The sequence below is a fragment of the Coptis chinensis genome, chromosome 6, assembly GCF_015680905.1.
Source record: "Coptis chinensis isolate HL-2020 chromosome 6, ASM1568090v1, whole genome shotgun sequence".
NCBI classification, from domain to species: Eukaryota; Viridiplantae; Streptophyta; class Magnoliopsida; order Ranunculales; family Ranunculaceae; genus Coptis; species Coptis chinensis.
The window spans coordinates 91,937,766-92,009,854 of NC_141461.1; the positions used below are offsets into that span (position 1 = coordinate 91,937,766).

A 72,089-nucleotide genomic window follows, 5' to 3' on the forward strand; every position below is an offset into this window, starting at 1 on the left:
GACCTAATTTGCTTCCATCTAGAGTTGGATTTCTGCGAAATTTTGAGTTTTGAAAGCAAATTTGAAGAATTTGGGAGTGATGGTACCACCTAGAGATGCTCTAAGCTCATCTAAACATCTGGCTGCATTATCATTCCGCAATAAGTCGACATCATTTGGAAATCGCGGCACAACACTTACATGACCTCGTGACATTATCTAATTCGTAAAGTATTGATATTGATATTGAGTTTTTCTAGCTTGTTTAATTTTGAAAATTTAGATGTTCTTGTCGTAAGTCGTAACAAAACTATAACAAATCAGTAAAGGGTCCGGGTTCTGTGAGACTCAAGTTTAACTTGTATTTTTGGCCCTTGATTAAATCCATCTCAATGGTTCAAATAAATAGATGAAACTAGTTGATTGTTCTCTTTGGTAGTAACGTTAGTAGGTTCCACTTTACATTTTTAACTAGTTTTTTTCCTCTTTTTTTTCTCCCCCATCCCCATATCTTCTACTTTTGTTAAAATAGATGGTTATATAAACTCTACTTAAAATGACTAAAAAAAACTCTACTAGTAAGTACAAATCAAGCTAATTTTTGGTGGAAATGTTCTCCACACAATAGAGATCACCTTCACAAAAAATCAATTTATTTGAAGATGTACAATCTCGTAAAAAATCGTTTATAATTATAAAATTATCCAATGGCCCATATTCTTTTAATTTCGGTACAACTTTTGACAATGTTAAACGTATTCAATTGAGTTGATGTTTTGTAGGGGTGTTCTCCATCATATGATGTATATCTCCACAAAAAATTAGCTCTCAATTTATCTAGTGAATCAACTATTAGTAGTGAAGTAATTTTGGAGTCACGGTAAGGTGGAGTTCATACAACCATCCCCTTTGTTAAAATGCAAATCAATTAATACAAAGTGTATTCCTTGTCTTAAGCCCATTTTAGGCATGATTTGTTTCAAATGCAAAATCGTAAAAGCTTTTTTATGTTTAAATTAAAATTAAAAATAGAGATTTTAAAGATAACCTTTCTTCATCTGAATCATTCAATTCAAACATTTTTAATATGTAAAGAAAGTAAATGTTGATTAACATTAATAGGATAAAATGAAGCATCAATATTTTAATACTTGTTGCTTTCCCATAAATGGTAACCAAAAACACATTTGATTATGTTGTGTTCTTCCTCTTTCCTGTAGTCAGCTATATCTATGGGGTAGAGAAGGCTGGTAACACTATAAGAAAGCTGACTTTTAGCCACGGACCAAAACTGTGGGTAAAGGGCTTTAGCCACGACTATCAGCTGTCGCAAGTCCGTGGGGTTTTGACCTGTCGGCAAAATGTTAGCTACAGCGAATGACCGTGGGTAACTGCGACGGTCCATGCAACAACTCAAGCCGTAGGAACTTGCCACTGCGAATGACCGTGGCAAACGCCGTCGCAAGTGCCATAGATAATGACCGTGGGAATAGCCGTAGCAATGGTAAAAGTACATCTGCCACACACATCTTTTTGCATTATCTACGGACATTGGCCATGGCTAAAACGTTTTAGAATTAAAAAAAAAACAAGAATAATATATATATATATATATATATATATATATATATACTAGTTTTATCCACTTTTGCCTTTCAATCCAACTAATAATCCATCCATCCTAATAACAATATTACAAAGAAGCCACATTCCCAATCAAAATTCCTTTGCCGAATAATAGATAAAGAGATGAATATTCATACAAGTTAAAAAAAAAAAAAAAAAAAAAAAAGTCTGTAGCATTTATTACCACAAACTCAATATAATATAAATTTTCAAATATTTTTCAATATATTTCATCACCCCGTATAAGTAATAATGCCTTAGTTCACCTCAGCATGTTTCTCCGTACAACTTTATATCAACCTTTATGTCGATGAAATGCTCCCATCTCATGAAGCTTCTTGCAAGCGACCAAACAGACGGCCTACACAATGAACACATATAAAGGGTGATACTTTTTAGATATTACGAAGATCTCTAAAACAAATTGATTAGATTTGACACCATATCAACATGCCTCGGTGTGCAAAGGCGCGCGTTGAACCGCATCACGGGACCCACAAGCTTTTCGAATGGTGCGTTGCAAGGGAGTTGAAGCTTACATGAGTATTCTCAGTGGAACCCCTTGGCTTTTCATGTCTTTCCATAATAAACTTCGGGACGAAGGATAGAATACCTTGTAAGGGATGCAGAAAAATTGAGTTACAACAAAGAAGTTCAGCGATAGTAATCAATCTAAGCTCTCGAAAAAACAAAGATTTGTATTCATTATTACGAAATTGAAAGCACACCTGGCCACTAGGCAGTTGAGAACAATAAAAGTGGAGGAGACCCACTGCAGAATTTAAGCTTCACTTTGCCCATTGACTTCACGGTACATTTGACCCGGTGTTGTATCCACTGAAGTTAGCCTTGAAGTACCTTTAAGATGGCTAAGGTCAGTTCTTACTATTGCTTCTGTCTTAAAGTTGACTCACTATTCCGTGCATTTTGTAGAAAGGTTTCATCGGACAAATTTCCTCCGAAATAACATGAAAAGAACGGTCGGTCAATTACTCTTTTTATTTTATTTTTCATTTTCTTTTAAGAAAACTTCATTGCCTTTAAGAGGCGTGAAGTACAACAAACAATAATAGAGAAACTAACTAAAGTTGAGGTGGACATAACAATTGCCTTTCCACCCCTGCCCCCGCAGTGAGAGAGAGTCGGTCAAGTAACTCATGTACATAACAAAGACAAGGTACATATGGGCCTAAGACAATGCAAACATCTTCTCAACATAACGAGCGTCAACCTACAATGAGGTCTTTGAACGTCAAGCCTTTCCATGTATCACTTATCACCGACCAATACGACAAAGCGGGCCTGATTTCAACCTCAACTCCATCATAACGTGGCATTCGGGACCGACATTTACTTCAAAACTATAGACGAATAAGCTGTAGCATAAATGGAAAGTTAACAAGTAAGTGCTAGTACGATTGGATACATGATAATACCTCTCAACCATCAATATGTAATCAGACCCCGGCATCCTTGCACGGCTCCTGGACTGAATATAGGCCAAGACAGTCTTTGCAAGGTCAAAACAAATGACAACATTGCATTGCCTCGATATCCGGGCCTTCTTCTCGCAACACTCGTAGCTACAAGTAAAGTCACCTGTAATCCCCACAATGGCGAAAGAGGAAAAATCCCTTTAGTAATGGAAGAACAAAAGTAGCATTTTATTACAAAATTAAGGAAACCACTGCTTCTAAAACTCACGCGTCCATCGCGAAATTTGGCTAATGAGTCCTGCATTTGGGATGCCCGCATTTCCTGACTATTGTTGTGTCCAATTAAACTCGCACACTTGATGAAATTCAAAGACAGAAGCTCCGCAAAAACTTGCTTAATAGACGAAAATAAATCTGTGGTATGAAAACTTGTAGCGGGGAGGATTCCAAGGAAACAAGAATAATAAATTAGAACCGTGAAATTTCACAAGTCGGCGTGAAATTTTTTTACCTTCGGAAGAACCAGAAAGCAACTACTCTCTCCACAAAGACAATTGCACGGAAATCTTCCATTTGTTGATACTTGAGAAGTATTTTTATCAATGACTGCACTTTCGGGTCACCTTTCCATCGCCTACTGTTGCTCCTACTACCACATCCACATGCTCTCCACTAGAAACAACTATGTAAAGCAAAAGCAAGTCAAAATATGAAGAACAAAAAGATCGGATCACCCATGACAATTATACATATTAGGGGAATAACGATCTAATAATGTTTAAGTCGAGACATGAAACAGACTACCAAGTGAGATTCTTTGATTGTAAGGCTGCTTAGTGCAAAGCAATTAGTAAAAACAGTCTAGCAAATCATTAATTAGTTGAGTGTAAACTATACATGATTCACAAGCCTTTTATACCTCGTTATTATATGTATCACTAGAATATCCTCACTATTCACTATGATAACGAAAATCAAATCAACACTACAACAAAATAGAAGGGGAGAAACAACACTAAAAGTTGCATCAAGCATCAACAAACAACACCCCGAACTTAATTACTAGTAGACAAAATCTTGTTTTCAAATTTGGTTCATCAAGTAATCTTATAATGCAGTTAAACACCAATTACAAACTTATTTTTTCAATTCGGACAATATACAATTTGCGGACGATTTGAGAAATGAATAACATGGACTTGTGTCATTACCCAGATTGAACTGGAGCATGCACCATAACCAATACAAACTATATTAGTAAATATAAATAAGGACCGGCAAAAGCAAGCCTCACCGCGGATCGGTAGCTTCGCCTCCTCAATCTCATCAACAACACCATCCCTTTGATCAATGCCATTCTCCACTTCTATATGATCCACGTCTTTACCGAGAGACGACTCCCTCGGACAACTAGCATTGTAGTAAAGATACAACTTTCTTTAAGTATGATTCACGAAACTTGGCATCAAGTCGGTAGTTTGCCCTTTCATCGTTTTGTAAAGTCGCTAAAAATGAGTGTGCAACCTAGCACACACACACACACACACAATCTTGAAATTACTCTTAGAATAGTTCATCTTGAGACATTTAGCAATAAAGAATCAAGTGTCCCTAGGATACGATAAAGCACACCAATCGACCCAGTTCACTTAAAGCATAGTTTATGGCTCTCCGGTTTTTGAATTAGATTAGCGACTCGTCACTTTACGTTTCTTTCCAAACACCATAAACAAGGCGTAGCTCTTCTTTAGATCCAAAGATCTCTAGCCCCCATAAATTGCCATTTACTTCTTCTAGAACTCAATTGTGCGGCTTCTTCAACTTCCTTTTCCATTTGTTTTAACTGTTAGGCGGGGACCACAAACTACGCTAGTTAGTTAGGTATAATGTGTTTTGGTCGGCTTTAAAGGCCAAACTAACCCGATCGCTTTTGCATGAGCCTTGTGGAGTCAAGTTACGAAGGTCTTGACCGAATAAGCGTCAATAGACCAAGAGTTGAGAAAGGCCTCGTTCCAAAGAAGTGGATGGTGCTTGCTTTTGCACTGCGCGGGTATCACCTTTACTTTTAGGCCAACAGCTTTGAGAATGTCGTGAGTGGTTGGTTCAGGCGGAACCGGGGGCGGTTCAAGGGGAACTCTCTTGGGGATGGAATGATGTTCAACAAAAATGACCTCCTAAGACAAAAACAAAGATGATGTCGGGTCTAGAACAAAAATATTCCCTCCTCGCCCTCTTTTTTTGGGCTAAACCTCGAGTCGATGGTATTTAAGGAACTTAATTTTCCAAGGTGGATTGGTGTTCACTAAAGACCATAAGATTAAGTCTAGCGGTCTAGAGGTAAGAGTAGTCCAATAAAAAAGGGTCGAACAACTTCTTCTATTGAATAGGAATCGGTTCTGGACTAAAGCCCCAATGACCTATTGATCGGGAAAGGAAGTTCCAATGAAAGCGTTTCAAGGGTTATAAATTAGCGATTGATAGACCGGAGTGGTTTCTATAATAATAATATAAGCCCTCGATCGAGTCAGCGGGGAGCGGGGAAGGCCTTCATGGAGGTTATCGAGGAGTAGTTCTAGGTTTTTCCGGGTTGACATTCGAATGCAAGTCGTGGATGAACTCCCTTACTCGTCCGAGGAGGGTGAATCAATAGGAATAGGCGAGAAATGCCCAATAGGGTCTTTGGCTGTTTTATCATCTATTAGTTACTCGGCCCCGATAATTCAGTGTTTAGCGAGGGCGATTTGGGCTCCCCAGGATGGCTAACGATATTGAGATCCTTCTCAAAAATGAAAACAAAGGCCAAGGCACCTCTATGGTCCTAAGTGATGCATCACGCAATTTGAGTGAAATATTTCTCCAATTTAAGCATTCTTTGCCGACATATTAGTAGGGCCGGGTTATGCAAACTTCAAAGCGTAAGAATGTCTTGAAACATCATATATCTCACCTCATACTCGAGCTAGTTTTGTAATTGTAGCAAAGTTTTCTCGAAACTAGATCACCTTCGATCTGAACTGTGCTACCACCTACTCGGACAACCAAAGTCCTCAAGGCGTCCTCCTTTCACTAGCTAACTTTACCATAAATTTTTTTCTCAATGTGCCAATAAACCAAGCCCGCTAAAAACTGCACACATTTATCATTCTAACGTTAAAATATATAAAAGGTTGGACCATTTCCAAAGATAGTGACTTCGTTGAAGTCATCTCGACGACTAAGCGTTTCATCCACGAGAGAAATAGAGAAACCGGATGCTAAGGAAAATAGATTAAAAGCTAACGAGTATGAAGTTAAATGCAGTTTCATGCATATAATTAAATTCAAGAAGCAATATGTATAATCAAATTAAAGAAACAAATAGAAAACAAATTGACTATCGATCATAAGTTCTATAAAGAAGGCATACAACAATCTGATGGTGGGCAAAGTTATGGGTCTTCTTTACTAACAGGATACGATTCTCTTATAATTCTCCATCCCACGATCTTGGAGATCTGCTACTGATCATCTTCCAAAAAAGATATTTCAACCAAGGCATTGTTCCCCTTAGTTGTAGTTCAACCATAACATTTAATTCATGACATCCCACCATATCCACAAACCGGTAGAAGATGCAAGTATCGTCCATTGAAATCAAGTTAACACTATCCAGAGTGGTATCTTCACCCTCCATTCTAAGCTGATGGCTCAGTGGAGTGATCCAATAGTACCAGTGGAGTCGGACGGTGCTAGTGCTCTCACTTACGGAAAAAGAGGGGGGTCGTAGACTAACCACTTTGGCAGTTCACGGCGGAAAGAACCATTCCCAAATCTGGGGAGACTAAGAGAGCAAATCGAGGACGATGAAGTGATGCGAAGGAGAAAAGGCTTATGATGTGATTAAGGACTTTCCATTTAGACAAGGTTGTCTTATCACGTCTAAGATAAAGATCAAAGGGAACACTTCTGAGATTATCCTCGTCATACTGCAAATGAGTACTAAGAAGCAAGGAAATAGCATAACAAGTAGGTTCTGCCAACCACTTCAGCTTCAAACAAAACCTACTCATCAGTTCACTTGACGTAAGAACTATTAACTTTCGAATATATATTCTATGACAAGAGCAATAACATAAATCACAAAGCACATCATAAGCAAATCACGAGTCCGTCGAGGCGGCAATGTCGAATACCTGAATCACGAAAGCAACGTAGCAACACAAGAAGAGATAAGTTTTGAGGGGATTTGCACCTTTGCAACACTCTTTCTTTCGAAGTATTTGTTGGATTTGGAGGAGTTGGCATCACTGACTCCAATGTGCGGAATTTGTGGATTCATGATTAGCCAAATTGCCAAGACACGGATCGAAAGAGGTAAAAGATCGCCCGGCAATAGATATGCGAGAATCGGTTCCAAAATACCGATTATCTGCGAGAATCTAAAGCCTCTCCCACTCTTGTAAACGATCTTCCCCAACTTTCAAAGAGGGCACCACCTATAATTTCCATCAAAGCGAGATAATTACTCGCATTTAAGGAAATAAAAAGAGTGATCATGCAAAGATCTATTTAACTAAAATCCCAAAAGTTATATTAAAAAGAAAGATAAGCACATAGGGCCGAATAAGAGCTACAATGAAGAATCAATAAAACCAAAGATTTTTAAAAAAAAAAAAAAAAAGCGATCCAGATTTCGTTACACCTTGCAACATCGACCATGGTGCGGGCTTTTCGGTCTTGAGGTTTCAAGAATTTCAACCACACGCGTTTAAATTAGACAACCTGTAATGTAAGTGTCATCTTCCAATACTAGTGTCCCTTTGTCTTTCTTTCTTTGTCCGTTTTTAACTACTCGGAGGACTTCATCATTCATATGTCTCAATTCCAAAACCAATGCTTCCTGTAAAGTACAGAAGTAGACACCAGCTTTGAAGCTCATTTCCAATATCCTCGGGGAGATTTCAATTCAAACCGCATCAATGCTTTCTTACGCCTACTCTCGAAGTCAGTTGGGGAGACTAACTTGGTTTCTTTTGAAACTTGTACATTTGATACTGGTGAACTAGTTCCTAGTCTGAGTGAATTAGTATTTGAAGAAGATCTTTCTGGAGGTTTGAGTGATTTTTCCTGTTTCTGTACCATAGCTATTTGACCAATGCGTTTAATTTTACTAATTGATTTCTTCTCTTCTTCAGAAGGGTCCTACAGAAGAGGTCAACATTAGATAGCAAATAAAAATTAAACAAGCATAGTATTTCAATTGATGAAAACACGGGAACACTGATTGGGCATCTCAATAGGCACATACAACCACTACATAAGTAAACAACCACCTTCTTCCTTTATAATTTATATACTTAAGCAGGCACTAATGCACTATCAATGTAGATGTACTTACAAAGTGGTGGCCTGCAGAAAATTCCCATCTCCACATCACGGACTAGTTGGAATTTTCTGGATTCCAAGAAGAACCTCCAGAAAACTCAAACCTCTCAGGCTACGAAAAATTCTCACCTTCAAGAAACTATCAAAAGATTCAGTGTTCGTTGGAAGAAAAAAAATGGATAATTATCAAAGTAACAAGGCTATACGCAATACTTACCAAACACTTGAATTATAGACACTATCTTATTCAACTCGGGAACTAAATCTGCATATTCTTATGCTTCAAGGGACAAGTGAGGTTGCTTTCACTTCATAACCTGCAAAAACCAATCAGTTCCACCTTTTCCCTCCTCCTTTATCTGGGGCTTGGGACCAAAGAAACACAAATATCTAGTTTGCATTGGCGGAGCTAAAAAGGGGTTAGATTAGTACAAAGAATCCCGCCACCTGAAAAAGTAAACAAACAACCACACAATTGCAAGTACCACATATAGCATAACCAAAATATCTATAAAACAAGCTCATTCAACATATAACACAACCAAAATATCCGTAAAACAAAATAACACATCGGAAGTATCCATAACAAAACAACGTATCCAGAAAGCAAAGTAACATGTCTAAAATCCTGACTTGACTAATACAAAATAAAATACTTCCAAGTCCAAGATGAAAATGACACTATAGAGGTGAAGCTTAACCCATACAGGAATAAAGCATTTCAAAAGTTCAACAACTTTGTAACAAAAAATGAAATTCAGATGAAAATATTTGTTTATTTGTTAAATTAAACCTCTGTTATAAATCTAGACAGCCTTTATTTGCGTTTACTGGATTTCAATTTAAAGGGCATAATAAGTTTAGCATGGCTATTATAGATGAAGTAATAAATCAGCAAAGACTTAAGAATATATTTTGTGACTGTTGTTGGAAGTATTTTGTTCTATTATTTCCACAATTACATTTGACATATAGAATCTATAATAATAAGTCGCTTTTCCCCAACATTATTATGAGATCTACAGCTTAGAGTTATTAGCATATAAGAGCTCTTGCTTTGCTCTTGTTTTCCCTCGTAATATTATACCGGACTCTTTGCTGCCATCGGTTAATGTTTTCCATCCTACATAATAGATTGGACAGCAATTTTATTTGTCTTTGCAGTAAGCCAACCCACTTTATCGCATAGAAGTCTCGGGCAAACCATTAGCCCCCCGGACAAGTGGCCGAAATGAAGAACACCCACCCTCGAGTCGTCTCTATATATACCGGGATGGTGGATAGCTTCAAAAAGGAAGTCACAGAGTCATATAAGTTTTTCTTAGATATACAACTTAACAAAATGGCTAAAACTCCGTCCACATTCTCCCTTTCTTTATCTTTATCCCCTTTTCTTAATCTAAAAAAGTTTTCACTATATGTTATTTGAAAAGAAAATTATGTTTGTTGACACAGTGTGTAAGAGGAATGAAGCTCCCATCTAAATCAATTCGGGAACAAAAATGCGCTTTACGAATTCACTAGTTAATTTTCTTGAACTGTAGAAATGACTAACAAAGTTCAGTTAATAAAATCCAACAGAAAAATACATGCCATACTGCTACCCACTAGTTAGAAGGATAATAGTAACATGTACCATCTACCTACAATAACACCAGCCCAAGAGTTTGATTTTACTCAATTTCCATCCAAAATAAAAAAAAAATGCAACTTTTAATAAACTAAAAACTTAAAAAATATACCTTTAAGCTTTACTCTGGTGTTTGATGAGAGAGATGGCGAGAGAACCGATAATAGTGTCGAACTGTAAGGGAAGAAGATGAGAGAGATGGTGAGAGAGGCCGTGGAAGTTTTGTTTTTTTTTTGCTACAAAGGCGGTGGAAGCTAGAGGTGGTGAGATTAGTTCCAACTTCTCTGTGGGTATCGAATTTTTGTGGGAGAGAAATTTTGGTGCTCCGCGCCCAAAACTTTGGAGCAATGTCGGATCTATATCGAGGAAAGAAAACCGTGGGTGAAAACATACTGTGCCAAGATCTCATCCAACGGTCGAAGCCGTGGGAACACCCACGCGCTGTTACCGTCGCGAAAGGTTGCAAAATAGTGTCACGCCTTGCTACGACAACTATAACTATGTCAACAGCTGGTGACCGTGGCTAATAATTCTACAGCTTTGGTCCATGGCTAATGCTCCGGGTCATCCGTGGCTAAAGCCCCTTTTTCTTGTAGTGTAATAGCTTAAATTAGTCGTTCAAAATATCATCTTGCGTTATTCACACTCTCATTTTTCTGTGCCAATTCAATTCCATATCAATATATTAATATTAAAACTCCCACAAAGTGTATTTTTTGAGTTATATTAAAATTTCACGTAATCTCCTACTAAAACGGAAAATTGTTTCCTATTGAAAAGAGAAATTCTAACACTTCTAATTAGAATGAAAATTTTTTACCTGTTAAAATGGGAATTCTTTGACCTAATAAAAAAACGGGTTTTTAAAGATTAATTACAATAATTTTTTAGGAAATTAAAACTGGTTAGCATTCGCAACTAAAATGAGAATCATTTCTCCCAATTAAAACAATTTATTATAAATTTTTTATATGTATGGTTGTGATCATTAAACAAGTTTTCAAAAGAGCCAGTTTATTAAAGCTCCCACATAGGGTTTTTATTAGAAATATGCACGGACCTACTTTTGAGTCAATATATATCAATTAATCAATATATTAATATTAAAGCTCCCACAAAGGGTATTTTTCTAGCTCTCTTAAAATTCAACGTCATTAACTCCTATTAAAACGGGAATTCCTCTCCTATTGAAAATATAAATTATATCACTTCTAATTAAAACGATAATCATTCTTCTATTATAATAATGAGAATTCATTTCCTATTAAAAAAGAAAAATCTAGCTCTTCTAATTAAAACGGGAATCATTCTCCTATTAAAAATGGGAATCACACTTCTAAATTAAAATGGGACCCCTCCCCCAAATAAAAAATGGGTTTTTAAAACTTAATTAAAATAATTTGTTGAGAAATTAAAACGGGTTTTAAGACTTAATTAAAACAATTTGTTATGAAATTAAAACAAGTTTTTAAAACTTAATTAAAACAATTTGTTAGAAAATTAACACTGGTTAGCGACGAAAATAGGAATCGCGATTTGTTAAAAAAAATTATATCTATATAATTATGATTGTTGAGCAAGTTTTTTAAAAGAGTCGGTGCGTATGCACTGGTTTACTTTTTGGTCTTAATATTAAATCTCCCACAAGGGGTATTTTTCGAGCTCTATTAAATTTCCACATTATCATCTCCTATTCTATAATTTCTAATTAAAATAGGAATCTTTCCCCTAATAAAATGAGAATTCCTCTACTATTTGTCGGGGCAAAAACTGTAAGCTATAGATCTACCAAAACACTCTTGAGAAACTGACCTTCTGAATATCACCACCTGCGAGAGTATTACCGCTACTACAAAACAATTTTAGAACTTGCGCACCTTGTTGAACTTGTTGCATAAGAGAATATGTTTGAGGTGTTGAGACTGAACCACTTTTTAGTTCAGTGGCTGCCTACATACCCCTGAGGGATCAAGTCTCTGAAAGTCTTCGGAGTATGGAGATTTCAATGTAGTTCTGTTGCTCAAAACTCTTCAATATGTAATCATCCAAAAAACTAGGGAATCTCTGGATATGGATCATTATCCCTAGTTTTCAGTTACATTGGATAGAGTCAAAATCTATCCCTAGTTTGCAGTTACATTGGATAGAGTCAAAATCCCCAGATTCTGTGAGATCCGGCTGGGCCTTGTTTTCAGCTGATTACGGCTTATAGTGAGGCTTGGCCCACATTCCATGCTGTGCCCTAGCTATGAACAAGGGCTAGGCCTGCATATGAAGGGCCAGTCTGGATGTCATGTCCAGAGATCATGCCCAGCTGGTCCATAGAGGCATTGTGCTACTGAGCATTCCATCGAGTTGGATGTCTCACTACACAAGTCGATCCAACGAGGCCACAAATGAGGAGGATCAAGTAAAGCCATGTGGACCATTTATGTGGATCCACACATCGCCCCCTCTCTGTCACGCGGAGCACCTATTGTAGGAACCGTTATTTCAGAATGCAAATTTCTACAAACCGTGAAAACCATGTGCAGCGGAATTAATGAGTTCTCATGATTTTAGATAGAAAACATACCTTTGAATCGGCTGTGATAACTTTGATAATCCAATAGCTATGAATCCGAATCAACAATCAACCCCTTGCTCTTCTGTTGTATTCCTTTAGAATAGATTGGACGTTATGTGGGCAACAATCAACCAACCCCCTTCTTTCTCACAAAGCTAAATCCAATTTTGGATCTATCTTTCCTTGCCTCTCTTTTCAATCTAGTGAATAGTAATTTCGGCCAAGAGAAAAAATGGATTCTATTTATAGGCTACAACAAGGACCATGAGGAGAAATTAGGGTTGGGCCTCCTGACGGGCTTGGGCTTCCCATGTTCACCCAGAACACACGGCCCAAGTCCGTCAACAAATGGCTTATTCCACTAAAGGCCATTGTTGCACTACCGCCCTAATCCCAAATTACGTGTCAGTGTTTATGGGCTCCATATTATATGCTCGTTGATCTCCCCATGTTTAAGATATCGAATGTCCGTTGATTAAGTCAAGTTACTGAGAACTATATTAATTAACTTCTTATGTCCTTGAGTAGTACCACTCAACCTCATTGTCATGTCGGAATAAATCCACCTGCAGGGTTTACATAACAATCTTTTTGAGCTCCTCAATGGGACATCATCAACCCGACTTCCTGTGGGTCACGGATTTCTTCTATAATCAACAACACACCTTACATACAATTTCATTACCCAATCCATTGAGTTTGTTGATTCACAAATGAATCTCACTCATTGATGATTTAAAGCAATGTACAATACACGTAAGTGCCCGTTATTATATACGGATTAAGAGGACAAACATCTATAATAACAGAGGCGTTTGTTCTCTTATATAGTCAGTATAAAGAGAAACAATCTCACTTGGTCATGTTCAATACACACAAAGTGTACTAGTGTAATCCTATAGTCAAGATAGACTAATACCAGATTATACTACAACCGTACCAATGGTTTGTCAAAATCCATCTAGGTTGTGAACGATTACTTATACTTTATAAGGTACTGATGATATGATTTTTGTGTGTTCACACCATATCATCTACAACATAAAGTATTAGACACATGCATATAACTAATAACATATATAATGTGCATAACATTTTCCCATATGATTCTCATTCAAAATATAAAGAATTAGAGTTAATACAAAAGTAATGCTTTTAGTATATAACCCTATCACCCACGTGGCAGAGAAGAGAAAGAGAATCTGATAACGTTTCTTTCGAACAAGCATTCCAATGGTGATATACTCGTAGTTCCAGATTTCTTGAAAAATTGATGCCGAAGAAACCCCTTTCATAACTGGAAGTGTCAAATGGATAAAGGTCAATGCTCAAGATATATCCCTATCATAACTAAAAATAGCCATAAAGAATATTTCTATTTTTAGAAGATGGAAATGATATCCAGCTAATGGAATTGTCTAATGGTTACTTGGAGTGAAGACTTTCACTTCACAAAAACCAAAGTCAAAAAAGGATTTTCAGGTATGCTCATTTCTTCACAAAGGCTTAGACTTCCATGATAAACACAATGGAAATCCCAAAGGACATGAATGGTGATGAGGGTGAAAATAAAAAGATTAGAAATGGGGCTGTTAATGGAGGAAGTGGTGGTGTTAATAGATGAAGTGGTGGTGCTAATCAAGATAAAGATAGAAGGATTGATGGTGGTGGTGAGCGGCATGGCGGACATGATGTAATAGATCTACCTCGTCGGAGGTCTCGGCGTCTAAGGAGGACTAATGGAGGCCATAGTGTGGCTGAAAATCCAAGGTATACAGTCGAAAACTCGTTTCCAGCACTTACCTCTTCGTTTGCATGGAGATTCCCATAGACTTAGAGAGTCCATGGTAGTTGCTTGATGCTGAGAATATGTTCACTCTAACGGATGATATGTTTGCTTGTGGGCTCTGTCCCTCGATATTGATTATGATGATAACAGTGAGGATGATGCTAAAGCTAACATTGAGCAAGCCACTTCTAGCGACGTTATGCCTATGCTTAGGTGGACTGCTGGAAGCAATTTACTGCTCAATCGAGATACTTCACTGTTCTGTCCTGAACGCCTTTACAAGAGTTTTGGTATACCCGAGAGTATTGTTATACATAAGCATGATGACTTGGCACTCCCGGTAGCTGAAAATGAAATAGTCGTTTCTTATGTTCAGCTACAGTACGGTCTGAGACTTCCCTTGGGGAAGGTGATGTCTAGATTGTTGAATTGGTGGGGTCTTGCACCTGGGCAGATGATGATCCTGTTCTATTTGGTAATGAGCCGAGTCTGCTACATCCGTCAATCTTATGGCATCAAACTTGGAATAACATAGATGTATCTTATGCTCAGGCCTAAGAAAATGATTTTGAAGGACATTCCTTTCTTCACAGTCGACTTTGTCTCTTCGGATAGGAAGTTCATCCATCCCCCTACTCATTACTTAACATGGCATACACCAGCCTACAGAGTTCAAGGCTGGGCAGGCCGCAGAATGGATGTTCCAAATAATTTCTCAGGTGATGAGCTCCTTAAGAAATTATTTTCTTCGTCTACAATTTTCTTTGTTCTGCAGCTCAATTTAGTTCTTTCTTTAACAGATACCTGGATTTCTGATACTGTGGTGAGTGAAGTTGATGAGAATGCGGTTCAGCATAACCTTCAAATCTTGTTTGGTCTCCCAGAGATTATTAGGGATTTGAGTTACCTTAATACAACCATTGCATGGGCTGCCGCATACCTTGTTCATCCTCTTCAGTCTATGATGCCCGACACTGTTAAAGCTTCAGAAAAGGGAAATGAAGTATGTGTTAAACCTATGGCATCGAGGAGCCTTCCTCGTATTGCTCCTTCAGATATCATTCTCCCTGGCTCATTGGGTGATGGTGCTCAGAATTCTGACATAGGTGATATGGTAGAGAATCCTTCACGGCGTCGGTGTTGCATCTATTATTCTTTTGATGAAGACGATGCTCCACCGATAGCCACGAGGCATCCTGATCCTAGCTTGAGATCCTGCAGCTCGGGTTTGCATTCTCCACGAGCTGCCATTTCCAAGTCTACTTCTATCCCGCCTTCTCCAGTTGTTATGCGAGGCTCTAGAGAACATACACATGCTAAGGGTGTTGTTGAGGTCACCGCCTCTGGTGTTGTTGCTAAGTAGAACCATGTTAGTGCCGATGTGAATGGAGGGGGTATTTGTTATGTTATTCCTGATGCTGCGGATGATGTACAATCGACTCACTCTATCCATGTCTCTAGTCACTCCGGGAACCACAGAGTGAGAGACAATTTTGCAGATAATTGCTCTGGTAAAAGAGTTAGAAAAGACCCTTGTTCCGATTCAGTACCATTTTCACTATCTTTTCAGCATGCCGAGGAGGTCTTGATTAAGTCCTCCACCCTTTTTCGTGAGGCTTGTGCCGAGGCTGAGCTAGAATTTCAACGTTCACGAGACCATGTTACCACTTTGTTGGAGAAATGTCGTCGACTTAGAGAAACATTAATTGCTCGTGATGAGATGATTGCATCTAAAGACTTAGAACTGATTACTTTAGTTGATAAGCTCAAAGAGTTCTAGAATGTTGTACGAGCTATGGAAAGTGACCGTCGTCTAAGTGAGGAGAATATAGGTCATGTGGTGTAGGAAAACTGGCATCTAGTTGAGGAGTTGTGCCTGCTCAAGAATTGTGTTACAGACTAGCCAGCTTGACATTTTGCTTTTCTTATTATGTATTTTCTGTTTGTAGTTCATATATTTTGAAGGCTCCTGCACTTTAGTTATCTTGAATTACCATGATGTTGCCTGTAAAGCGAAGCCATGGACTTTTCTGAAATGAAAAATCTTCAACTGCGGCTTGGCAATAAAATAGAACTTGAAAAGTATTGGTATGAATATTAGCAAAACTATATACTATCGCCCCCCAACACTACGTATGGATATGATTCACGTGTAGTGTTGAATAAGAAAGTTTACTGTGTATATTGGTAAAATTGGGTATTTTCACCAGCATAATTTAAAAAGAAATAGAATTGATAAGGAATTGATGTTTGGCGATTCACCAATAGAATTCCATTGTAGAATAACTCGGTTAAATAGATACAACTGGGTTGAGCATGTTGCCATACTTAGAATATATATCGAATGACAATTTTGTAGAATAACCCGACTGAAGCGTAATCGGACTGAGCAATTTCATAATAACACTCAGATATAAATAAGTCCATATAGTTGAACCTTTGAAGGTGTTATCTTGGATAGTTTCAAAAAAGATTATCCAAGTTAGCCTGAAGCGTAGCTGGGCTGAGCTTCTACTTCTTTTGCTATGAAGCTCAGAGATGACGTTAATGCGCAGAGTTTGATTCTATGCATATTTGCTTCGGTTTAGAGGATCAATGTCATTCAACCGTACCAAGCGATGTTCTCTATCCAAACTTGGCGGCACCTCCAAGGGATAGATTGCATCCAGCACTTAGGTTTTTAAAGTCCTAAAAGTTTGGAGTTACCCAGTTCACAAATAGGACTGAGCTAGAGGGTCGACGCCATTCACTTGGACCAACGCACAGTGCGCTTTTGTATGTTGGCTTTTTAAACTTTGGGGATTTGTGTTTCACGCCGAAGCCAGGCAAGAGGGTCAAAGCCATATACCTAGACCCGATACTTTAGTTGTACAGGACATTTTTCAAGTCTGACGCGCTCGCAGTACTTGCCTTATCATCGGCCTCAGTCAATTATAAGGATTTGAATAAGCAAGAGGGACGCTCTGGTATGTACCAAGCTAGACAATTGATGCCATTCAGCTGGGCTTCAGAGTGTGCATTTAATATTCCCTGCACTTCCAAGTGCAAACATGTTGGAGCTTGGAATTTTTGTAAGTAAAAATAAGGCTTTTACACTTGACTAGGCATGCTGAACATTTGAACCTGATTTTGTAAAGCTGATAGAGATTTGATCACAAAGTCTTCTATACTAGCTTGGTTCTCTTAGATTGGAACCTGCAGAGTATCTAGTTGGAGGGGTTAACCAGCAGTTCGAACTTGACCAAGCGTTGTGCGCTTGAACTTGGATTTCTGTAGTGTAGCTATGCTCAAAATTCATAGCAATGTTAATAAGAGTATTACATTAACTTCTAATGAGGCAAATAATGAAGGACAACAAATGATCATTTGACTCTGTACATGATATAAAGAAAGTGACATCGCCGGCTAAAGATTTTCACGGCATTATTAAATGACTTAAGTGCATTATTTATTTAAAAAACTTCCTAAGATGAGAAGCATTCCATGCTTTACTCATGACATCGTCGGCTAAAGATTTTAAGTAATAAGAACCTTTAGATGCCAACCTATCCACAATGAACGACCCTTCCCAATTTTCAGAAAACTTACCCGCGCTTGGGTTATCAAAATTCTTAGCTTTTCTGAGAACTCAGTCACCAGGTTTGAAGACACGTTCTCTGAGCTTTCTATCATGACTGCACTTCATGTTTTCTTGATATTTGACTAAATGTTGAAGAGCTGTATCTCGACGTTCAGCAATAAGAGCTTTGTCGTCAGCTAAGACTTCATTTTCAACTCCGAATTTTACTGCTTCAGTCCTGGCTGTTGGCACCATGATTTCTGTTGGGAGTACTGCTTCTGCACCATATGCTAAAGATTATGGTGAAAAACCTGTGGACCTCCTAGGGGTAATCCTATATGCCCATAGGACAGCAGGCAGCTGATGAACCCAGTTGCTTTTAGCTTCAGTAAGCCTTTTCTTAAGGGTATCTGTTCCGGCCCCCACAAATGTGGCCCAATAAAAGCCCAATTTAATATAAAGTCCATGCTACAAAAAAGCCCACGCTCAGAACTTTGCTATAAAAAAGCCCACGCTCAGAGCCCATGCTCAGAACTTTGCTACAAAAAATCCCACGCTCAGAGCCCATGCTCAGAGCTTATCTACAAAAAGCCCACGCTCAAAGCCTACATACCTACACGTAAAATCAATATCAATTGCACACATGTTTTGCGAGTCAAACAACTTCTACCAACTACATCCCACACAGTTGTCCGCCAGTTCTCCATCCCATCCCAAATGACAGTTCTCCCGCCAGTTCTCCAACTTCATCCCACGAGCTGACAGTTGTCCGCCAGTTCTCCAACTTCATCCCACGAGCTGACAATTCTCCCGCCAGTTCTCCAACTTCAACCCACGAGCTGACAGTTCTCCCGCCAGTTCTCCAACTTTAACCCACGAGCTGACAGTTCTCCCGCCAGTTCTCCAACTTCATCCCACGAGCTGACAGTTTCCCGCCAGTTCTCAACTTCAACCCACGAGCTGACAGTTCTCCCACCAGTTCTACAACTTTATCCCACGAGCTGACAGTTGTCCCACCAGCTCTCCAACTTCATCCCATGATTGGACAGTTCTCCCGCCAGTTCTCCAACTTCATCCCACGATTGGAATATTGGGGAACGAGGAAGTAACTATCACCAATCCGACCTATAAAATCGAACCTTCGTCATTTTTCCAGAACTACGCAATCGAGACTTGATCCCAAGCAATATCTTTGGGTACGTAGGCAACTTCAAAACCGAAGTCCAGTCTCATCTTTCCCTAATCACCATCTCCTTCACCATCTCCAAAAACATTACTTAACCCTCAACCGTGTGTTTTGGCAAATCTTGCTTTGAAACATATTTGGCACCGCCTCGTTTCACATACTCTACCCTCAACCACAAAACAAAAGTTACGTCAATGGCTTCTTCCAAAACCATCGAAAAACAAACAACGGTGAAAGTATCCCTTTTACCGCAAGTTCAAGATTCACCTTCTCATTGAATTCACTTTCCAAGTCCGATGGTCCTCGCCATCTCGGATCGAGAGAGGGTATTCATGTATCCGATCCATCAACTTCGGGTAGATCGTTGCCTCTCGGACAATTGGAGAGCAAGAATAACAATCTGAAGAAAAAAATTTACGTCAACTTCTCGAAGATGATTCGGGGTCCACGGTAAAAGTGTTTGGGATCGTTTGAACATCAAGCATCTCTCGTCAAAGATCGCGAAAATATTAAGATCACCTTCTACAAACTCTCGCACCAAGAGAAACCGTGTGAGTCGCTAACTTAAAAAGCTTCGCACAAGAAACAAAATGTGCAACGCTGAAAGCCTACACTTTCCATTAATCGTAGTTTAATCCACAAACTCTCTCGCCGACCTTGATGCCGACCACCTCCGCCGGGATCACCAACTCACAAAAGATCTTATGACGAAAACCGGTTTTACCGATTCGAATCCGTATCTAAGGGAGATCGATGCAAAATATTCATATAGGTCGGCAAGATAGACTACCCAACCAACGAAAACCAATGAAGTTCCTACCCCAAGCTCTAGAAGGGGTAGGCAAGCCATCATGAAGTCCTCGCCGCAATCAAAGGTATATCGATCTCGACAAAGAAAGACTATTCACCAAGCAGTTCCAGTTCACAACCTAGTCGCTCAAGTTGTAGTCCCAATCCAAGAGCTCATTGTCGGCCAAAGTATGTTGACAATGGTAACCATGGAGATGGAGACTCACTTGCATCATGTCAAGAAAATGGTTGTGCAGTTTAGCACTACGTCCGTATTCTCCCGATGTTCACCATAGGAGACGAAGGAACCGAACTCCTCTAAAATCGCTCGGTCACCTTCACCTATATGGATTCGGTCGACGAAACTCACTCCACCTCCTCCAAGAAATCTTGGCCAAAACGTCCATTTCTCCAAACTTCGGTTAAGACCATCGTCAAGAGAATGTTCCATTTTCTGAACGACGCCTACACGAAATGATAATTGGGCGTCGTTAATGATAAGGAGTCACGAAAAATAAAATAAGAAATCTCCCTATCGAGAGTGGTATCGATTCTCCCTTCTCTCTCGAATCCAAACAACTGCTTTCATCACAAGGACTTCCAACCAAAACCGATATTAAAAGTATGATGAGATTGATGGAGATCCTTTGATGCATCTTGTTAATTACGGAAACAAGATGATCTTATGGACTTTCGACGATGCTCTTCTTTACAAGTTATTCCCGTCCACACTCATTGGAATTGAGTCGACGAGATGGTTTAACATGCTTCCAAAAAGATCCATCCACAATTTTACTGATCTGGCTTACAAGTTTGCCGAGCATTTTCGTCACAACTGGAAAGAATTGAAACATATTGATTCTCTATTCCGTATTAAACAACAAAAAGAAGAAAAGCTCAGTAAGTTTGTTGCGATATTTCGGAAAGCGGCTGTTGAAATCCCAGATGCATTTGATATTCTTGTCATTTATGCCTTCAAGGAAGACATTAATTATGATAGGGACGGCATTTACAACTCTATTGTAAAAGACGTCCCAACAACTCGTTATGAACTTTTCTCTCGAACTCAACAGTTTATTCGAGTTGAAGATGATGCATCGGCACGAGTTCACAAAGATAGGGATCGAATAAGCAAGCCGCAGGAACAGAGTCAAAAATTAAAGTTTCAACAAACAACCGATCAAAAGTCCAAGAGTGATGGTAGGCCACAACAATGGAACGGCAAAGAACAAAAGAAACTTCCAGAGTTAAAGCTTACCGCCCTCAACGAGAAGTACGCTGTTATCTATGAGAAGATTAAGGGAAATAATATCTTATCTCCACCTTTTCCTCTCTTCGAAGATACTAAGGCTACACGTGACAAATTCCTGTGGTGCAAATTTCACGATGATTTTGGTCATGAAACTGAACAATGCCGATCTCTAAGGGGTAGAATCCAAGGTTTGATCGAGAAGGGTATGCTCCAGGATTACGTGCTGGGTAAAACAAAACAAGCTTTAGTCGTTACCGCACACAATGTAATCAAAGTCGGTCATGCCAGAGATGATTCAATGTCTAACACCCAGCGCAAGAATTTCAATCACTCCAAGATCACTGATCTCAACCACCACTATGTTTATAGTGGATATGATTTTCTCCACGGAATGGGTACTGAAACTTATGAGGAAGGACCTCTCTCATTGGATCGACAATGACTGATAGAGTGCACCATCCTCATTATGATGCCGTTGTAATACAAGCTTTTGTTGGAATTCATCGTGTGCAGAAAATCATGATCGATACAGGTAGTTCGGCAAGTGTGATCTACAAGCGTTGTTACAAAGGACTCAACCTCCCCGAGAAAATGATAGTTCTCGATCCAAATCATATCATTGGCTTCTGGTGATTCACTCAATGGGAGCTGTCGTTTCTACTTTCCATCAGGCTATCAAGTTCTGGTGTGATGGTAGGGTATACAAAGTTTGAAGTGATCAGATAGCAGCTTTGAAGTGCCATGAGTCTGTACTCGAAGATTATAAAGATTCGGAAGTCAAGGGTAACACCATCCTAAATGTCGATGGGAAAAAGTAGCAATTATAGAATTCCATTGACCGGGTAAACGCTATGGAGCAGCGTTTAGGTGGCCCCCCGACCATCGACAGACTCCTCGAAGTACAGATCAGCAACAAGGAAGAAGAAACCACTTTTATTTATGCAGAAATTTCCAAGAAGGAACAGGACAATCTCATTGAGCTTTTGAAGAAAAATTGCACAGTGTTTGCGTGGACGGTCGAACAAATGCCTGGGATTGATCCTTCACTTGCATGTCACAGGATGGATATCGACAAAACACAAAAGCCAGTGCGTCAGAAGCCTCGCCGAATGGCTCCTGATCGAAAGCTCAAAGTGAAAGAAGAGATCGACAAACTTCTAAGTGTTAATTTTATTAGGCTTGTACTATATCCGAAATGGATATCAAATGTAGTAGCATTCCCTAAGAAAAATGGGAAACTTAGAATCAGGTTGATTTTATCGATGTCAATAAAAATGTCCCGTTCAATTCGTATCCCTTTGCCTCGTATTTCTGAAATGGTTGATGCCACTTCGGGGTTTAAACAATTTCTTTTATGGATGCCTCGATGGGATTTTATCAAATTGCATTAGCCAAGATGAACAAGAACTTACAACTTTCATAACGACCAAGGCTTATTTTGCTATAAGGTAATGCCTTACGGCCTCTAAAAATGCACCGCAACATATCGAAATTCATTAATACATCATTTTCAGACTTCTTAGGCAAGTTTATGGAAGCTTATATTGACGATATGGTCATCAAGTCGCATGAAGAGTCATCACACCTTCATCACTTGCAAAAATATTTTGATCGGTGATGCATATTCGAATCGTCTAAATCCATCAAAATCGCATTTGGATTAGCATCGGAAAATTTCTTGGATATCTTATGACCAAACGAGGCATTGAAGCTAACCCCCGATCAAATCCGTGCAATTACTGAAATGCCCTCGCCAAAACCAAGAAGCAAATCCAAAGAACTTCACGGGTAGGATAGCCGCTTGGGGTAGATTTATCTCAAAATATTCAGATCGGCTCCACCCTTTTTTCCAAGCCATTAAGGGATCCCCAAAATGGACAGATGAGTGTGATGTAGCTTTTCAAAAAATGAAAGAATACCTAGTACAGCCGCCAATTCTTGCTAGTCCGACCACCGGACAAACAATTGACATCTATTTGGCAAAGATCGAAATAGGCGCGTGAGTGCCGCCTTATTCATTGATGATGAAAATGAACAACCAATTTTCTTCATAAGTAAGACCCTTACAGCTCCAGAAACAAGGTATTCACAGATTGAGAAAATAGCTCTCTCACTTGTCCATAGTGCACGAAGATTGAAGCCTTATTTTCAAGGACGTATTATCAATGTCTACACTGAATACCCCTTGAGAAAAGTTCTTCGAAATGCTGATTCGAGCCGATTAGCAGAATGGGAAACATATTTGAGTGCCTACGAAATTATCTACAAAACCCGATCATCTGAGAAAGGCCACGCAATGGCATCACTTATGGCCGATTTTCCTGTCGATGACATACCAACCATGGAAGAGCAGTTTGACGAACCTCCTCCTAATCCACAACAAGGATCGGCCGATCCATCCACAAGTGCCGACCCTACTTTATGGACTATACACATGGACGATTCCAAGAACAAATCAGGTTCAGGCCTTGGTTGTGTTTTGATCCGACCTGATGGCGAGAAAATTGAAAAATTTGTTCGCCTCGGATTTTGCGCGTCAAACAATGAAGCTAAATATGAAGCGGTTCTTTATGCAATGCGAACGACACTTGACCCGGGGCAACAAAAAATCGAAGTTATTCAGCGACTCAAAGCTTGTTGTCAAAATCAATTTGGCGGATCTTTTGTTGCTTTCGAAATGATAGGATGGCTACATATATCCAAAAATGCATGAGCTATCCATTCATTTCAAATCGATTGTCGTTCACCGTAGCTCTCGCCAATGATAATCGTCATGCCGATGCCTTAGCCTATCTCTCGCCGCTTTATGTTAACAATGAAAGAAAAATCTATATTGATTTCCAACCTTTTCCAAGCATAACCGCCATAAAAGAACATGTTCAAAACTTATATATTGCTCATCTATGCTATTTCCGCATCGACATCTCGAAATTCAATTCGAAGCAAGTCAATGCCGAACAACAAGGAAAAGAAAGAGAGAAGAGCTCCAATCGGCAGGCACAAGTTCAGAATCTCACTTTCGGAAGCAGCCAAGAAGATTTAGCTAACCATCAAGGTTTGGCCGATCATCGTGTTGAGAGTGATTCTCCACCCACACATGATGCGAATTAAATCAATGTTGATATGGAAGATGAGTCCCACGGCGGATAATTCTCCGTATACCACATTTGGATCTCCAATCTATTGACGATGACACTTCACCGATGATTGGAGACCTATTTATTTAGAATTTCGCAACATGGAACTCTACCGGATTCGCCGCTTTCCTACAAAATTAAGAGAGATGCCCGGAAATTTGTCATAATTCCAAATTCTAAAGGAAATCTCCTACTTTATAGGAAAAAAAATAATTTCAGATCCTCTTTTCGGATGTCTTTCCAAAGATCAAGGTCATCTAGTTCTCAAGAGATACACTCCGACTTTGTGGAAACCATTATGGGAACGTAGTCTTGCACATAAAGCCATGACTCAAGGATACTGGTGGCCTAGCATGCAAAGACACTCAACAGAATTTGCCCAAAAATGCATACCATGTCAAAAACATGCAAATATGGGCAAACTTCCAGCAACGGAACTCCACCCAATTCTAAGCCCTTGGCCTTTTGCGAAATGGGGCTTGGATATTGTGGGACCCCTACCAAAAGCTCCTAAAAGTGTACGATTTTTATTAGTTGCGACTGATTATTTCACTAAATGGGTAGAAGCTCAACCGCTTGTCAACATCTCAGCAACAGATGTACGTCGTTCCTTATGGAAAAACATCATTTGTCGCTTTGGAATTCCATTTAACATCGTCTCTGACAACGGAAACAATTTGATGCGAAGAAATTCACAAATTTTATACCACACTAAAATTCAGCATAATTTCTCCGCTCTATATTATCCACAAGCAAATGGACAAGCAAAAGCAACCAATAAGACGATTCTCTCGACTTTGAAGAAGAAGCTTAATGAAGCAAAAGGAAATTGGGTTAAAGAGTTGCCAGCCAGTTAAAGCATTTATCGCACCACTCCAAAGCATTCTACCAATCTTTCCCCTTTCAATTAGCTTATGGCATGGATGTTGTTCTCCCGACAGAATTAATTGCACCAACTACAAGGACAGAAGCAGTACAAACTGGTAACAATGATGCTACTCTAACTTTGGTGGCAGACTCAATTGATAAAACTCGAGAAGAAGCTTTACAATGTCTAATAAAATATCAGGCAACCATGAAACGCAAATATGATAGAAAGCTTTGCCTCAAGAGTTTTGAACCAGAAGATTGGGTATTTAGCCACAAACAGAAGCTCATTGAATTTGGGAAGCTGTCAGAGAATTGGGAAGGACCGTTCATTATTGATAGACCAGCATCCAAAGGGTCTTATTTCCTTCGTTGAATCACCGGAGAAAAATTTGCCAAGCCATGGAATGCTTTTCATTTGAAAAAGTTTTATCGTTGAATGTTTGTTTTTCATTCATTGTAATCATTTTATAATTCAATAAAATTCGATCCATCTTTCGTTTTAATTAGAGATCAAATATCCCAAATTTTATTATCATTACACTATGGGGGCGGCGACACTCCAGATTTCATTATGTTATCATTACACTATGGGGGCGGCGACACCCCAGATTTCATTATGTTATCATTACACTATGGGGGCGGCGACTCCCCAAATTTCATTATGTTATCATTACACTATGGGGGCGGCGACACCCTAGATTTCATTATGTTATCATTACACTATGGGGGCGGCGACTCTCCAAATTTTATTATGTTATCATTACACTAGGGGGCGGCAACACCCCAAATTTCAATATGTTATCACCGATTTCAATAAGATTACCCTATTAGTAGCCTCCGCTTGGCCATTTTCTTCAGGATAGTAAGGAGCATAAAAGTTGTGCTTTATGCTCATAGACCCACATAATTGTTGCATCTTTGTGGAGCCAAACTGGGAACCGTTATCTAATACTAATTCTGAAGGTACTTCGAACCTGCAGATAATATCACGCCACAGAAATCGCTTTACATCTGCATTAGTTATTGAAGCCAAAGCTGTGGCTTCGACCCACTTTGTAAAGTAGTCAGTAGCCACTAACAAAAAACGAACTCTCCCAGATGCCCTAGGCGAAGGTCCCACGATGTTGAGCCCCCATTTTGAAAAAGGCCAAGGGCTGAGAATTGGGTGCAATTCTGTGGCCGGTAGTTTTCTAACTTTAGCATGTTTCTGGCACGACACACAAATTTGAGTGATTCATTTTGCGTCTCTTTGCATGTACGACCACCAATAACCCTGCGTTAAAGCCTTGTGGGCAAGACTGCGACCTCCCGAGTGATTCCCACAAACACCAGCATGAATTTCTTTAAGTATCATTTCGCCTTGCTCTGGGGTAAGACATCTTAACTGTGGCCCGAACTCCATTGGCCTTTTGTAAAGTCGAGCGACTCTTTCTTTAGTGAACAATATTGCGAATTTCCATGCCTCTCGCTTAACCTTCTGACATAAAACTTTCTCGGGGGAGATTGCCCGAAGTTCGATACTTTCGATGAAGGGTAGCCTCCAATCAGATTTTTCCAGTGCCAAGATTTCTAAGTCCCTTATCTCTAAATCATCAAAAGTTTCCTCTTCAAATTCTGCTTTAGATTCAGACTTTTCATTTTCAGTGGGGATGATGTCGCCCCCGTTATTTTCATGGTCGCCCCTAATACTGCCAAGGTTACTAGGGTTCATTCCTTGATCTGAATTATTGACTGTGGGATGCTTTCTTTTGAGTTGTTTGCATAAGGATGCCAAAGTCTGGTGATCCTCAGCATCAACTGGATCTTTAGATTCTAAAGATGCACAATCCACCTGTTCCCTTTTTCTTCGTCGAGTGTTAACAACACAGACTTGTAATGCGTTACACTCTATAAAATATACCTCATGAAGTCTCATTGGCTGTAGATTGATGCTCGGCTCTTGTTGGAAATCAATCTGGATTTCTCTTGGTTCATCTAGCTGGACAGCTGCAGAGAGGTAAGCAAGTGCATCAGCGGCCTGATTTCATTCCTTGGCCTTTGACTGATGGAGATTTTGTCAAATTGCACAGCCAATTTGTGTATGACTGTCAAATATGTTGCCATCCTTTCATCTTTTGCTTGAAAAGTACCACCAAATTGATTAGCCACCAAGCAAGAATCTGTTAACATTTGAATGTTCTTCGCTCCTAGCTTAAGTGCGGCATTCATACCATAGATAACAGCTTCATATTCGGCTTCATTATTAGAGGCAGAAAAGCCTAGTCTGACTGACCTTTCAACTTTATTTCCTTCTGGGCTGATAAGTACACAACCTAGACCAGATCTGGATGCATTTTTTGAACCGTCGGTGAAGACGGTCCAGAGAGCTTGATTATTGTCAAGAATGTGCTCGCCCCTTAATCGGATGTCCGGGTGAGAATTCCTCGGTTGTCAGCGAGGAAATAGATAGAATGATCGAGAAGTTGTTCTACTGATTCGAATCACTGGATGTCATCCACAGGAAAATCTGCCATAAGAGAGGCTAGAGCATGCCCCTTTTCTGCAGCCCTTGGCTCATAAACAATATCATATGCGTTGAGGTAACTCGACCATTCAATCAACCTATTTGATTCCTCCTGTTTGCCCAGGGTCTTTCGTAAAGGATACTCTGTATAAACCTTCACCGTTCTCCCCTGAAAATACGACTTCAACCGCCGAGCTACATGTACTAAGGCCAACACGACTTTCTCAATTTTTGAGTAACGACTTTCTGCTGCAGTTAGTGTCTTGCTAACAAAATGAACCGGCCTTTCTTCAGAATCATCAACAAAAATGATTGCATTGGCTGCAGAGTCAGTTGCAGCAAGATAGATTCATATAGGTTCTCCAGCCTTTAGACTAACCAAAATTGGGGGAAAGGTAAGGTAGGCTTTGACTTCAGAGAAAGCCTTTTCACAATCTTCATTCCAGGTTGATGCACCTTTAAGAATCTGAAAGAACGGCTTACATTTGTCAGAGTATCGAGATATGAAACAACTGAGAGCCGCAAGACGACCTAAGAGCCTTTGTACTTCCTTTCTGCAGGTAGGGGGTGGCATGTCGAGAATAGCTCGAATTTGCTCAGGGTTAGCTTCAATTCCCCTGTGGGTCATCATGAACCCTAAGAATTTGCCTGAAGATAGGCCAAATGAACATTTGGTAGGGTTAAGCCTCATTTTGTATTTTTTTAGTCGATCAAATACTTTCTGCAGGTTAGCAAGATGATCGCATTCTTCCCTTGACTTCACAACCATGTCGTCAATATAACAACATAGCAATATAGGCCTCTGTCTGTGATGAATGTTGTATACTCCTGGTCATTGATAAGAGCCCAAAACTGTAATTTAAACTCTTTAATAGTAATTCTATTTAGCCAATTATGTTATTAATAATATAAGTTTATCACTAATTACGTGTTTTTGAGTATTTCAGGCTTCGGAGTTGAATAAATGTAAATTTGTTACTAATTAGGTGCTAAAAGGAGCTAAAGTGATTGCTATGAAAGTTCTATAAAGAAAGCCTAAGTTTCATGGAGAAAAAACCCTTAAAAAGCCCAAGTTAAAGCTGTTAAGTGAAAGTCAAACTGGATTAGAAAGCTGAAGAAAAGTCAATAGAACTTCAAAAAGCCATATCTTTGGACTCAGACTTTGGATTTGGGCCCATTTTATATCAAAATGACCGCCTCAGAAAGTTCTTTCCCATGGTCTAGACCTTGACTCGATAAGAGTAGTATAAATTGGTGAAAAATCGCGCTACAGTAACACGACCAAAATTGGAAGTCTTGGATTCAACAAATTGGGTTTTGGACTTGATTTATGGGTCCATAACTTAGCCTAAAAGCCCATGCATGAAATTGTAAACCTAATCCTCTCCTATATAAAGAGAGTTAAGGCAAAACAAAACTTGGCTACTCCCCTCTTAGTTTAATTAAATTAGCTCTTTCTCTCTCTCTTTAGTATAACCTAATTTATGTTTATTTTAGCCTTGCCACCATTACTTCAATCCAATTCAAATTATTATTATGTCTTTTTTTTTTTTGCTTTAGTTTAATTAATCCAATAATATTAGGCTAATCTCCTCAATTAGAGAGAGTGATTATGAAGCCTAATGAGGAATAGATTGCTTAGTATAATTATTTAATTGTGTATGTATTTCAATGAGTTTAGTTTATTGTATGACTTTCAAAATAAGCATATAGTAAATTAAACTAGAAATTATTATAATTAAGTCTAGAGACTTGGTTGTAATAATCCACTATGCTAGTAATAATGACTATAGAGATGTAGGTTATTGTTAGGGATGATAAATGTTGAGGCTTTAAGTTGAATTATTGCGTGGAAACCTAAATATGATATCTTTTCAATGAATAATTTGATTCTTACATTAAACTAGTTATTAGGTGGATTAATTACTCTTCTCTATAACTTTCTCTTCCATCAAAACCCTATTTTTATTAGTTTAGTTAATTTAGATTTATTTGAATCTATAGTATAATCGTAGAATACAAATCTCTCAACATAACATTACTCTCACTATTGTTTATTTATGTTAGATTAGTTGGATTCTATTTAGTCTTGATAGATTAAGAGTGAAACGAATCCTGACTCTTTATATTGTATAATGAATTAAGAGTAGGAATATTGATCTAAGCAATTATTTAGTTAATTGATTATTTGTGTTTACGCATAGATAGTTAGTTAACATAAATTTGTAATTATCAGTCATCATAGTGCAGTACAATCTGATAATATCCTGAGCTTGCATCCATAAAAGATAGTTTATTGAAACCATATGTCGCATCCACCATATCTGAAATTTTGGGTATATGATAAGGATGCAGTGGGCAAGCTTCATTCATGTCTGTGAAGTCGACACAAATTCTGAGCTTCCCATTCTTCTTTGGTACTACTACCTTGTTGGAAACCCAAGTTGGGTATTCAACTGGTCGTATAAATCCAGCTTCCAATAACTTGTCAATCTCATTGTTCACTAATAGTTTCCTGTCTGGGGCCATTCTTCGTGGTTTCTGCCTTATCGGTTTGACTTTTGGGTCGATGTCTAATCTGTAACAAGCGACGTTGGGGTCAATTCCGGGCATATCTGTTGGATTCCAAGCAAAGATAACTCTGTTGCTTTTCAATAAGGCCACCAAAGCTCTTTCTCTGTTTTTGTCACGCTGTTGCTGTTCCTGCTTTCCTTTATCACTTGCAAAATCCTTTTGCTGCTTGTACTTTGAATCTTCCTGAACAGTAACATACCTTTCTGCTCGCACCAGCAAATCCTGAACCGTTTCTGGAGGCTTCAGAGTTAGTGAATTGTACATACCAGACTTATCAAAAGGAAGAGCATTTTTGAAAGCTTGCGTAACAACGTCATCTGGGACATTGTTGACCTCTTTGAGCAGCACCCTAAGTTTTCTGACAAGGTCTCGAATACTTTCTCCTTTCTCCATGTGGAGGTTGAAATTTTTTCCAGAACCTTTTATGGTCTTCCTGTTGTAGAGATAATGTTTTGAAAATTTGTTGGCGAGCTGCGGAAATGTATGGATTGAACGAGGACGGAGCTCGTTAAACCATGTCAAAGCTTCTCCGCTAAGAGTAGCTTGGAACATTATGCACATCAACGCATCATTGTTGTTAAAAAGAGCCATAGACGATCTGTACTTCATCAAGTGCTCATCTGGACAACCATCTACATCATCGTAGGTTGGAACTGAAGGTTGTTTGAAAGAACCAGGGGAAATGTAATCTCTGATTTTATTTATAAAAGGAGATTCTCCAGGTCCTTTGATTGCCAGCTTATGTCGCTTATCTTTCCGAGTAGCTTTGGAATCCATGACATTTCTAATGAGTTCTTAGACTTGCTGCTCATTCAAGTTGTCACTATTTTCTTGCAGAGCGACATTGTTCGTGCCGACTCTGTGGGTACGGTTTCTCCTTTCAAGGCTCCAGCTTAGCTCAACAGAGTCTTGCTTATATTGCCTGAAATTTGCTTCAGCCTTGCGTGGGTTTAGCTCTCTAGTTCGAGCATAACCACCCACATAATTATGGAGGCTCTGGTTTTGTGGTTTCTGGCCACCTGTTGCCTACCTCTTCTATCTCCAGCTCTCTGATAACCTCCATTAGTCCCCCGGCGAGTGTTCCTCGAACCATTGTATCCGGATTCTGAGGAATCTGAACCTCCAGGACTATGATCAAATCTTCAGTTACCTCGAGCTGGTTTCAGTTACATATTGGATAGAGTCAAAATCTATCCCTAGTTTGCAGTTACATTGGATAGAGTCAAAATCTCCAGATTCTATGAGATCCGGCTGGGCCTTGTTTTCAGCTGATTACGAGCTTATAGTAAGGCTTGGCCCACATGTCATGCTATGCCCTGGCTACGAACCAGGGCTAGGCCTGCAGATATGAAGGGTCCAGTCTGGGTGTCATGTCCAGAGATCATGCCCAGTTGGTCCATAGAGGCATTGTGCTGCTGAGCATTCCATCGAGTTGGATGTCTCACTACACAAGTCGATCCAACGAGGCCACAAATTAGGAGGATCAGGTAAAGCCATGTGGACCATTTATATGGGTCCACACACTGTTGAAAAATGAGAAATCTAACATATCTAATTAAAATGATAATCCTTCTCCTATGAAAACGGGAATCACACTTTTAAATTTAAATTAAGCCAACTATTAAAATGGTATCCCTCTCCTAATTAAAAAACGGGTTTTTAAAGCTCAATTAAAACAATTGTTATAAATTTATTGTTAAAAAATAGGGTTTCAACTAAAACGAGATCATTTTTTCCCAATTCAAACAATTGTCATGATATTTGTATATATTCTTGAGCAAGTTTTAAAAGAGTCGGAGCGTATGCACGGACGGGCCTACAAACTAATATTAATATTAAAGCTCCTACAAGGGGTATTTTTCTAGCTCTCTTAATATTTCATGTCATCAACTCCTATTAAAACGGGAATTCATCTCCTATTGAAAGGAGAAATTCACTTCTAACTAAAATGAGAATCATTTTCCAATTATAATGGGAATTCCTCCCATATTGAAAAGTAAAAATCTAACACTTTTAATTAAAACGGGAATTATCCTCCTATTAAAAATGGCATCACACTTCTAAATTAAAACGGGATCCCTCCCTCAATTAAAAAAAAATGGTTTTTAAAATTTAATTAAAACAATTTGTTGATAAATTAAAATGGGTTTTTAAGACCTGATTAAAACAATTTGTTACGGAATTAAAACGGGATAGTGACGAAAACAAAAATCACGATTTGTTAGAAAATTTCTATATGTATAGTTATGATTGTTGAGCAAACTTTTAAAAGAGTCGGTGCGAATGCACATGTCTATTTTAATATTAAAACTCATACAAGTATTTTTCGAGCTTCTTTAGAATTCCACGTCACCAACTTGAAAAACCAACTTAAACATGAATTTCTTTTGCTTTTAGAAAACTAACTTAACACGGGAATTTATTATTCCTTTCAAAACTCCTATCAAAACGGGAATTTCTCCATTCAATTAAAAAATAAAATTCTATCACTTCTAATTAAAACGGAAATCATACTTCTAAATTAAATCAACTTTTATAACAGGATTCCTCCCAAACTAAAACGGGTTTTTAAAGCATAATTAAAAAGAGTTGTTAGAAAATTAAAGCGGGTTAGTAACTAAAATGGGGATGCCTTTCCCCAATTAAAATGATTTGCTAGAAAATTTCTATATGTATAGTAATGATTATTGAGCAAGTTTTCAAAGATGTGGTGCGTATGCATGGGCATACTTTCTCTCACAAAGCGTATTTTTTTAGTTCTATTAAAATTCCACATCATCATCTCCTATTAAAACATAAATTCCTCCTTTATTAGAAAAAAAAAAAAAAAAAAAAAAAAAAAAAAAAAAAAAAAAAAAAAAAAATCTAGCACTTCTAATTAAAACGGGAATCATTCTCCTATTAAAACTGGAATTTTTCCCCTATTGAAAATGAAAAATCTAGCATATCTAATTAAAATGGGAATCACACTTCTAAATTAAGTCAACTATTAAAATGGGATCCCTCTCCCAATTAAAAAATAGGTTTTTAAAACTTAATTAAAAAATTTGTTAAAAAAATTAAAATTGGATAGCAACGAAAATAGGAATCATAATTTGTTAGAAAATTTCTATATGTATAGTTATGATTGCTGAGCAAGTTTTCTAAAGAGTTGGTACGTATGCACGAGCCTACTTTCTAGTTAATATTAAAGCACAAGGGGTATTTTTCTACCTCTCTTAAAATTCCATGTCATCAACTCCTATTAAAACAGAAATTTCTTTCCTATTGAAAAGAGAAATTCTAGCACTTCTACTTAAAGCATAGTCCTATTAAAAAGGAAAAATCTAGCATTTCTAATTAAAACGAGAATCCTTCTCTTATTAAAAATGAGAATCGCACTTTTAAATTAAAATGAGTTTTTAAAACTTAATTAAAACAATTTGTTGAGAAATTAAAACGGATTTTTAAGACTTGATTAAAACAATTTGTTAGAAAATTAAAATAGGTTAGCGACGAAAACATGAATCACGATTTGTTAGAAAATTTCTATATATATAATTATGATTATTGAGCAAGTTTTTAAAGAGTCGGTGCGTATGCACAAGTTTATATTCTAGTCTTAATATTAACGCTCGCAGAAAGGATATTTTTCGAGTTCTATTAAAATTCTACGTCATCTAATATTAAAACATGAATTTTTCTCCTATTGTAAAAAAAACACTTCTAATTAAAATGGGAATCATTCTTTTATTAAAACAAGAATTCTTCTCCTATTAAAATATATATATATATATATATATATAGTATATCTAATTAAAATGGAAATCATATTCCTATTAAAATGGGGATCACACTTCTAAATTAAGTAAACTGTTAACACACGATCCCTCTCCCGATTAAAAAATAGATTTTTAAAACTTAATTAAAATAATTTGTTAGGAAATGAAAACGGATTAGCAACGAAAACAGAAATCACAATTTGTTAAAAAATTTCTATATGTATAATTATGATTGTTAAGTCAGTTTTCAAAAGAGCCGATGCGTATGCACATGCCTACTTTCTAGTATTTATTTAGTTTCCCACGGTATGAAAATATGATTAACGAATTTCCCTTCAATAGTTGAAGGGCAATCTAGCCTGCAAATCCTTGGCATCCTATTTAACAAATTCCAATTATAACTCATACATATGCAACAAGGTAATCTTCAATCAAGGAACCAATATTCACAAAGCCATTAGAAATCTGTCGCACCTCTCTTGAGAGATTGTAGAAGAAGAAGGGTGCAAAAGGGAAAAAAATAAAGAAAAAAAAAATGAAATAAGATGTTGAAAATGTAAAATGGAACATTATTTTGTTTCATCTGTTTATTTAGAACCGTTAAAATGGTTTCAATTAAGGGTCTAAAAAATGAGTCAAATTTGAGTTAATAAAACTTGAGTCCTGGTACGGACCAATCAGTAAATCACAGTGTGGTAGACTCAGACTTGGGCAGTTTTGAAAAGAAGAAAAATGGGACACAATTGTCTTTGCAAAGAAAGGGTAGAGCAGATCTGTAAAAGTCTGAAATTCAAAATATTCCATTTGAGATGGGTGATAAAGAAGCAGAAAACGACGCAGCACGAGTTAGCTGTGATGGTGTGGGTGTACTTTGTACTAGTTCTGTCAAACATCCCCATAGACCTGTGCCCGTTTTTACTTTTGAAGCGACAACTGACGCAGAAGACCTCCAGTCACATGTTACGACCCGCTGGTTCGATACGTTTTATCTCTTTCGCACATTCCACGAATCACCAGCATCCATAGTGCGTTGTGCGTCCGTACCACCACGTCGTTTAGTATCTTTCACTTGAAACCCCACAAATTTTGTTTTTTGGGGTACTGTTGGGATTTTCTCGAACCATTTGTTTTGGAATCTATGAGGGAGAAAATGCCAAATTCTCTATTCATTACAAATTTTCATGATCATGGTGAAACTTGGTGTGTCCTTAGCCACCTTATGTAAGTTTCCACGGTCGTCCATTTTAATAAATTATAGTAATAATTAAGTAGTAGTATGGCAATGCTCCAAAAAATTAGCAAAATTTCGTGTGTAGATCAATGTAGATAATTGGCCAAAGTATAAATTTGGCGCTATTTTAAGAGTAAACAATTTTATTCTCGTGTACATGTGGTTAGGACATTTCAAATAGGGGGTGTAAAATTACACCTCCACATAGACTCTATATAGGTGCTATTAGGATTTTACAACTCCAATTGCATTCAATATACTATTGTATAGCCTATAAATATCTATACTCTTTAGTCTCTAATGGAAAGGTGTAAACAAAATTGAATTCTAAACTCGGAAAAAAAGTACAATTTATTACTTTAGAACTAGAAAGAGACGTGACTTAAAGTGATGCCTGAATTTTTTTTTGTTCGGATATTAGTTAAATTGTCACCTGAGCTATTTATCAACTAATAACGAGATGGGGAATTCCCCACCTCCTCTATCGACTAATAGTATATTAGTTACGGTATACCACCACATTGGAAAGAGTTTTTTGACACTTGAAGTGTAAACTTTACACTCTATACGGTTTACACCCCCTATTGAAGATCCCCTTATATAGCTAGCATCTTCATTAGGGTTTCTAAATAATTTATTGAAAATATTCTCCTAATATCAAGACATTTCCGGAAGCCTATTCCTACAAGACAATGAACTACTGAACTAGGGACGAGACGAAGTTGGATTCTTTCCTATTTATTCCACAGTCACCAAAGGTTTCTATTCTCTGCGACTACGAATTCCAAGTTCTCAATTAGTTGTCCACTCGTATGAGTTCTATCTATCTAGCTAGCTATCTGCCTTCAGTTACTGCACGGGTTAGTACAAGCAATGAAGCAATACCATCTGCCCTATGAGAAAAACATCATAGCAGATATCGACGTTTATACGGAAGATGGAACAAGAAACTATCATAAAGAACCTCCTGACAAGGAGGAAACTGGAACTTGGAAAGCTTACCCTTTCATCCTTGGGAGCCATCTCTGTGAAAGGCTTGCATTCTTTGTAATTCATACACGTTTGGTGAACTACCTTCAGACTCAATTCAACCAAGGAAACGCAACCGCTGCTAAGTATGTCTTGAATTGGACTGGAACCTGCTATTTGGCAACATTAATTGGAGGCGATGTTGCCGAGTTTTACTTGGGAAGATATTCAGTCATTGCGATTTCCGTAGTCATATATTTTCTTGGGATGTCATTGTTAACCTATTCAGCATATCTGCATGTACTAAAACAATCTTTTGACGACATGGGCTTATGCTTTCTTGCACTTCACCTTATTGCTATCGGAATTGGAGGAACTTCGGATTGCATCCCAGACTTTGGTAAGGACCAGTTTGATGATACGCTGAATTCAAAAAGAAGGATTCGTATAATCGTATTGGAATGGGTACAACTCTTTATATGATGTTGCTGCTCTTATTGCTGCCTCAGTGTTGCTTTGGATACAGATCAATGTTGGTTGGGCGTTAAGCTTTGGTATTGCTGCCATAGCAATAGCCATTGTATCGACTCCGAAAGCCAAGTGGCAATTTCTCCTTCAGAATCTTGAAGGTTTCTGTAGTTTCTCTCGAGGATTTGCAGGTTAGAGCTCCGCTCCTTCATGAGACCACAGAAGGAGGAGAGGCTGTTCTTCAAGGAAGTTGCAAGCTCAATCGTAAATTCGTACAAAAGGCTCGACTTCCTTTGACGTGGCTGCTGTCAGCACTCAGTTGGAAGGAGACAAGGTTCCTTCGAGTCGATGGAGACTCTGCATCGTCACTCAATACGGGGAGATGAAGCCCATAGTAAGATTGCTCCTTATTTGGGCGTCCATGGTCATGGTCGTGGTCGTTTTTGCGATGATGTTAGCCAGATAAACACTACGTTTGTACTGCAGGGGAATACAATGGATCCCTACTTGGGCAAAAGCTTCAAGATCCCATCAGCATCTTTTTCCTTTTTCGAGATCATAAGCATTACCATCTGGATCCACGTCATAGACAATGTTACAGTTTTCCCAGTTATCTCTAATCTTAGAAGAATGGGTATTGGACTTTTCATCTCCATCTTTGCTATTTTAGCTGCTGGTATCCTGGAAGTTGTACGTCTTCACTTTGTGAAAAGGCATAACTGATTTCACCAATGTCCCCATGACAATCCTCTGGCAAATACCACAATACGTCCTCATTGGGAGTGCAGAAGCATTTACACTACTGGGTCAGTCTGGGTTCTTCTATGAGGAAGCGCCAGTTTCCCTACGTAATTTGTTTGCTTGTCTCTCATTCACAACAGCTGCACTAGGGCATACTTCATAGCGCCCAAAGAGACATCACATAACCTATCGCTCTTTGTACTAACACTAGTACCTGGAGAGAGGTTAATTTTACTACTGATAAAAGCAGCAAATTTTGGAGTAGACTTGGGTACCAATAAGAGTTTCATAATACCCTCGTGGGTCTATAAATGGGAGTTACCTGCTAAATTCTACAATAGCTATCTGAGCTCTGCTCTCGTCAGCATCCCCACAAATATTACCACAAGGAACGGTCAGCATCCCCACAAATATTACCACAAGGAACGGTCAGGTTGCCTGGATACCTGATAACCTGAACAAAGGCCACCTTGCCTACTTTTACTGGGTCTTGGTCGTGCTCATGGTCAACTTCGTAGTATTCCTATTTATCTCCAACCAGGACACTAACCGAAAAGGCAAAGGGACACTGTCAATAGTCTGGTCTCCAAAACGTGGAAGATTTTCTTCGAAGAAACGACTGTTCATATGGTTCAAATTAAGATTTTGTTTTTCTTCACACCATTACACCATTACACACTTCATATTCTTTTTTTCAGGTTTATACCATTATAATTCTACTATAAAAAAATGAAGACTTATTATAATTCAGGTGGCATGAATTTTCTGTATCTGATCCTTGTGATTTAGTGACATTCATTTTTCTTTTCATTTTTTTAAATGACAAATAATCGTATTTTATAGAGTTATCTAAACATTTTTTGCCCCAATATGTTCCTAACACTACTTGCCAGACAAATCTCTTCAGGTACAAGACAATCAAATTAGCATGATTAATTGAGACAAATCTCTTCAAGTACAATACAATCAAATTAGCATGATTAATTGATTAGCATACAAAAGAACATGTAATGTATCTTGTTGGCAGAAATTTCAACAATGGATGAACATCAATAAAATTTAATAAAACAAACACCTAAATCTAAGATTTAAACCTTCAAACATGAAGAACAATTCATAAAGAATTAATAATCAATAATAACCATCTAACAATGCCTATCTTAAGTCCTATTCATAATTAGAAACCAAATAAAATAAAAACTACTAGGATGTTCCCATGCAAGATCATCAACGCATCTTCATAGTGTTTTCTTGTTTGAGATAATTTGCCTTGTTGGTCTCTTGTTGAAAACGCAGAAGGTTCGAGACATTGAATTGCTTTGTAGGGGCTAAAAAAAAAGTGACTTTTTTCCATGGTGGTGGTAGTGACAATTTTTAAGAAGGGAAACACCATCTCTCTTTGTGTGGTCGGAATCGGAATCATACATCAATTTGTAAGAGGAAAATTCGCATCCCTTTTTTGACTTGAATTTTCGTCGCAAACTAACAACCGGTGATGAAAGAGGGGAAAAATATTCATACCTTCTTAAAGGAGTAAAAAAAGGTGTTGGCACTTGCGCTTTCGCTTTCAATCCATATCGTTTGAGTTCTCCCATAATTGTGATCGGCAAAAAGTCCTTTTTTCCATGATCCATGAAAATTTTGATGATCATACATCAATTTGTAAGAGGAAAATGACCCTTCTTTCTACTTTCTTCTAACGATATGAAATGACAATTAACCAAAAAAAACTTGAAGATTTTTTTCTCCGGCAAAGTCCTTCGAATAGTGTTGGCGTGGTGAAACAAGACTCTCCATGATGAATTAACCAAAAAATTGAAGATTTTTTCAGAAACATTGTTTCCTTTAAAAAAAAATTCCCAAAAATCAATTGGCTCTTGATACCAAATTTGATGTATCTTGTTGGCAGAAGCTTCAACAATAGATGAACATCAATAAAATTTAATAAAACAAACACCTAAATCTAGGGTTTAAACCTTCAAACATGAAGAACAATTCACAAAGAATTAATAATCAATAATAATCATCTAACAATAAAAGCCTAGATGTCTTTATATAAGAAAACAACTACTAAACCTAATTGGAAACCAAATAGAAAACTATCCTAAGTCCTATTCCTAATTGAATTAGGAAACCAAATAAAATAGAAATTACTAATTAATTAATAATCCATGCTCATGCATCGCACATCTTCTATGGAATGGGAAAAACGACAATTGACAAAGCAGATGATCTTGTACATAAGAACAATATGGTCTAAAACAAACGACAAATACAGTTGTCGGAGAGAAATTTTAACCAAATGAAATAGTGACATACTGTATAAACTAAGAACAATCAACTAGAAACAGATAATCAACTACATGTTTATATCCTCCTACTTGAACATCCGAAGTAGTTACATGTTAGAAAAAACACGGCTGAGAAGCATCCTTTGCATACGCTAATTATGTGAAGTAAACATGATCATCATCTATCCACAAGATAATCTACTCAAGGATATATAAGATTTCTCACAGTCGTCAGAAAAGTAGCTAATTCGAACATTAAGCCAAGAAATCAATGGCGAGGGTAACAGTTCACGACTTGGATGAACATGTAAGTATATGTGATTTGAAGTTTTCCAGCTCAGCCAAAACCTCCTCCTCAGGCCTATATATCAAATCACTCATACGCCATATCTGTTCCTCACAGAAACATACAGTGTAATCAGGTATTATAGTATTATAAGTAGATATGGTAATCAACATTTGGACAATACACAAAACAGTCAGGTTTACGCTTGCATACTTATGATGCCAAGGATGTAATAGAGTTCCAAAAAATGATGTATGTCTAGGGATCACCATGTGTAAACATCTATAACTACTATACGAATGCCCAGGGAGACGAACAGTGATTACATGACGGCCACATTAGATAACAAAATTTCAGATTATAGAAACATGTGTGGAGTAAGTTATGAAGGATTCATCGTCACTGATGTCAGCTCAAGGTGTATCATAACTTCGATAATGAGGTCATGCATGTGCTAGCCAAGTAGCCTAGTTGTTTTATGACCCTCTTCTCACAACAAATTAGCAGAGATTCTATCCAAAAAAAAAAAAAAAAATCATGAAATGTCAAAAGCAGTACCCTAAAACAAAATTCAGCTGATCTGAACACCCAATGTGATCTAAAGCCAAAACAAAATCAAGCAGTACATGTCAAACCCCTAAAATGTCCATGTCATCTGAGTGTTGTCACAGCAATGTCGCACTCAAGGCACAAAGTCCGCTATCGCCAGAAGGCGTGATAATGGCCTACACCCTAGTCTGGCGCAGAAATATTTCTAAAAACTGTTCACTTAAAGTACCGAAATTCCAAAATCAAACAAAACGAATATCCAAAAACAAACGAATGAATTCCCTCAGCACTAATAATAATAATCATCAGCATCGGTATCACGACTCCATCCACTTGTTTATTGTTATTATCCCCTTTATCATCTCCAAGAGGGATTTCTTGTTCCAAATTGGTTTCCCCATCTTCAAATCTTCCAATGTCATCAATATGCTCATCGACAAGCATAAAAGATGTAGAAGCTGAGAGCATTTGAGCGTAAGTGTTTATTCAATTTTTCCTAGCAGAAGATCTTGTTCTTCCAGCTATAATTCAGGGTTCACCAACTCCACTAGCAGCATAAACATCACTCCAAAGAAAAAAGTATCATCAGGAAACACCATAGCATGCCTTATTTTCTTTCTCCATTTCTTCTTGCATTTTCCCACCTATTCATTGATTTCCTCACACTACTGTGTATATGAAAAATGGCCTCACAAACTAAGGTGTGCACCATGCACCATAGGTCAAAGGCAACTAGTTCACCAGTCTCTCTGCCATATTTCCAAGGCGAATTGTGATTTCATAGCGCCACACCATATTACCCTACAGTGCTCGCCATGATAAGTGATAACACTGGCAAACATACTGAACCCCAAAATTCCAATAAAAATCTCCCAACATATGGACAGAGTGGCAGATATATCCATGGTTGAGGCTAAATTTCAAAAAAAAAGAAAAAAGAAAAAGAAAAATGGTTTATACACACTGTAAATATCAGTATCTCATTCATATCAATAATGCCAACATATCGGAATATCCCTGTCCATGTCATCTCCAGGGACAAACCAGATCGTAAAGACATCTCACCAGCCTGAGATACAAACTGAGCACCATCCGTAGAAAGGCATGATAAGAAAAAGGATAATATGGCAACCAGGGCATCACTAAACTAGGCCCCACTATGGCATGACTTAAATGAATGTCTGCAAATATATTATTTCCAGCAGCACTAAATAGACAAACTCATATATGGTCCACGGATACATCATAAAAGCCTACGGTCCAGGAAGATCCCAGCTGGATCCACAGACTCTCAAGCCCCAACTACCGCCCAGCCCGCTAGAAGAAAAAAATAAAAAAATGCCACACTACAGGAATTCCACATGTTAGCAACAACACAACCCGAGAAAGTCCAATTTATTCTTGATTTGTCTATTCATTTCATATTGAATTTGTTGCACAGGACAAGGGATCAAGAACTTTTAAAGACCTATTTAAATGTTGATTTATACTCCTTTTATATATAACAGGGAACCTAATCTAGGACATATACCCCATTTCACTATAAACTTCTTTGGCAATCTATTTAGTATCCCCTTAGTAGCAGCAATGAAAACAAGAACTAGAAAGTTGGTTTTTTGTACCTGTAAAGTTCCACCTCCACCAGTACTTTCACAATCATCAGAGACACTAACAATAGTCCACGGATCAGCAGCATTCCAGTGGAAGTCAACAACTTTATCCCTGTATAGATACATCCAAAGATAAAATTCGATATAAATCTAACAACTCAAAAAGATATATATCCCACAAGTCAATACCAACACAATCCATCTATCACGCTAAATCGAAAAAAGTATTATATCTCACAGTATTCAGGGTAGTCTTCGTGTTGAACTTGTATCAAGATGAACGTTTCAGCTACTATCCTACTAATAGTTCCATTTGTTCCATGCATTTACTCTTCCAAAGCCATACACAATCATTTTGATGTGCTTCATGGTTAAAATGAAGCAGGAGACTCTCCAGACCCAATAAGGTACTAATAGAAATGTAAGTGAGCATCAAATTTTTTCTATATGATGGGGAATCTGAGACTTCAATCCAACAAGTCTCAAATTGTAGTAGGGGGTGGTGCCCTTCCAAAATTGTAGTAGGGGCCAAAATTCTAGCATTGCATTCTATACTAGTTCCAATTCGGTCTGTCTATTCTGCTTTCCATGCCTTTCAACCTCTTCTAGAATATATTTGTGAGCTCCCCTCATATAAATAACATTTTACCAACTTATTTATCAATATAACAAAAAAGGTTTAAGAGAATAAAAATAACTAAAGGATAGTTCAAAAAAATAAAAACTAAGACTTTACAGCCTCTCCAGATTTAAAGCTACAACTCTGACCAAGGACATAAATTTTCTTAAGTTATGCTGAAAAGTAGGTTCTTTCGAGCATCCCATTCTTGCCTAATACATCTAATAACATCTTGGTGTAAACTAATAAACAACAAAAAATTAAATGTACGTACAAACGAAAAAATAAATAAATACACGCTTAAATTTAAGTGGAACTGAGAGCATTCCCATTTTTTTTCCATAATCGCGTAATGTTTGCTTACATAAAAGTTTTGGGAGAAAATGGAAACAACCTTGCAATATATTTTTTTTGTTTTGATTTAGTTTTTCAAAAAGTATAACTATAATTTCTAAGAATGAGTATAGGACGAAAGCAAGCGAGAAAGTGCATCATACTATTAATCGGCAACATACTAATAGAACCACAAGAAGACATAAATAAGAATGTTCTTTTGTACCTATGGCCACCATGTTGGAAAAATAAGCCCGGAGGTGAATTTGGCATCCTTGTTCCAACACGATCTTTCTTTTTACCAATCTGGAAGACATTAAGAAATGCATGCACTAACTTTTAGAAGGAGAAACATATGTTAATGTAATACTGATACTGATCACATAGATAAATCTCCATACTTTATCATAATCCCAGACGTTTAAAAGACCATCATCTGCAGCACTACCAAAGACTGTTGCCACATCTGGGGACCACTGGAAAATGAATGGGCTGTGAGTAAAATACTAAAAACAGAAATAAATCCAAGCAAATACCAAAACACATTGGATAGGAGGCCAGAAAGTAATCTCGTGCCTGTACACAAAGAACAGCAGCTTTGTGACCTTCAAATTTAAAAACAGGAGATCCAACTCCACCGAAGTGAGGTTTCGGCGGTCAAACATGCGCACTGAATTATCAGCTGACCTGAAGTAAGAGTTTCATTCATAGATGATAAATATAGAAGAAGAAACACATTGAAGCAAAAACAAGTTTATTACAATATAATTGAAATAAAAATTCCATTGCAAATAATAACAAAATACAAACACGTACCCAGTTAAAATAAGGTGTTCATCATGGGGGTTCCAATCAACACAGTGAAGATCAGCATTATGAGCCTTCTCAACCTGCCCACACACACAAACCTCCAGAACGTCAATTACAAGTATCTCGTACATGAAACTCAAAGAAAATTCAACATTGATGATTGCCCAATCATGATAGAAGAGACTACGACACAATGCAGGAAGCTGATTAGTATTAGAGGCGTCCAATAGGATATTATGCCATTTTTTATGATAATTATGGCATATGTATGAAAGAAAAAACCCAAATTAAAAACAAGGTCTATATATCCGTTATAGACAACTAAATGATACAGCATATGATGCTTCAGTTTTAATAACTTTGTTAAGGGGCATCTAATTTTTTTCGATGTCACTTTACCTCGACATAAACAACCCAGGTTGAAACAATTCAACTCCAACTACATCAACTTAAAATACGGCCTATGGGAATTGCATTTGGCCTTTAGTCCCTTATGCCATGCGGTGGTGTATCTGGAAAACAAGGAACGATGCCATCTTTAACAACAAGCCAGTTTCCATTGAAGCCACAATTCGTAACATTAAAGCGAACTTGTGGCTTTGGACATTGATGCTTTCGGAGAGAAGGGGCTACTGTTTTGGGAACTTGATGTTAGAGTGGGGATATGTTGTTCCAGGTGTAACTTAGCTAGTTTTTTTTCACTGTTATGTTTCTTTTTTCTTCAACACCTCCTTGTATTGGTGAGTTTCTTACTCACTTTTTCCTTACTTTCTTCTCATATGAATAAGATGCCAATTTATCAAAAAACCAATATATAGTGCTCCTAAGATAGAAAGAGAAAGGGTGTAATTTTGATAACTATAGTGCTACCACTAGCATCCTATCAATCAAACCTAAGCTAAGTAACATGGACACTTCATATTCTTAACAAAACACTTCATATTCTTAAAAAATTCGTGTCGGACACACATACGGGCACTCGTGTCGGATTGGGCACACGAACACATTGTGCACACATTTCAAATTAGGGTTTCTTCTATAACCTAAAAGACCTAAGTTACATTGACACAGAGAGGTGTGTCCGTCTCCGACACGGCTACGAAGAGTCTGACACGAGGAATTTTCAAAAATTGAGGTATATCACATACAATATGTATCCGACACGGATTATTTTCAAAATATGGAGTGTTCATGTTACATAGTAAAAGACTAAGGAAATAATCTATTAACATAGTTACAACTCCATGGTATGCCACTTTCATAATTATTTATTTGTAAGGAGCCGCTCCGTAAAGTCTTGAGCCCAAGAAGAAGTTGTGTAGCTAAAGAAAAGTAATATTTTTCTTTTTTAGTTAGTTGTGTCCCGGTGTCCAACTTCATATAGGTCCCATGTCAGACACCGACATGTGTATCCGTCTCAATGTGACTTAGAATACGTGTGTCCATAACTGACAGGGATATGGTGCCTGACACGGCAAAATATAAAAAATTCAGGTATATCACATAAAACGTGTGCCCATGTCATAAATATGGCGTGTCCATTTAACTTTGCATTAAACAAATGAAAAATTATTGAAGAAGTAACCTTGACGGCCGGTGTAGTGCCAGCTCGAGCATCCCATAAAATAAGGCAGGAATCATCACCCACGCTACAAAATTCCTGTGCACTACAGAAAATAAGAGAAGGAAATTGGTTAGCTAGCAAAAGAAGAAAATGACAAACATTTTGCTTTGGATAGATAATATGAGAGAGAGACAAAGAACATCAGAAACACGTTTTTATTTTAATATATATATTTTAAAAGAAAAAATATATATAGAATATACAAAAATGAATCTCCGTTCTCTTCCAGATATCACAACTCACAACCACTTACCCATGAGAAATGGAATGACTTTTTTCTACAATAAAATAAGAGAGAATGCTACTAGTTTTAAAGGGAGTCCAACATGAATGCAGGTGTCTTATATAACACCACAGTACAATAAAATGGAGCAACCATAAAATATATATGTTTAACACTTTAACAAAGTCACACCAGTCACCTTGAAGGACAGAACTGCACATCTTCAACTGTATCATCATGCCCTTGGTAGATACCACGAGGTCCAACAGAAAGGCTGTCTCCCGCCTTATCACCACCAGACTTCGAAGTCCCAGAACCTGGAGACTTTGCGGACCCTGAATCTGTTGCCGAAGCAGATATATGATCATGTATACTCCACAAAACAACTGACTTGTCCTTTCCTGCCATAAGAGTATTTTGGTAAGATTGATGGCCAAAGGAAGTAAACAAAATGCTCGGATCTGTATATCTACACTAGGCCAAAGGACGATGAAACTGCAGCTCTAACACTTTAACGTCTATATATGTAAAGAAATTATATCCAGTAAACTACCTATTATTATTATTATTATTTTATCCAGTGGATCCTGCACAACCAGAACACCCATTTTGGTTTTGGTAGATGCTGATGTTTGAGTGGTGTCTATGAAACCAATGGAAAACACTGTGAAAACTATGTCATACATGTGTTGTGCGCACACTACCATGTTCAGAAAATTTGTTTACATGAGTGATATTGGAGGAAGTACCCATATGCATTAGCCGTTTGAAATACCATACATGCTTATACCAACTTTAATGCACACATGTCAACAGGTCCTTAAGGATAAGCAAACGGTTATTACTTATTACTTTATGAATAATAGAAAGTATCTCCTTTACAAAGATCAGGCAGAAACATAAGTGAAGAACAAAACTTAAAAGGAAACTCTCTACCTCCAGAGAGCACAAAAGGTTCAGTTGGGCACATTGCAAGTGCGAATTCAGCATTATCTTGATGCCCAGTTAAGATCTGCAAGAGGATGAGATTTGAGAGCAAGAAATTGTTAAGTCCTAAAATATTGAAAGATATGTTCAAACCACAAATCAGAACTAGATTTAATATGAGGGCCAAATTATAACCATAAACAAGATGAATAATAACATTAACCGACCAAATCTGGACGCGAATCCGCAGCTCCTAAGACAGCGTGACGATTAGGTTGGCTTTCAACGTCCCAAATAAGTACCTATTTAAGACATCCACAAGCCTAAGCCATATTAGTCTATGTGAAATTAAAATTTATTTTTTAACAGAACAATAAAACTTGAGAAATAAGCATAATCTAAACCAATAGGCAAAAAATTCTAACCAAAAAATGACAATGATAGTAAACTGAAGAGAGTGCTTACATCAGGACTGTCTGTATGAGTGGCAACTATCTTGCTGTTTTGTGGCAATTCCCTGATTCTATTGACCTGCATAACAGAATACAGATTGAGTGAGGCATTTCTCAAGGATCTAAATAATAACAAAGTTACGCATCTTGAACCTTCATAAAGAAATAAAAACAAGATCAACAATCTAGACAACCTGTTGTAGAAGAATATATTGGGAATATAAAATAGAACAAAAAACAAAAACAGAATGTGCAAACTAAGAATAGATCTACTAGAATTTAAATCTTAGATTGTTGCTACTTTATTCCCTTATCCCGTACATAAAAATAAAATGTGCAAAACAACATACAAGTCCCTTGCAGATCCCAATGAAAATAAAGTTTTGACCCTTGATAATAGAAAAATAACCACATATATTGTGCTAAAAATTGATGGCATACATAGAGTTTTCTACCATCCTCTCGAACCATACCATATAACATAATCTCCTAAAGAAGAAATAAATAGCACAACAAATCAATAAAAAAATTGGGTCGTTTAATATGTTTTTATCTTTACCATTTGACATGTGAAAGAAAAGACCCAGAAGTCAAAAATTCTATTACTTTTCCAACTCTTTGTTTGTGAGTTCAACAAAAGAAAAACTTTTGATACAGCAGTCACAATATCAAACACAGGACCTACTGAAACAAATCCAGTCGGATATATTCCAATACAATAATAACATTAACAAATCTATTATACCTCTCCAGGATGAATGATTGTTTTGAACTTCTTAACAAACGGAGAACGTGCTTCCTCATTGAACTGCAAGCATTTAAAAACGAAATTAAACTAGAAAGTGAAAAGCCAAAAAGCTGAAACATGTTGACTATTATGACCTGAGATATGTGTTCAGCAGCTGCAACCCTTGGTTTCACAACTTCACAATTCGCTATCACAAGTGTGTTCGGCACACTACCATCAGTCTGACACAGCAAAAGCCCATTTTTTTTTAACAAGTAAATTTTACTGCACAAATGAGAACGTGTTAGTTGGTTGGCTCACTACTACCTGTTCAGAGAGGTAAAGACGCTGGCGGTTCTTATAAGTTGCTGTCTCCAGTTGTGGACCCCACCTGAAACAAAACATAAAAAAAACACATGTTTATTAGTTGAGAAAAAAACCCTAGGAGAGAGAAATGGGGTGTACCGGCAAGAGAGGGAAGGCCAGACGAGGTTGTGGTTGGCGAGCCAGTCGTAGAGGACGGGGACAAGTGACTTCCATTGTGTGTATCTCTCGTCTACCGATGGCTTTCCGGCTTTTCCTCTCTCTCTCATTTTCTCTTTCTTTTGCCTCTAGCTTTCACTCAACTCTCTCTCTCTCTCTCTGCTTTTAAAACCTCACAAGACAACAAAACAAAGTGTTACGACGCATCTCTTCATTTGGGGTATCGATATCTCGCACTCTGATTTTTCCAACTTTATTGCCGATATATCAAAATGTCGGGCTGATATATTTCAGGTTTAAGTTAAATTGGAATCGAAGATGATGTTCCTTTTTAGCACGTCCTACAGAAGTTGGTATAGTTGGTTCCCATTTGTACTCAAATAGTTTGCATCCACTAAGCGATATAGCCCCTCATCAGCTACTCAGCTAGCCCAACAATCCATGCCATTTAAGTCACAGTCTCTGCAACGTTTGCATTCGTATATATTTCAATCGGCCATGCTTTTTGTTGTGGCAAGATTCGAATGCAAATTTTGGACAGTGGAATTGTCAGGCTTGGTCGTCGAGGCAATCTTATAAACTGTTAAATAAGAGCATTTAACCCGAGCGTCCTCTGCGAAATAACCATTTCAGTCTTGACACCCGGTTCCTTTACGAATGCAAATTCAAATTTTTTTTTTTAGTTACCAAAAAAAAAAATACTATCTTTTCCTGCAGTTTTCATCCTGTGCGCTACAATGCAAGCCAAAATTCTGCCAATCTGAGAGTTCATTTTCATTTTCATCTTGCACTATATTGCAAGATCTAGATATCTTTGCAATGCCAAATGCCAATATATAGAACACTACACAGTACAGTGTAGTCCACAAATGAACAAGAAATCAGGGTTGCAGATGGTTTAAATTAACTTTGCAGAAGTCTATTTTCAACAACAGGCAAACAAATCTATGTATCACATCGACAAAGGTTCCATCATTCCATAACCAAAGTACAAATCCTCTTAACAATCGTAGTTGCTGAATTCTCTCATATAAAAAGATGCTTGTCTTCTACTTAACAAAAACATTCTGTCTGAGATCAAGTAGAATCAAACATAGACACCACTGGCAAGTAACAAGAACAAAGAGCCAAATCCCTGCAATGTATAAGAACTGTCAAAAATAGCAATGAACTGGATCTCACTAGCATTTTAATTTCAACGAATTGCAACAAAATAGAAAGCAATATTCTGCCTGCGCACCAGGAAAACAGATGCCACTGTTCCGGCAATAAGCTCCTTTGTGAAGCTGCGGTTTTTCTTGGATGAAGTAGCTTCATAGCTGTAAGTAGGGCATAAATTGACAAGTTGTTAATGCTACCAAACAAGTAATATGCTAAGACAAGACATGAAAATGAGATCAAACAGTGACCTAGCTAAAAATCAACATCTTTCGTATAATCAACATGGTCTGTCAATCATCATCTTTTCATCCATAAGAACGCTAGAAAACACAAACTAAAATACAAACGTGACATTATGGCACATGTTTGCCAAATGCATTATCTCGTGTATCCCTTCCCAGTGTAGTCAAGGCGTTAAAGCGCACCTAAGGTGCAATACCCTCTCTGTGCTTTAGGCGCGAGGCGTGGCGCGCGCCTGATTGAAGTGAGGCACATAGTAATAAAAAAATAGATATATCAAATAAAAAATAAAATAAATATTAAATATGACATGAATTATCACTGAATTACTTAGCCAAACTTTAAAATTAATTTTATGTGATTGTAAACATGAAACCATTGTAGTCATTTAAAAGAAAAATCTTAAGCAATAAGTAAAGAGCAAAATAAAACTCGTATCTCTCAAAACAATCTAGCTCAACTTTAATAAACTAAAATAATGAACCAATCGAATTGAGCCAAACGAGTTCTTTATGAAATAGAACACGTGATTCAAATTTTAGAATCCCGTAAAACTTCATTTAATTCATCTTTGTGTTTTCTCTCAATCCATACAACTTAACAAAAACTAGTCAAAATTAAATTTAGAGTGTACTCCAAAATAAAACTTACTAAATTTGTAAAATTTCTTGTACCATATAACAATTGGATTAAGTGTAAATGTGTCACAAATAGCAAAAATTGTAAAAAAAAATGAAAAAACTGTAAAAGTTAATAAGGCGCGCGCCTTGTGCGCCTCGCGCCTCAACTAAAAGCGCACAAAAGCGTGAAAAACGCACGCCTCATGTTAGTATCTGCGCCTGGGCTGAGGCGAGGCACAAAAAATGCCTCTCCGCGCCTTGACTACATTGTCCCTTCCCATCATGGAAGATTTGATGTTAAAGTATCTTGTATCCATAGTACAAAATATCAAGATATGGGTATTTATCGATATTCAATTTCTGGATATGTATCGTGGATATATCCCCTTCTTTGGAGATATTTGACATTGTTTCACATGCAAATATCGTAGATATATCCAAAATATCGATAAATATCGTAGATATTATGGATATTTCTTGATATATCATGATACATTATTTATATTTATTTGAAATATAATGGTAAATATTAAATAAAATTGTTATATACACAAAATATTGCAAATATCGTTGAAATATCACCAATATTTGCAGTCGTATATATCTCTGAACATATCGTGATATTTATATATTTTTCTCTGAAATCTGGATAGATATCCCCAAATATCGCGATATATCGGGATATTTTGTACTATGCTTGTATCTACCAGCTTGTAAGGTCCCCCCTGAAAGGTCAACAAGGGAGGTCGTTCTACAACCGACCGATCCCTCCAGCCTGGTATAGCTGAAAAGGAATTGCTCATGCTGTTTACTGCCATCAAAGAAGGATCTTACCATCCTTGACAGTGTTCCATACAGAGGAAATCAGAAGAGCCACTGAGTGCCTTTTAAGCCTATGTTCTCATTTCAAAAGTAGTACTCTGATAATCACTTTGTACTACCTCATAAGGGAAAGAAGGGTCACACTCTGTGACGTGAAATAAGAAAAGTTCAGTTCAACCAAACCTAAACAAGAATAGGATACACATTAGTGAAGGTGTTCTCGTCCTAAAACATGTGAAAGTTGACAATTATGTAACTTGGTAAAAACAAACCATACTTTATTCTATGGCCCTAACCAAAAGAATGTTGTGCAAACTTTTGCCAAATACTTTGGTATTTTAGAGTATCGTTATGTGTTCTGGTGTGAGCTGAAATTTTGATACCGTTTAGGGCAAAATTTACGTTTTCAGCCCTTTAAAATTTCAGCAAATTTGAGATAATAAATTATGGCCCTAATAAGTGCAACAGTCCCTCCCAAATCTTATTTTAACTTTAGGGATGTCTGAGGGGAAAAATCGAAACCATCTCTCAAGATTTTGAAAGAAGAGACTCTGGGGTTTTCCATTTGTGTTTGCTACTTTGCTTTATGTACTGGGAAACACGTTCATGCCAACTTCATTCTCCATTAGATCCCTTCAGATTTCAAATTTTCACATAAACATTCTTCTAAAGTTGTTATTATCCCCCAATTTTCACATAAATTTTCAGATTTCAAATTATACAAGATGTTGTGGAGTGCGGACACCATATAAACTAGCCTTCTTTTTAACAATAATAAGAAGAAAATCAAATTTGATTTTGGTCTCCTCCAATAAAACCTTGCGGAATTCTGTGTAAAGTGTGGCTGGAGAAGAACAAAGTGACGTTTTGAAGAGAAGGATTGAACATGCAGCACACGGTTTGGGTATATAAAAGGGTTTGCTAAATAAAAATTTCACTAGTTAAACTATGTGTATTAAAGTAGCGCTCTTCAGCAAACTAGAACTTCTTGAAATGCATCTTTATTCTTTAGTACACCTACACGTAGATATCTTGGTTAAGTTGTATCTTCATATACCTAAAACTCCAAAAGTGAACATTTTGCTTATCTTGTTTCGTTAATTCCTATAAAATTAAGACCGAATGCTCGAATTTGCTAATGATGCTTCTATACCAACCACAGTGCAAATAGGCTCTCAAAACAATATCAGCTTCAGTCTAAAATTCCAATTATTATTATTAATAATATCAATTAGAGGAAAAATAAAATAACACTTTTTAAAGAAATAATAAATTAAAATATAGCGAAATTAGATAGACCAAAATCAGATCGGCGCTTACATGAAAAAGGAAGCAGTAACAATGAGTCCAATCCCAATCATAACAACAGCAAGTGACGGATAATACGCAACTGCAATTGGACTTGTTATGGGCTTCGCTTCAAACGTCTTTGAAAATTTTTAAAAAAAGTTAGTTTGAAATCTCCAGAGGTCAAATGTAAAAAATCTATCTGGTAAAATGCACTTACCATCTCTCCTAATTTGTTATGGTCGTCTTCTTCTTCTTTGAATAATTGCCTTGTGTTGTGATTTAAGAACTGCTGGGGCAGAAACTTAGAACGAGTGCAGGGTTGGATCTATATGGGCCTGATATTATACATGATTGGGCCTATAAAAGCCCAAGTGGAACACCGTACGTCACATCCCCGAAATTGGGTCAGGGAGTTTGTTTTAGAAAATTTTATACATAACAAACTGAAGAATACTAGTATCTTTTGCTAAAGCAAGCAAGGTGGCCAGTGGGAGAGGAAGATGGAGGAGTGGAGATGGAGAAGGAGGAGTGGAGATTTAGAGTGTGTCTGGAGAGGGAGGGAGGGAAAGGGAAAGTGAGAGAGAGAGAGACCAAGAAAAAAATGAAGGGAAGAGATGATGAGACAGACAGACAAAACCAACCAAGTTGGTTTTGTCCCAAGATAACCCCCTTCTCCCAAAATGTTAAAAACTCAGCTCCACGGATTATTTTATAGATTTACTACTATTTGTTTTTTAAATAGTGCAAACTACTTGTATAAGGACAAAATTTATATTTTTGGGCTTTAACTATAACTACTCACGGTTTTGTAGAAGTGGTCAATTTAGTTATTGCGTTTTGTAACCGTTTTATTATCTTTTTTATCCTTATATAACTACCAAATATTTTCACTAAAAGTTAAGTACTATAATTCACTTATAACCATCTATATGCACTTTAATATGCATATATAGGAAGGCAGTTGGAAAGAGGTAAAGGAGTGCTTAGGAATAGAAAGTTTACCCCATACTACTCTGAACCATTTCACCTTAGGCCTAACTTTTCTCAAAACTGCATAAGCAGATTTTACAGAAAAGTCTCCAGAGCTACTCGGTGTCCAAATTACTTCATCTTTTTCAAGATATTGATTCACTTCAGTGCCCATGATAAGTTTTTTTAAGGAACTATTAGTGAGAGAAGTAATAAGAGAAGACCAGTTTCCATGATTAAGAATTTCACTGACCTTTGTATCTTCTGGCAAATTAAAGATATTTCTAGCTTCAGTTGATTCCCAAAGTGGCTGAGTTGAACACCAAGGGTCATGCTAAAAAAGGGTGTTAGATCCATTTCCAATGATATAACGAATAAATTTTCGAGCTGTGGTTCTATACTTCAGTATCCCTCTCCACACCCAAGAGCAACTAGTAGGGATTTTCATGGTCCATAAGAAATGCTTCTTAATCTATTGACTCCATGTCCACTTGGCCCACAAAGAATTCTCTCTTGCAATAATTTTGAAGACCAAGCCACAATAAGCAACTTTATTCCATGTTCTTGCATATGTCATACCTTGCAAACCTCAAGACTTCATGACTGGCATGATGCATTTTTCTTGTCATATAGTTGTATGAGTTAATACAAGATTTTGAGTTATTTGAATTGTGCATGGAAGGATCATTTTGAATGATTTGAGAGTTATATTAAGTGTTTGAAGTTAGGTTACATGGACACGCCACATTTTGAAAAAATTCTGATACGAATTATTCGATTTGATTAAACTTATTATAGATACTAATATTTTTTTTTTCTTTGTAGCAATGAGTATTCGATCAAAGAATGTCAAGAATGTAGCGAAATCTACATTTAAGGGTGTGCATAAGTTGTTTGGTGGCAACGGTTCCTCTTCGGGTTGCGGTGACGTGCCTAAGCCTGAGAAAAAGAGAGTTAGGGGGTCGAATACATTAGCTTCAATCTGTAGAGGCGATAGAAAAGTGGATGATGTTGATCCTACTAATGTGGGTGATGTAGATTTAGGAAAAAAGAAGAGAATAAGGGGAGCGGGCACCTCGGCATCAGTGCGTAGAGGGGACCACAAAGAGATTGCTGAAGTTCTGAGTAATGTAGGTGGTAGTTGTGTGTACCATACATTATATTTCCAGTGTACTCGAACCATGGACCGGATATGGGCCCAGCAGCGGACTAGTCCAGTGGCTGTCCAAATAAACACTTTCGGATCGTTCGGTCTTCGAATCCATCAAAGTTCAGAACAGGTCCAGGGCCCATCCGAGTGGCCCAGATCCATGGATCCAATCCGTTCGGATGATTCTAATCCAATAATCCAATCCGCGGAAACTAAAAATCCTAGTGCAATCCGATAAGATCTTGCGCAAGGATAGAATGAAATCTTGGGGAATGATCCTATTTTAGATAGGATCATACTAGGATTCATCAAGAACGACAATCTCTGAGAATCCCTTGATTGGCCGCCAAGGCAGGGGATTGCTATATATACGGAGGCTTCTGCATCCTCCAGAACTATGTAAAAAAAGAGACTTGATCCCAGATTCCTCATTGGGTACGTAGGCAACCAGAACATTAGTACAGTCTCTAGCTCTTCCTCAAAAATCCCAATCCCCCATCTCTTTCGAGCCTTCGAAGCACCATCACATCGGGAGCGTCGGGTTAACGTTTTGCCCCGACATTCTTTGGCGCCGTCTGTGGGGACAAACCCACGACCACGTGGTATTCCGTTGGAAGTTTGATATCATCGACCTTATTTTTCATACGTCCTTGTTACCATGGCTGAACAAATTGCGATGAGTAATACAGAAGCTGCCAATCGGCATGTAGCAACTTTGCAAAACATGGAGACTATTCCAGGCACCACTACGGAGGTGGGGCAGTCGAGCCGTCGTAGAACTTTCTCTCAGAACGGAGGAAACAGACTGTCTGAAGTAGTCCTACACACTCTGGAGCCATTTGGGACTCGGGAATCTAATCCCCGTGTCCCTCGCCGCAATGCTGTGCGGAGCACGAGAGCCGCCGTAAAACCACGCCGGGGATGGTCCCGCTGAACCCACCCGCGATGCTACCGCGACGTCAATAAGGGGCCGGGAGGCCGACATGATAACCCACGCGCCTCCATCCAGAACTTGCAATACCAATCGGATCCAGCTCTAATCTCTCTTTTGACAAGAGTAGTTGCGGAAAATGAAAATATCACGATGATATTGGGCATGAAACAGATCACTGCAAAGCTTTGAAGAAAGAAGTTCAACGCCTCGTTGATGAGGGACAGCTTACTGAGCTTGTTCAAAATAAACCTCGGTCAGCCCATATCAACTTGGCTGAACACAACGTTATCGATGTATGCCACGCGCGTGTTAATAGCGTCTCACGTCGTCAGCACAAGATAGAAACACGCTTGAAACTTCGTCATATACAAGATCATTACCAGGTCAACAGTTTCAATTTTGACCAAGGTATCAATACGGAAACCTATGAAGGTCACGAGTTGAAGTTCACTGAGAATGACGAAAAAGGGGTGTATTACCCTCACAATGACGTTGTTGTCATTACTGCATGGATAGGAATCTTTAGGGTGCGTAAGATTCTTATCGACCGTGAAGCTCACGGCTAGTGTGTTATTCACCGGGGCTTACTCGGAATGAAACTTTGAGGAGGACTTGATCATAGAAGACCGTAACCCAATCATTGATTCAATGGCGAACCGGCCCATGCCATTGAAAGGTTCATCTCCCCGTCACGGTTGGGGCATCAATCTGGGATAAATTTCCTTTGATAGATTGTGGTTCTTGTTACAATGCAATTTTTGGTAGGGATTGGATCCATGCAAATCAGGTTGTTGTATCCACCTTTCACCAGTTGAAATTCCCCGCCTCTGACGAGTATGTAAGATCCGCGCGACCGATGATGTCACATCAGTGTCATGATTTGGCACTAGAAGATACACGGAAATCCGAAGTCCGGGGCAACACGATCCTCCAAGTTGATCACGCCAAATAGCAATTACAGAAATATTGGGCTTATCAGGTACGAGAATCCCGACGCTCTAGAGAAGGTCCCTCGAAGTTCAGATAGGGGGCGAGAGCAACGAAACTACTTTCATCGCTGCCGGCTTACCTCCAACCGAAAAAAAAGCTCTAATTCACCTGTTATGGGATTATCATGAAATATTTGCCTGGGATATCAACCAAATGCCCGGGTGGCGAAGGCAATCCTGCACTTCAGTTTTGGCTTGCGTGGTGCAGTGTGCCTACACCTGGCATCATGGTTCGACAATGAAAACCCAAGAACGATAATATCTCGCTTTTGGTCTGGGTGCGATTATTTAGAGTACATCAAGCGTATACCCTTAGTGGCGGAGTCTAAGCTACACTCAGATTTAAACCCAACTACTGAGGCACTTCTGGGTTGTCTGTTGGTCTCCTCAAGGATCGTCTATGAGAGAATCTTGGCAGTGTAACTACGCTTGTTCGTCAAGTGACTTAGTGGCATTGTTATCGTCGCGGCAATAGTAGACCACCGTATAATATTTTATAAAGATGGTTAGATATTGCATATATTATATCCGTGTTACGTCCACTTGCGCAGGTTCTATGAAGAGAATCTTACGGATTAGTGTCGATTCGATTGGAGATGTTGTCCCAATTCCAAATATTCCACGTCTATTTCTCCTACTTTCATCTGAAAGACTTTGTTCTTCACACGGCACGGATGCAGCATTCGGTTCTTTAGATACTATGTTATTTTCGTGTTATTCCGCGTCACAAACCCCATGTTATTTCTAATGATGAGCTATATACCGGGCCGTGTACCACAAGCGGGGCATCTTAGTTGATGACCTTTACGAAGTCAGCCATGTTGGCTAGATTTGCCGCATGGAGCATATATATAGTTTAAGGCTTGACTATCAAATAATTGATCAGCCATAAGCCCAGTCGTTCAAGACATCCGAAATTCATTTTTCAAATAGCCTCCCATGTATTCAACAAAGGCCCATCCAAAGGGCCCATTCCAAAACCAAAAAAAAAAAAAAAAAACCAAACCAACAGTACTTGAACAGTGCACTTCAACTCTTGACCTTCTACCACCGGCGACCGTCAACCGGCACCGGCACCGCCCGATTCAAGCATTTTTCCAACCGGTTCAGGTGGTTTCCATCCGGTTTCGACATTTTTTCAGCCGGTTCACTCTCTTTCCAGCCGGTTCAGGCGGTTTTCCTGCTGGGTCCAGCACTTCCCAGCAGATTCAGTCGGTATACATGCCGGTTCCAACAGTTGACAGGCCGGTTCAGGCCTACTTAGATCTTGGTCTGATGAGTTTCCTACATTTTCAGGCCGGGTCATCATTTTTTCTTACTGGGTCAGCAGTGTGCTTGCTGGGTCAACCGGTTTTCTAGCCCCTTGGTTTTTTCGGTACTTTAATTATTCAACACATCATCTTCATCTTCGTTTTAAGGACGGTTACACATTCCAAATATTCAACTTATTGCCTGAGTGTTTATCTCTGCCGAGTTAACACAAGTTACGTCATACATGAACTCCATACCTAAACTATGATATGAACAGTTCAACCCTGGTACGGTATCGGGCTAACTCCCCTTCAAGGTCATCAAGCTCGCCGTCTCGCGGCGGTAATTTCTCCGCGCTAAGCGGCGATCTCCTCGATGGCTCTCATAGCGTCGTGTGGCTAACACCCGTACCTGCAGTCCATATATAAATTCACGTGTTAATTCGCTTCTTTACTAATAAAGTTACAAGTTCCAGTGTTGTTGTTTATCTTGTCTAAATCCCATTGTAACGCGTCAATCGCTTCCATAATATCTTCCGATGGCAGTACCGGCAATGACTCTCGGGGAGTAGGATCAGGATTTGGACATTGCCTATAGGCAGATCGGCGGCCATGAGATCTAGATGATGCGGAATTAAGTACTTCCGTTCCTGTATCAGATACATTAGGGGTTTGCTTTCTATGTGACGCCGAACGCCCATCCGATCCACGCGACCTATCTGCTACAAAGGTCGGTATCATACTACTGATAGGCACTATCTCTAAGGGTACTCTCAAAGGCCTACCACTCCTAACACGGAACCCAGAATCACTGGAACTAGTTGCAGCTGACCCAAAAGCCGAAAATGTATGGGGTGGGGTTTCTCCCAACTGCACACCCTTCCCTCGATCATTTCTGGGGGCATCTGGTTCCTCGTCGTCCTCTGAGCTACTGGGGGCATCTGGTTCCTCCTCATCCTCTGAACTACTGACTATAAGATTCCTCCTTCGCGATGGACCAGGCACTGTTCCTAGCAAATAGAATTATAGTCAGTTTTTTATTTATGAGTCGCAAAGTAAGCTGTTCCGCGAAAATGCATTGCTCGTCAATGTATGAGTTACCTGTGGTAAAATTATTTCCACGCGTAGTTCCAGCATTATTCTCCGAGTTCAAATGGGCACTGAATGCAACCCGAGAACTCACACTTTCGGTGTGCTCCCATGAGTAAACCGGTGGCACATATGATACGTGACGGGTAGCCAGTCTCCGGCGAGGCCTTCCATGCATCTCTGGCGTTGCCTCCCTTGCCACATTTGGAATTCGAGCGCCACGAGGAGGGTCATTGCTAACGGTTGCGCTTCCTGGTGCTCTCGGCACCCCACCAACACCATGACCGGTACCTACCGGCGTTGGCATTACATCACGTATCCACCAGACCACCTCGTCTGAATATGACAAGTCATACGCCATTGGCGGTAGGCTACATAGTACGTTCAGATTACTCCACATTTCCTTAGTCAATTCCCCTTCGGGTGCACGAATCTCATCTACACCTGATCTGGAATGATAAATTCGGTTAGTTGTCAAACTTGAATGATTAATTCGAATTCATTTTGAGGGTCAGTTTACCTTTAAATGTACACGGGATGAATTCTTCATATTCCGGCTGCCTCCAGTTACTGAGTATGTAACACGGTGTGTCCCCCATCCTTTATGGCTCTGAAGAAATCCAATGGCTTCGAACCCCCACTGTGATGTCACCCGAGGCAAATCACGACCTCTGGAAGGAACAGGTTCCTAACTAAGAGGTAGTAGATGGACTCCCGTTCGGATGCGGGTGTATGCGGCGAATCGCTTCCAGCCGAGATGATCATATAAAATGTAACGTACATTTGACTGGTGAAGTCTCCCACATGGATAGCAAGTAGACCAATAGCTCGTTTAATGGAAACCGTAGACCGAAGAGAAGTTGATAGTAGCTCACAATAACTTCACCCCGTCTCACTGCATCCGTTAACGACGTTCCCCTCATCTATGGTTTTCGAATTCCAATGTAATCCGGTATGTCGAATCTCCTTCGGACGTCTTCAGCTGTTAATTTCGTCACCGTCCGATCCATTATCAAGTTATCTCCGGGCACCCATCGTTGAATTGGTGGTGCGTGAGTCGTCCTACATTCACACGGCCAGGTCAGTACACAAGCTATGATGCATATGGACGTGCAATGCGTATTCAGTACAGTAATTAAAGATGGAGATAATGCATATGGAAATGCAATGCATGTTACACTTACTTAACAGGCTATCAGACCGACGTCGTACTCTCGAATTGCCCCAAAGAAGTGAACTAAGTGACAAGTGCACTCTTGAAGTCGCCCTCGTTTTCTTAGCTGGGTCGAGGTATGGGCTAGTGTGGTCGAGGCATACCAGGAATCCTGACCTCAGATATTTGCTAGGTGGTCTTGACCCAACCCTTCATTGCAAAGCCCAATATTTAATTTCCACTATCCACACACAATATCCAAAACACCCGTTATTCAACAACCCAAAATCCATAAAGCCCAAAATCCACAATTCACAATTACTGCACCACCGGCGACCGGCGACCGGCCGGTTCAGCAGTTTTCCCTCCGGTTCAGGCATATTCCAGCCGGTTCAGGCGTTATTCCCACCGGTTCAACAACTTTTCAACCAGTTCCAGCATTTTTATCACTGGTTCCAGCATTTTTCGGCCGGTTCCAGCTTGTCCAGGCATTTTTTTTACCCGGTTCAGGACGGTTTCAACTGGTTCGGGAGTTTTTACAGCCGGGTCACATATTTTCTAGCTGGTCCAGGCGTTTCTCTTGCTATTTTGGCTTTTCCCTGCCGGGTCACTGGTATACAAGCTGGTTTCGACGGTCTATAGGCCGGTCCAGACTTACTCATATATGGATATGGCCAATTTTATCTATTTTTGTACCGGGTCAGACTGTTTCCTTTCCGGGTCACTAGTTTTTAGGCTGGGTCAGTATGTTTCCTTCCCGGGTCAGCTCTTTTTCAACTCATTTGGTTTATTTTTAGGCCAAGTTAACATCTCCCATAACCATATCACTAATTTGGTCACTCAATTTACTCACTAAAGTATTAAAGCTATGGGTTTTATATGATTCTTTAAACCTCATAAGCTAAACATGCAAAGTTTTACCTATTTCACATCTAGTAACAACTACACAAGTGAATTAAGTGAAAAATTGAAGCACACTTACATGGTAAGCCTTAGTTCTTCACTTATCTCTTTATTCTTTTTTATCTTTTTATCCCTTTCTTTTGATCCTCACCCATACAATTATTATCTCATTCTTTTAACTTATCCAACCACTCATTTATTACAAACATTTTTTATTTACCCCCCAACCCCTTTTACTTTTCTCACCTTTTGACTTTAGCCCCTCTTATGTTTCCTGTCATTTATTGAGTTACACCCACTTCTCTATTTTAAGATTAACTCTCATTGTCATTTTTCTTTCTTTCCTATTTACCTAAGACAGTCATTTCCATTTATACCCTTCACTTTTTCTACTCTTGTTTTTTTTGCTTATCTCACATTTTTTCGTCCATCTCTATAACATACATTATATTTTCCCGTTACACGTTCCCCTTTCCCTATTATATCATTTTGGGTTTTTTCTATCTTTTTTTTTTTTTTTTTTTCCCCCCCTTCAACATACCACCTTCATCTTCGTTTGCTCCTCTGTTGAAGAGGGGGCAATGTGTGTACCATACATTATATTTCCAGTGTACTCGAAACATGGACCGGATATGGGCCCAAAGACCGACCAGTTGGTGGTCCCAAATAAACACTTTCGGATCGTTCGGTCTTGAATCCATCAAAGTTCGAAATGAGTCCGGGGCCCATCCGAGTGGCCCATATCTATGGATCCAATCCGTTCGGATGATTCTGATCCAATAATTCCGATCCGCGAAGCTAAAAATCCTAGTGCAATCCGATAAGATCTTGCGCAAGGATAGAATGAAATCTTGGGGAATGATCCTATTTTAGATAGGATCATACTAGGATTCATCAAGAACGGCAATCTCCGAGAATCCCTTGATTGGCCGCCAAGGCAGGGGATTGCTATATATACGGAGGCTTCTGCATCCTCCAGAACTACGTAAAAAAAGAGACTTGATCCCGGATTCCTTACTGGGTACGTAGGCAACCAGAACATTGGTGCAGTCTCTCTTCCTCAAAAATCCCAATCCCCATCTCTTTCAAGCCTTCGGAAGCACCATCACATCGGGAGCGTCGGGTTAACGTTTTGCCCCGACAGTAGTGATAGTGATAGTGATGCTGAGAGTAATAGTGAGAGTGAGGGTGATATTAATGTAGATTTAGATGAAAATATAGATATAGACGTACATATTGATCGTGGGAAGAATATAGTTGAAAGTGATGGGGATGGGGATGATGATGGGGAAGACTCAGGTGAGGAGGGAGATGATAGGGAAGAGTCTAGTGATGAGGAGGGTGATAAAGAGGATGACGACGATGAGGAGGATGATGATTTGGAAGAATTGGTGGAAGCTAAAGCACCGGTGGAAGTCGAAGCACCTCCAGTGGGAGATTATGTGAGAAAATCCAAGGATGATTTGAAGTACACACTACGTGTATAAGAGCTTTTGTATGACTGTGTGGTGCATGTGGCTCGCGATGTTTAGGAAAAAAAGGTATTATCATAGGCTTAGTATCTTGATTTTCCTTTGCCTTTACAAAACCTTTTGTTTCTCCTCATTGAGTCTTTGTTGTTTCAGTCGGAGTGCAGAATGTTGAAGTGTGTTCCGCATCTATCCAAGTTAAGTGAAGTTTTAGTTGTAGTGGTAAGTTTTCAAAAGATTAGAATTGAGGTTCACCATAGAGAGTTTGGAGTTAAATGATTGGGAGTTTTAGAAGAAAGGAAGGTAGCTTCCTTTTAGGACTTGTTTAGTTTCTATTGAATGAAGAATATATATATAAAAAAAAGACTTGTTGAATGAAAGATGTAAACACAAACATTGAAGTAATGGAAAGATTGATTGAAAGAAATAACACAAAGAATGAAGATTGGTTGATTGATTAACAAAACAAATAATAAGATTGAAATGAAGAACAATAAAGTAAGATGACTTTAATGAAAAAAAACTAGAAAAATAAATCCTACATGATACTAGATTAAGTCTAGGTGCATTCTCTTTTCCTAATTTTTAGTTTATATACTCCTACTTTATGCTTTTTACTGATTTGTCATTCTCCATTACATTTGAGACACCTCACCATTTACTTTTTACTTTTTGCTTTTGCTTTTTGATTTCTTCTTGATCAAGATAGGTTTTGGAGAATGCCATATTTAGTGCTAAGGACCTCCATATATGGTATTCTGAGTTGAGAGCTTTGACCTTTGACTTTGACTTTTTTAGCACTTTTTCATAGCAGCTTATGGACTTCATAATAAGCGTGATTAAGGCTCCTTTTGGTGCTAAGACGCAACTTTTATGATAAGTACGTAGTATGAATTTCTCTGTAACATGAAAAAGACAATAAAAGTTATGAGTTGTCTTTTCATTAAACGTAAGAAGGGTTGTAATGCAGTAATGTAAGTGTAATAAAACGAACATTTGGGAGCTGATCGTTAAGCCAATGTAAACATGTTATACACTAATCATGCAATATATCGCATAAAATATATTGATTTTTACATTGATTTTTTATTTTGATTTTTGATTTTTTTTGTATTTTATTAATTTTTTTTTGATGCACGAAATATATAGGTAAGAAAAACACAAAGCATGCAATATATCGTACAGTATAGGTAATGATAACAACAAGTATCATGCAAACATGCTATAGACACTACACACTAATCATGCTATTTACAAGTTCCTATCATGCATAAAAACTTAAAACTAATCATGCGATAAAAACATATCCACTAAACATGCGACGTATTACATACCTAATTAGATACTATACTAAACTACCCATGTATCGCATAAAAAATTTGATTTCGTCAATACTCAGTGAGATTGCAAATGTCATATAGAGAGCAGTTTCAGCTCGAAGGGCTTAGAAATAACTTACCCAACTCGGATTTTGACCATCGTTGGAATGTTTTCCTCTTTCTTGACAAAATCAAATTATTATACAAAACATTCCACTCATATATATATATATATATATATATATATATAAATATTAACAGACAAATCAAAATCACTCAAACGTATATATACACTAACATGCGTACACACGCCATTCATGCATATATCTATTCTAACATGGAAATAATAGTCCATATCATGCTATTTTATACATACAAGATGTACCACATGCCGGTTAATCATGCCAATATTATATGAAAATTTTAGAACCTATGAGCGTCCCACAACTCCACCAAAGAAACAAAATGTTTGTTTCAATTCACACGAATGTTTGGAAGTCTTGATCGTACTGGAAGAATTCAATACAGATGCAAGATACCAAGAACAGTACTGAAGTGTCACATAACCGGAGGTTTTAGCACTAAAAATTGAACTGGGGAAGACAAAAATTGATAGTGCACGCGAGCAAAGGGACAGTACGCACGACTCTTATCTATTGAGTTGGCAACTAAATCACATGTGCTCGCGATCATAGTAAGACTTCTACACTTTAGAAGTGTCACATAACCGGAGGTTTTAGCACTAAAAATTGAACTGGGGCAGACAAAAATTGATAGCGCACGCGAACAAAGGGACAATGCGCACGACTCTTATCTGTTGAGTTGGCAACTAAATCACATGTGCTCGCGATCATAGTAAGACTTCTACACTTTAGATTTTCACAGTGTTCTTAGATTTTTGTGTATGTTCTGTTCCAAGTCTGGGTAAAAGGTACCAGCATGCACAAAAAAATCACAGTACGAAAGTCAGTAGCGAAGCGTGAAGAAAATCGAACGCAAATCAAACGAAAAATGAAAAATGAAATAGATGAAAGGTTAGGGGGGGGGGTTCCCCTTGGAGCTATTCTAGCTTGTAACGTAGGTTGCTTGACGCCTTAGGATAGCAGTGGCGCCATTTGATGCTCACTCTCTTGTATGTATACAATTTTTGGATCATGCACACACTCAAACGCGATAAATTTAAGTACCTCGCTCACGTGCACATTAGAATACACTTCGTGCAAGGGTTTCAATTCGTTCCACACCTAAAGACTAGAACCTTTTATTTACTTCACTAAAATTACTACACTAGGGAACTTGTGTGAAGGATGTGATTGGTGATTATTTTCACTACCCTACTCCTAGTTGCTTGAAGTTCAAGTTACTAAAACTTAACAAAATTCGATTTACGTAATACAAAAGAGATAGAGAGAAATAAGGGTGGATAGTTAAATCTACTCAAGTTAAACTAGTTCTATAGTTAAGAAGATTGCATCATGTTGTCTCTAACCTGTTTTAGGTTCATAGACAAACCCAAAACGGGTTAGGACGTCGATCCCTAACAACCTATCTCTAAGCCCATCTTGCTACCATGAGAAATTGAACTGATATTTCATCTCTAAAATACCATTTCAATCCCTGGTTCTAGTCTACACCAATCACTCAAATTTCAGAACCTAGATTTACCAAAGGGTCGCACGCACAACTATCCCCAGTGTCATCTGGGTCGCGCACGCGACCTTTGTGATAGGGTTATATACTGAAAGCATTACTTTTGTATTAATTCTAATTCTTTATATTTTGAATGAGAATTATATGAGCAAATATTATGCATATTATATATGTTATTAGTTATATGCATGCGTCTAATACTTTATGTTGTAGATGATATGGTGTGTGGTGACACACAGAAGATCATATCGTCAATACCTTATAAAGTATAAGTAAACATTCACAACCTAGATGGATTTGGACAAACCATTGGTATGGTTGTAGTATAATCTGGTATTAGTCTATCTTAATTACAGAATTACAGTAGTACACTTTGTGTGTATTGAACAGGACCAAGTGAGGTTATTTCTCTTTATACTGACTATATAAGAGAACAAACACCTCTGTTATTATGGATACTTGTCCTCTTAATCAGGATATAATAATGGGCACTTACGTGCATTGTATATTGCTTTAAATCATCAATGAGTGAGATTCATTTGTGAATCAACAAACTCGATGGATTGGGTAATGACATTGTATGTAAGGTGTGCTATTGATTATAGAAGGAATCTGTGACCCACAAAAAGTTGGGTTGATGATGTCCCCTTGAGGAGCTCATAAGGATTGTCATGTAAACCCTGTAGGTGGATTTAATCCGACATGACAATGAGGTTGAGTGGTACTACTCAAGGACATAAGAAGTTGATTAATGTAGTTGTCAGTAACTTGACTTAATCAACGGGCATTCGATATCTTAAACACGGGGAGATCAACGAGCATATAATATGGAGCCCATAAACGTAATACACATAATCTGGGATTATGGCGGTAGTACAACAATGACCTTTAGTGAAATAAATCATTTGTTGACGGACTTGAGCCGTGTAATCTGAGCGAACATGGGAATCCCAAGCCCATCAGGAGACCTAACCCTAATTTCTCCTCATGGTCCTTGTTGTAGCCTATATAAAGAAACATTTTTCTCATGGCCGAAATTGATTCATTCAGTGTCTGAAAAAGAGAGGCAATTAAGGAAAGAGAGAAATAAAGGGTTGGTAGATCGTTGTCCACACAATGTCCATTTCAAGGATAGGAATACAATAGAAGATCAAGAGGTTGCTGATTTATACAGCCTGGATTCTTAGAGATATCACAGCTGATCAAAGGTATTATCCTAACCAAAATCGTGAACACCCTTTATTCCACTGCGCACGGGTTCTCACGGTATGTAAATTGTTTCGGCAGTAAACTGCTTCAACACAACGAGAGCAATGGTGACGAACGCACTAAGAAACAGAGGATTTTGATGTTGGGGGAGATAAAACTGAACCAAATAATGGCTGCCTACGTACCCAAGATCTATTATCTAGGGATCAAGTTTCAATGTAGTTCCTTATGAAAAATAATGTGGTATTTATATAGGTAGAGTAGAGAGTCCTTGTAGCTCAAGTAATCTTGTTGCTTGAGTAATTGTGATAGAATATAACTCTCAACTGATAATTATCTCTTTGATAAGAAATGAATCTGGACATAAATCAATGTACATTAGTGGCAAGCCATGTGGCTAAGGTTCAGCCTTAGACATATGAGTTAATGGGCCTGTACATTGATCCATGATATTGCGAATTGGGCTTTAGCCCTGTTGATTAAATGAATAAAATAGAGACCCCTACTAATGGACGTTTGCCACGTAGGTGGGGGTCGAACATCGCCTTCTTTTGTCGGTAACAAAGTTCACATGGCAAAGAAGAGAAGAAAAACCAAGGAAAACTGAAATAATAAAAGAGTAAGCGGAGTGTATAACAAAGTGTCATGTGAACATAAACGATAAGAAAATGGACAATCGGAAAAAATTTGTGAATTAGCGGAAACGAAATAATGTCAAATAAATGTAGACGGGACGCAAGGACGTAGTTAAAGAAAAGATGGCCGAAAATGTACATAAAAAATAAAATATGCACATAAATAAAATTGTAAAAGAAATTGATTGGCGAAAATGTACCGAACGCGTCACGTGATAACGCGAAATTTGAATTCGATGAAGCGTGCCAACGGAATAGCGATACTTGGATTATACCGTTAAAAATTAAATGTAGGGGCAGTTTAGTAAAAATATGAAGAAAAAAGAATAAAAATACGAGTTGGAGTGGAAAGTGAATACTTGGGCGACTAAAACTGTATTTCACCCCGAACTAGATAAGAATCCACCCCGTAAAACTTATCGACGAAATAGTATAAAACCGTATCCGTAAACCAAACTAGATCTAGGAGTAAAACAAGACTAGCAGACGAAGCCAAGGTTGCTGTTTTCACAGGAGTAAACCAGCAGAGAAACTAGGTGTGGGTACGAAGTCTTGAGAGGGCTTCAAGCTCGCTAGTAAAAAAGTCAGGTGCGTTATCTTTCCGGAATATATGTTGTATCTTCTTCTTTCATGATGTCTGCTGGCTGGAGTACGTGTGGCAAGCAAGAACCCAGCACCATGGCTTCATAGTTCTTAAGGAACTTGAACTCAAACCGTCGTTTACCTTACCGCTCTTCAGCTGAATCCGCTTCGTCCTATACAAGTACCCCTCAGAAACCGGTAAAACGATTTGCCATAGCCAAACAATCAGAAAACGATGTCTGCTGCTGACGGCATGTAGTGATCCAACAAACTTAACACGGTCAGTGTCCATCACTTTTGCGGTGGAAGACCATGTCGTCGCTGCCCATGGAAGACCTATGTCGATAGTCACCCGTCAGCGCAGCTGGGATTCCGAGGATATCGCGGTAAGCATCCTTTGTGCGTTATCTTTTTTTTGCATGGGCGTTGAACTGTTGAACTCCTTCCTCAGGAATCACTGCACGGATCATGTGGAGATGACATAACACTGTTGGTGTATGTATCGAAGTCCTACATGAGCTGATGAGAAGGAAAACGTGGAAGGCGATACTGATGGCGCCATTATCTGAAAAACGAACATAACCAACATGTTATGGTGGGGAGCTCGGGTGGTATGAGCGCGCTGACGCGGTGGTGCTGATTTTCGTGGGTCGTTTCCAGCAGCAGCGAGCATGAAAACGAGATATGTCTTTGTTTCCGCTGTAGAAGAAGAAACGATGTGCTGGCGGCGTCAAAACTTAAAAGTGAAAAAAACAAAACCGATCTGGTGCAGCGCCAGTAAAGGGGGGGCACCATACCTGCCCTTTTTTAAGCTGGCCCAGTGAGCCCGGTTTTTGAGCTTTCTGACCCGATTTTTGACCTATCTGACCCGGTTTTTTTTTTTTAGAAACTACCGCATTCATATCTAACGAAAAACACTTTCGAGCGTAAAAACTTCGATGACGATCGCGGAGACTTGGTGAGGTGGAAAGAAGGTGACGATACAACGACCACACTGAACCGCGTCGATGGTCGCTTAAGGAAATACAGAAAATACTAGGACTCGAAATTTGAGATTGATGAAGTGTACTGCAATTTGAAACGAAAGTCGAAGAAGATGAAGTAGTAATGGCTTACACACAATTAAATTGCGGGAATGCAATTCCGTTGAAAGCAAAGAGATTGCACAATTATTGAGTGGTGGCAAATAACGGGGGACAACTACCAATATCGCTCGTTGATCTTTACGAGAGCGCACCGTTTACAAAATAAATTTAACAGAAGGTTCGGGGATCAAGAAATCTTTGCGTTGATACGACCGAAAGCCGTACTGACGAAAGGGTACATAAAATTTTAAATTGAATTCAAGGATTCAAACAGAAGTTTTAAAGGGTTCCCAAAAGTATACACCGGATGAGATAGATTTCTGTACCGCTTGCGAGGGAAGTGGAATCCGACAGAGTTTAAAGTGTCGAACAAATTTCGAGGTAAGCCAAAACATAAGTATTGAAAATAGTACTATGAGTAAACTGTTGACTAACACGAGTTATTTTTGTGTCTAACAGAAAACGCGAAAGTACACTACCGTGATATTGAATTGGACAAAGAAGTAGAGAACAACCTTCGTTTCTTCTTTCATGAATGCTCGACGAAAAGATTGGTAGATCCGAGCTACTTTTGATGATATCGTTGATTTCCGACATTATGGGGTATCGAACAACGGCCCGATAGGTCCAAGGAGACACATAGTGAAATGGCGAAAGAAGAGTAAGAGTCTCGAAATGCAATATTTGGCAAATGGCAAAATGATAGTGAAAAAGAAGATGGAACGGAGTTAACACAGCGAGAACTAGTGCTAAGTTTGCCAAGCAAAAAAAGTGAATTGTACAAAAGACGATGTGCCACAAGAAAACGGGCGAACGGAGACCAAGAGAGACAACCAACGTTACAATGTATGATGCCTCGAGGGACGAGACTACAATGCACAAAACATCCCAGACGAAATATAACACATACGCATCATCAAGAGGAAAATGTATGTACCGTATAAAACATAGATATGTAAAAGTGTGGTGAGATGTAATATCTCCCTTTGGTTTGGTATACACAGGAAAAGAATGGCAGGGAAAAGAATGAAACAGTGATACTTACAAAAGATAGTGCAGCGAAGAACACAAAGTCGGTGAAAAAAAATAAACTGCAAAGCAAAATGCAGGAGCAAAAAATCCAACAACCACTGGCAAGTACTGTCAGGGGTAATACTACTCATAGAGGAAAACCACAGAATCTGTTAACAATAAGTTGACCGTTGATTTTTACTATTGCGTTAGGACGGTAAAGAAATTTGTGTCCAACACTAAACTGATGAAAATATCAGATGAAGTAGAGATGTTCAAGCTTGGAAGACGAAGTGAAAGGATCGCCCAGGATTACGCCAATGGAAGGGCTCGAAAAATATCAAAAATGTGACCAGAATATGGAGAACATCGGAGAATATGACAGAGCAATGTCAATGATTTTCGATAGTATAAACCAGGTATGATAGTACTATTTTTATCAGTTATTGCAAACCTGTGTTTAAGTCTGAAAGATGATGAAATCAGATTTTTTTTTTTTTTTGAGTTAAAACGGCGTAATCGAGCCAAAGAAATTCATGAAAAAGTTGCGAAGAAAAATATCGTTCCGAATGAAGTCAATGCCTTAGAAGAGATAGAGAAAGTGAAGATACTCAACCAAAAATTGGAAGAGGCAAACAAAGCGTTAAGCGGAACCATCAGAGAGTTAGAAGACGAAAACAAAAACTTAACCGAGCGGACGGAAGAAGCAGAGGAGAGATCGTACGAAGAATTTGGGAAAGCCTGTGAGATAATGGAGGAACACAAACACTTAAAAGCAGATGTGATAGAATTGAAGTCACTCGTGGCGACCAAAGATCAGGAACTTAAACGTGCGCAAAAAGAGGTAGAGAAAAATAACAAGCGAATGACAGATTTAAACGAGCGGCTCGGCCAAGATCACGTGCAAATGGCACACTGTGAATCGTCCGTAAGACAATTGACAGAGACTTTAATAGAAACGGGAGATGAACTAGAACGTGAGAAGATGAATTACAAATATTTGTACGAGTTGTATATTCGAAAAGTTGGGAAGGAACCATTGGATTTTCCCAAACCAATGATCATGTGATTGCGAGTATGTAATACCGTAGAGCTAAAAATTCTTTTTATGAAAATAAAAATAAAGTATGTGTTGGCTATTGAATATCATTGTGATGTCAGATAACATACCTGTATAAAACTTTGTGTTGTTGATTTATGAATGTAAAAGAATGAGACGCCCCCATGTAGAGAGAAAACCCTCCCAATATAGAACCATTGGAGAAAGTTATTAAAAGGCAAAAGGGACATGATCGTTCTCAATGAACCTAGCTATTTAGGTGTTAAAATATTTGTGCCGAACGTGAATCAATGCCTGACAACTGTTGGAGTTGTCACAGGTTCAAAGTCGTCACCCGTGCACTGGGACCAAACTAAAACACAACGCCATTGCCTTAGTAGTGGAATCAGCACGGATATTGTATTGTGGGAGTATTGCAATAATTGTTCCGAGCAAGAATAACCATCTTATTGACTCGGATTTCCGTCAAGTAGGCATGAATGTGACTTACTTTGACCGAAAAAGGCATAATATGGATGACCTTTCTGGAATGAACGTTAATGAATGACATTATTGAAAGTAAGAGTACAGAAGAATAGAGTAATGTAAAATGACAACCATACTAAGAGAATGGAAGTTGAATGTCTTTATTGATGGATAAAATAGAACGAACTACATAGATGGATAGATTTGTTATTGATGGAGTAATGTAAAATTGCAAAAAATCTCCTAACGGTAAAACTTGCGAAGGTGGTAAGCATTCCATGGCTTCTCTATTATTCTTCCAGAAATAGTACGGAGGAAATATGACCCCTTAGATCTTTGGACGATCTATGATGTAGGGTCCTTGCCAATTTTCCCCAAACTTTCCCCGATTCTATAAGCTTTGGGTTTCTACAGAGAACCCAGTCTTCGAGAGCAAAAGACTTAGGACGGATCTTCTTGTCGTAATTCCGTTTCATGTCGGCTTTGATACTTAATAAGTCTGTTGTAGTCCCTCGTGAGCGAACCTCATCAATAAGAGCTTTTGACCGAGCCAAAGTAAGCGTCATTGGAACTGTTTCAACAAAGAATCGACCGAGATGTACCGAAATCAGTTACGTAGGTAAAGATCGCTTCAAAGACCATATGCAAGGTTAAAAGGTGATAATGCAGT

The 72,089-nt window shown here is 38.4% G+C and overlaps 4 protein-coding genes and 1 pseudogene across 4 annotated transcripts; 2 read left to right on the forward strand and 3 right to left on the reverse strand.

Annotated features, from left to right (window-relative positions):
• Positions 1-20,601: 20,601 nt before the first annotated feature.
• On the forward strand, positions 20,602-21,618 carry LOC147495417 (uncharacterized). The gene has a single exon (XM_086568372.1). It carries the CDS (start codon positions 20,602-20,604, stop codon positions 21,616-21,618), a length of 1,017 nt encoding a protein of 338 aa, XP_086424498.1.
• Positions 21,619-26,417: 4,799 nt separating this feature from the next.
• On the reverse strand, positions 26,418-28,455 carry LOC147495418 (uncharacterized). The gene is made up of 4 exons (XM_086568373.1): positions 28,119-28,455; positions 27,668-28,007; positions 27,313-27,479; positions 26,418-27,169 (listed from the first exon to the last, which is right to left on the reverse strand). The coding sequence occupies exons 1-4, from the start codon at positions 28,453-28,455 to the stop codon at positions 26,418-26,420; spliced, it is 1,596 nt and encodes a 531-aa protein (XP_086424499.1).
• A 7,574-nt stretch (positions 28,456-36,029) lies between these two features.
• LOC147495419 (protein NRT1/ PTR FAMILY 8.1-like) lies at positions 36,030-38,163 on the forward strand (annotated as a pseudogene).
• Positions 38,164-39,646: 1,483 nt separating this feature from the next.
• On the reverse strand, positions 39,647-48,551 carry LOC147495420 (WD-40 repeat-containing protein MSI4-like). The gene is given in 16 exon segments (XM_086564068.1): positions 39,647-40,111; positions 42,179-42,278; positions 43,345-43,424; positions 43,520-43,594; positions 43,695-43,756; positions 43,759-43,805; positions 43,935-44,008; positions 45,514-45,595; positions 45,975-46,176; positions 46,712-46,787; positions 46,930-47,004; positions 47,168-47,233; positions 47,900-47,962; positions 48,037-48,123; positions 48,209-48,272; positions 48,347-48,551. Coding segments are annotated over 16 exon segments (1,383 nt in total). The 5' UTR covers positions 48,475-48,551; the 3' UTR covers positions 39,647-40,009.
• A 683-nt stretch (positions 48,552-49,234) lies between these two features.
• Positions 49,235-52,854, reverse strand: LOC147495421 (uncharacterized). Its single transcript, XM_086564069.1, has 4 exons — positions 52,715-52,854; positions 52,528-52,634; positions 49,605-49,683; positions 49,235-49,499 (listed from the first exon to the last, which is right to left on the reverse strand). The coding sequence occupies exons 1-4, from the start codon at positions 52,715-52,717 to the stop codon at positions 49,452-49,454; spliced, it is 237 nt and encodes a 78-aa protein (XP_086420195.1). The 5' UTR covers positions 52,718-52,854; the 3' UTR covers positions 49,235-49,451.
• Positions 52,855-72,089: the final 19,235 nt, after the last annotated feature.

Coding starts and splice junctions, on each gene's coding strand:
- LOC147495417 (XM_086568372.1), top strand. CDS start 20,602: ATGATCTTATGGACTTTCGACGATGCTCTTCTTTACAAGTTATTCCCG.
- LOC147495421 (XM_086564069.1), bottom strand. Junction 49,684..52,527: donor GTTACTGCTTCCTTTTTCAT/GTAAGCGCCGAT, acceptor CCCTACTTACAG/CTATGAAGCTACTTCATCCA. Junction 49,500..49,604: donor CAGTGGCATCTGTTTTCCTG/GTGCGCAGGCAG, acceptor TATACATTGCAG/GGATTTGGCTCTTTGTTCTT.
- LOC147495418 (XM_086568373.1), bottom strand. CDS start 28,455: ATGGTTGTGAAGTCAAGGGAAGAATGCGATCATCTTGCTAACCTGCAG. Junction 28,008..28,118: donor ATCAACCTGGAATGAAGATT/GTGAAAAGGCTT, acceptor CTGACTCTGCAG/CCAATGCAATCATTTTTGTT. Junction 27,170..27,312: donor GGTGGCTAATCAATTTGGTG/GTACTTTTCAAG, acceptor ACCTCTCTGCAG/CTGTCCAGCTAGATGAACCA.